Source organism: Petromyzon marinus, unplaced genomic scaffold (assembly GCF_048934315.1).
Source record: "Petromyzon marinus isolate PM22_M1 ecotype Great Lakes invasive population unplaced genomic scaffold, UKy_Petmar_22M1.pri1.0 PM_G_Scaffold_42, whole genome shotgun sequence".
Classification (NCBI taxonomy): Eukaryota; Metazoa; Chordata; class Hyperoartia; order Petromyzontiformes; family Petromyzontidae; genus Petromyzon; species Petromyzon marinus.
Genome location: NW_027422994.1, coordinates 929,521 through 1,001,609, shown reverse-complemented (window position 1 = coordinate 1,001,609; position 72,089 = coordinate 929,521). Strand labels below are relative to the sequence as shown.

Here is a 72,089-nt window from a genome sequence, read left to right as displayed (position 1 = left end):
TATGGTCAGTACACATTGACCAGCATGGTGAAGTATGGTCAGGTCACATTGACCAGAGTGGTGAAGTATGGTCAGGTCACATTGACCAGGGTGGTGAAGTATGGTCAGTACACATTGACCAGAGTGGTGAAGTATGGTCAGTACACATTGACCAGCGTGGTGAATTATGGTCAGGTCACATTGACCAGAGTGGTGAAGTATGGTCAGGACACATTGACCAGGGTGGTGAAGTATGGTCAGTACACATTGACCAGGGTGGTGAAGTATGGTCAGTACACATTGACCAGGGTGGTGAAGTATGGTCAGGTCACATTGACCAGGGTGGTGAAGTATGGTCAGTCCACATTGACCAGCGTGGTGAAGTATGGTCAGTACACATTGACCAGAGTGGTGAAGTATGGTCAGTACACATTGACCAGCGTGGTGAAGTATGGTCAGGTCACATTGACCAGCGTGGTGAAGTATGGTCAGTACACATTGACCAGAGTGGTGAAGTATGGTCAGTACACATTGACCAGGGTGGTGAAGTATGGTCAGTCCACATTGACCAGCGTGGTGAAGCATGGTCAGTACACATTGACCAGAGTGGTGAAGTATGGTCAGTACACATTGACCAGCGTGGTGAAGTATGGTCAGGTCACATTGACCAGCGTGGTGAAGTATGGTCAGTACACATTCACCAGAGTGGTGAAGTATGGTCAGTACACATTGACCAGGGTGGTGAAGTATGGTCAGTACACATTGACCAGCGTGGTGAAGTATGGTCAGTACACATTGACCAGCGTGGTGAAGTATGGTCAGTACACATTGACCAGGGTGGTGAAGTATGGTCAGTACACATTGACCAGCGTGGTGAAGTATGGTCAGTACACATTGACCAGCGTGGTGAAGTATGGTCAGGTCACATTGACCAGCGTGGTGAAGTATGGTCAGTACACATTGACCAGGGTGGTGAAGTATGGGCAGGTCACATTGACCAGCGTGGTGAAGTATGGTCAGTACACATTGACCAGAGTGGTGAAGTATGGTCAGTACACATTGACCAGAGTGGTGAAGTATGGTCAGTCCACATTGACCAGCGTGGTGAAGTATGGTCAGTACACATTGACCAGGGTGGTGAAGTATGGTCAACCCACATTGACCAGGGTGGTGAAGTATGGTCAGTTCACATTGACCAGAGTGGTGAAGTATGGTCAGTACACATTGACCAGGGTGGTGAAGTATGGTCAGTACACATTGACCAGCGTGGTGAAGTATGGTCAGGTCACATTGACCAGCGTGGTGAAGTATGGTCAATACACATTGACCAGCGTGGTGAAGTATGGTCAGGTCACATTGACCAGCGTGGTGAAGTATGGTCAGTACACATTGACCAGCGTGGTGAAGTATGGTCAGGTCACATTGACCATCGTGGTGAAGTATGGTCAGTACACATTGACCAGCGTGGTGAAGTATGGTCAGTACACATTGACCAGCGTGGTGAAGTATGGTCAGTCCACATTGACCAGGGTGGTGAAGTATGGTCAGTACACATTGACCAGCGTGGTGAAGTATGGTCAGTCCACATTGACCAGCGTGGTGAAGTATGGTCAGTACACATTGACCAGGGTGGTGAAGTATGGTCAGTCCACATTGACCAGAGTGGTGAAGTATGGTCAGTACACATTGACCAGGGTGGTGAAGTATGGTCAGGTCACATTGACCAGCGTGGTGAAGTATGGTCAGTACACATTGACCAGGGTGGTGAAGTATGGTCAGTACACATTGACCAGCATGGTGAAGTATGGTCAGTCCGCATTGACCAGAGTGGTGAAGTATGGTCAGTACACATTGACCAGAGTGGTGAAGTATGGGCAGTACACATTGACCAGAGTGGTGAAGTATGGTCAGGTCACATTGGCCAGGGTGGTGAAGTATGGTCAGGTCACATTGACCAGCGTGGTGAAGTATGGTCAGTACACATTGACCAGCGTGGTGAAGTATGTTCAGTACACATCGACCAGGGTGGTGAAGTATGGTCAGTCCACATCGACCAGCGTGGTGAAGTATGGTCAGTACACATTGACCAGGGTGGTGAAGTATGGTCAGTACACATTGACCAGCGTGGTGAAGTATGGTCAGTACACATTGACCAGCGTGGTGAAGTATGGTCAGTACACATTGACCAGGGTGGTGAAGTATGGTCAGTACACATTGACCAGAGTGGTGAAGTATGGTCAGTACACATTGACCAGCGTGGTGAAGTATGGTCAGGTCGCATTGACCAGCGTGGTGAAGTATGGTCAGTACACATTGACCAGAGTGGTGAAGTATGGTCAGTACACATTGACCAGCGTGGTGAAGTATGGTCAGGTCACATTGACCAGCGTGGTGAAGTATGGTCAGTACACATTGACCAGGGTGGTGAAGTATGGTCAGTACACATTGACCAGCATGGTGAAGTATGGTCAGTACACATTGACCAGGGTGGTGAAGTATGGTCAGTACACATTGACCAGCGTGGTGAAGTATGGTCAGTACACATTGACCAGGGTGGTGAAGTATGGTCAGTACACATTGACCAGGGTGGTGAAGTATGGTCAGTACACATTGACCAGCGTGGTGAAGTATGGTCAGTACACATTGACCAGCATGGTGAAGTATGGTCAGTACACATTGACCAGGGTGGTGAAGTATGATCAGTACACATTGACCAGGGTGGTGAAGTATGGTCAGGTCACATTGACCAGCGTGGTGAAGTATGGTCAGTACACATTGACCAGCGTGGTGAAGTATGGTCAGGTCACATTGACCAGGGTGGTGAAGTATGGTCAGTACACATTGACCAGGGTGGTGAAGTATGGTCAGGTCACATTGACCAGCGTGGTGAAGTATGGTCAGTACACATTGACCAGCGTGGTGAAGTATGGTCAGGTCACATTGACCAGGGTGGTGAAGTATGGTCAGTACACATTGACCAGGGTGGTGAAGTATGGTCAGTACACATTGACCAGCATGGTGAAGTATGGTCAGTACACATTGACCAGGGTGGTGAAGTATGGTCAGTACACATTGACCAGGGTGGTGAAGTATGGTCAGTACACATTGACCAGGGTGGTGAAGTATGGTCAGTACACATTGACCAGCGTGGTGAAGTATGGTCAGTACACATTGACCAGTGTGGTGAAGTATGGTCAGGTCACATTGACCAGCGTGGTGAAGTATGATCAGTACACATTGACCAGGGTGGTGAAGTATGGTCAGGTCACATTGACCAGCGTGGTGAAGTATGGTCAGTACACATTGACCAGCGTGGTGAAGTATGGTCAGGTCACATTGACCAGGGTGGTGAAGTATGGTCAGGTCACATTGACCAGGGTGGTGAAGTATGGTCAGGTCACATTGACCAGCGTGGTGAAGTATGGTCAGTACACATTGACCAGCGTGGTGAAGTATGGTCAGGTCACATTGACCAGGGTGGTGAAGTATGGTCAGTACACATTGACCAGGGTGGTGAAGTATGGTCAGTACACATTGACCAGCATGGTGAAGTATGGTCAGTACACATTGACCAGGGTGGTGAAGTATGGTCAGTACACATTGACCAGGGTGGTGAAGTATGGTCAGTACACATTGACCAGGGTGGTGAAGTATGGTCAGTACACATTGACCAGCGTGGTGAAGTATGGTCAGTACACATTGACCAGTGTGGTGAAGTATGGTCAGGTCACATTGACCAGCGTGGTGAAGTATGGTCAGTACGCATTGACCAGCGTGGTGAAGAATGGTCAGTACACATTGAACAGCGTGGTGAAGTATGGTCAGGTCACATTGACCAGCGTGGTGAAGTATGGTCAGTACACATTGACCAGGGTGGTAAAGTATGGTCAGGTCACATTGACCAGCGTGGTGAAGTATGGTCAGTACACATTGACCAGCGTGGTGAAGTATGGTCAGTACACATTGACCAGGGTGGTGAAGTATGGTCAGTCCACATCGACCACTGTGGTGAAGTATGGTCAGTACACATTGACCAGGGTGGTGAAGTATGGTCAGTACACATTGACCAGCGTGGTGAAGTATGGTCAGTACACATTGACCAGCGTGGTGAAGTATGGTCAGTACACATTGACCAGGGTGGTGAAGTATGGTCAGTACACATTGACCAGAGTGGTGAAGTATGGTCAGTACACATTGAGCAGGGTGGTGAAGTATGGTCAGTACACATTGACCAGGGTGGTGAAGTATGGTCAGTACACATTGACCAGCGTGGTGAAGTATGGTCAGGTCGCATTGACCAGGGTGGTGAAGTATGGTCAGTACACATTTACCAGAGTGGTGAAGTATGGTCAGTACACATTGACCAGCGTGGTGAAGTATGGTCAGGTCACATTGACCAGCGTGGTGAAGTATGGTCAGTACACATTGACCAGAGTGGTGAAGTATGGTCAGGTCACATTGACCAGGGTGGTGAAGTATGGTCAGTACACATTGACCAGGGTGGTGAAGTATGGTCAGTACACATTGACCAGCGTGGTGAAGTATGGTCAGGTCACATTGACCAGCGTGGTGAAGTATGGTCAGTACACATTGACCAGCGTGGTGAAGTATGGTCAGGTCACATTGACCAGCGTGGTGAAGTATGGTCAGTACACATTGACCAGCGTGGTGAAGTATGGTCAGGTCACATTGACCAGAGTGGTGAAGTATGGTCAGGTCACATTGACCAGGGTGGTGAAGTATGGTCAGTACACATTGACCAGAGTGGTGAAGTATGGTCAGTACACATTGACCAGCGTGGTGAAGTATGGTCAGGTCACATTGACCAGAGTGGTGAAGTATGGTCAGGACACATTGACCAGGGTGGTGAAGTATGGTCAGTACACATTGACCAGGTTGGTGAAGTATGGTCAGTACACATTGACCAGGGTGGTGAAGTATGGTCAGTACACATTGACCAGGTTGGTGAAGTATGGTCAGTACACATTGACCAGGGTGGTGAAGTATGGTCAGTCCACATTGACCAGCGTGGTGAAGTATGGTCAGTACACATTGACCAGAGTGGTGAAGTATGGTCAGTACACATTGACCAGCGTGGTGAAGTATGGTCAGGTCACATTGACCAGCGTGGTGAAGTATGGTCAGTACACATTGACCAGAGTGGTGAAGTATGGTCAGTACACATTGACCAGGGTGGTGAAGTATGGTCAGTCCACATTGACCAGCGTGGTGAAGCATGGTCAGTACACATTGACCAGAGTGGTGAAGTATGGTCAGTACACATTGACCAGCGTGGTGAAGTATGGTCAGGTCACATTGACCAGCGTGGTGAAGTATGGTCAGTACACATTGACCAGAGTGGTGACGTATGGTCAGTACACATTGACCAGGGTGGTGAAGTATGGTCAGTACACATTGACCAGCGTGGTGAAGTATGGTCAGTACACATTGACCAGCGTGGTGAAGTATGGTCAGGTCACATTGACCAGCGTGGTGAAGTATGGTCAGTACACATTGACCAGGGTGGTGAAGTATGGTCAGTACACATTGACCAGCATGGTGAAGTATGGTCAGTACACATTGACCAGGGTGGTCAAGTATGGTCAGTACACATTGACCAGCGTGGTGAAGTATGGTCAGTACACATTGACCAGGGTGGTGAAGTATGGTCAGTACACATTGACCAGGGTGGTGAAGTATGGTCAGTACACATTGACCAGCGTGGTGAAGTATGGTCAGTACACATTGACCAGCGTGGTGAAGTATGGTCAGGTCACATTGACCAGCGTGGTGAAGTATGGTCAGTACACATTGACCAGCGTGGTGAAGTATGGTCAGTACACATTGAACAGCGTGGTGAAGTATGGTCAGGTCACATTGACCAGCGTGGTGAAGTATGGTCAGTACACATTGACCAGGGTGGTAAAGTATGGTCAGGTCACATTGACCAGCGTGGTGAAGTATGGTCAGTACACATTGACCAGCGTGGTGAAGTATGGTCAGTACACATTGACCAGGGTGGTGAAGTATGGTCAGTCCACATCGACCAGCGTGGTGAAGTATGGTCAGTACACATTGACCAGGGTGGTGAAGTATGGTCAGTACACATTGACCAGCGTGGTGAAGTATGGTCAGTACACATTGACCAGCGTGGTGAAGTATGGTCAGTACACATTGACCAGGGTGGTGAAGTATGGTCAGTACACATTGACCAGAGTGGTGAAGTATGGTCAGTACACATTGACCAGGGTGGTGAAGTATGGTCAGTACACATTGACCAGGGTGGTGAAGTATGGTCAGTACACATTGACCAGCGTGGTGAAGTATGGTCAGGTCGCATTGACCAGGGTGGTGAAGTATGGTCAGTACACATTTTCCAGAGTGGTGAAGTATGGTCAGTACACATTGACCAGCGTGGTGAAGTATGGTCAGGTCACATTGACCAGCGTGGTGAAGTATGGTCAGTACACATTGACCAGAGTGGTGAAGTATGGTCAGGTCACATTGACCAGGGTGGTGAAGTATGGTCAGTACACATTGACCAGGGTGGTGAAGTATGGTCAGTACACATTGACCAGCGTGGTGAAGTATGGTCAGGTCACATTGACCAGCGTGGTGAAGTATGGTCAGTACACATTGACCAGCGTGGTGAAGTATGGTCAGGTCACATTGACCAGCGTGGTGAAGTATGGTCAGTACACATTGACCATGGTGGTGAAGTATGGTCAGGTCACATTGACCAGCGTGGTGAAGTATGGTCAGTACACATTGACCAGAGTGGTGAAGTATGGTCAGTACACATTGACCAGAGTGGTGAAGTATGGTCAGTCCACATTGACCAGCGTGGTGAAGTATGGTCAGTACACATTGACCAGGGTGGTGAAGTATGGTCAACCCACATTGACCAGGGTGGTGAAGTATGGTCAGTACACATTGACCAGAGTGGTGAAGTATGATCAGTACACATTGACCAGGGTGGTGAAGTATGGTCAGTACACATTGACCAGCGTGGTGAGCGTGGTGAAGTATGGTCAGGTCACATTGACCAGCGTGGTGAAGTATGGTCAATACACATTGACCAGCGTGGTGAAGTATGGTCAGGTCACATTGACCAGCGTGGTGAAGTATGGTCAGTACACATTGACCAGCGTGGTGAAGTATAGTCAGGTCACATTGACCAGCGTGGTGAAGTATGGTCAGTACACATTGACCATGGTGGTGAAGTATGGTCAGTACACATTGACCAGCGTGGTGAAGTATGGTCAGTACACATTGACCAGGGTGGTGAAGTATGGTCAGTACACATTGACCAGCGTGGTGAAGTATGGTCAGTCCACATTGACCAGCGTGGTGAAGTATGGTCAGTACACATTGACCAGGGTGGTGAAGTATGGTCAGTCCACATTGACCAGAGTGGTGAAGTATGGTCAGTACACATTGACCAGGGTGGTGAAGTATGGTCAGGTCACATTGACCAGCGTGGTGAAGTATGGTCAGTACACATTGACCAGGGTGGTGAAGTATGGTCAGTACACATTGACCAGCATGGTGAAGTATGGTCAGTCCGCATTGACCAGAGTGGTGAAGTATGGTCAGTACACATTGACCAGAGTGGTGAAGTATGGGCAGTACACATTGACCAGAGTGGTGAAGTATGGTCAGGTCACATTGACCAGGGTGGTGAAGTATGGTCAGGTCACATTGACCAGCGTGGTGAAGTATGGTCAGTACACATTGACCAGCGTGGTGAAGTATGTTCAGTACACATCGACCAGGGTGGTGAAGTATGGTCAGTCCACATCGACCAGCGTGGTGAAGTATGGTCAGTACACATTGACCAGGGTGGTGAAGTATGGTCAGTACACATTGACCAGCGTGGTGAAGTATGGTCAGTACACATTGACCAGCGTGGTGAAGTATGGTCAGTACACATTGACCAGGGTGGTGAAGTATGGTCAGTACACATTGACCAGCGTGGTGAAGTATGGTCAGTACACATTGACCAGGGTGGTGAAGTATGGTCAGTACACATTGACCAGAGTGGTGAAGTATGGTCAGTACACATTGACCAGCGTGGTGAAGTATGGTCAGGTCGCATTGACCAGCGTGGTGAAGTATGGTCAGTACACATTGACCAGAGTGGTGAAGTATGGTCAGTACACATTGACCAGCGTGGTGAAGTATGGTCAGGTCACATTGACCAGCGTGGTGAAGTATGGTCAGTACACATTGACCAGGGTGGTGAAGTATGGTCAGTACACATTGACCAGCATGGTGAAGTATGGTCAGTACACATTGACCAGGGTGGTGAAGTATGGTCAGTACACATTGACCAGCGTGGTGAAGTATGGTCAGTACACATTGACCAGGGTGGTGAAGTATGGTCAGTACACATTGACCAGGGTGGTGAAGTATGGTCAGTACACATTGACCAGCGTGGTGAAGTATGGTCAGTACACATTGACCAGCATGGTGAAGTATGGTCAGTACACATTGACCAGGGTGGTGAAGTATGATCAGTACACATTGACCAGGGTGGTGAAGTATGGTCAGGTCACATTGACCAGCGTGGTGAAGTATGGTCAGTACACATTGACCAGCGTGGTGAAGTATGGTCAGGTCACATTGACCAGGGTGGTGAAGTATGGTCAGTACACATTGACCAGGGTGGTGAAGTATGGTCAGGTCACATTGACCAGCGTGGTGAAGTATGGTCAGTACACATTGACCAGCGTGGTGAAGTATGGTCAGGTCACATTGACCAGGGTGGTGAAGTATGGTCAGTACACATTGACCAGGGTGGTGAAGTATGGTCAGTACACATTGACCAGCATGGTGAAGTATGGTCAGTACACATTGACCAGGGTGGTGAAGTATGGTCAGTACACATTGACCAGCGTGGTGAAGTATGGTCAGTACACATTGACCAGGGTGGTGAAGTATGGTCAGTACACATTGACCAGGGTGGTGAAGTATGGTCAGTACACATTGACCAGCGTGGTGAAGTATGGTCAGTACACATTGACCAGCGTGGTGAAGTATGGTCAGGTCACATTGACCAGCGTGGTGAAGTATGGTCAGTACACATTGACCAGCGTGGTGAAGTATGGTCAGTACACATTGAACAGCGTGGTGAAGTATGGTCAGTACACATTGACCAGGGTGGTGAAGTATGGTCAGTACACATTGACCAGCGTGGTGAAGTATGGTCAGTACACATTGACCAGGGTGGTGAAGTATGGTCAGTACACATTGACCAGAGTGGTGAAGTATGGTCAGTACACATTGACCAGGGTGGTGAAGTATGGTCAGTACACATTGACCAGGGTGGTGAAGTATGGTCAGTACACATTGACCAGCGTGGTGAAGTATGGTCAGGTCGCATTGACCAGGGTGGTGAAGTATGGTCAGTACACATTTACCAGAGTGGTGAAGTATGGTCAGTACACATTGACCAGCGTGGTGAAGTATGGTCAGGTCACATTGACCAGCGTGGTGAAGTATGGTCAGTACACATTGACCAGAATGGTGAAGTATGGTCAGGTCACATTGACCAGGGTGGTGAAGTATGGTCAGTACACATTGACCAGGGTGGTGAAGTATGGTCAGTACACATTGACCAGCGTGGTGAAGTATGGTCAGGTCACATTGACCAGCGTGGTGAAGTATGGTCAGTACACATTGACCAGAGTGGTGAAGTATGGTCAGTCCACATTGACCAGCGTGGTGAAGTATGGTCAGTACACATTGACCAGGGTGGTGAAGTATGGTCAACCCACATTGACCAGGGTGGTGAAGTATGGTCAGTACACATTGACCAGAGTGGTGAAGTATGGTCAGTACACATTGACCAGGGTGGTGAAGTATGGTCAGTACACATTGACCAGCGTGGTGAAGTATGGTCAGGTCACATTGACCAGCGTGGTGAAGTATGGTCAATACACATTGACCAGCGTGGTGAAGTATGGTCAGGTCACATTGACCAGCGTGGTGAAGTATGGTCAGTACACATTGACCAGCGTGGTGAAGTATGGTCAGGTCACATTGACCAGCGTGGTGAAGTATGGTCAGTACACATTGACCAGCGTGGTGAAGTATGGTCAGTACACATTGACCAGCGTGGTGAAGTATGGTCAGTACACATTGACCAGGGTGGTGAAGTATGGTCAGTACACATTGACCAGCGTGGTGAAGTATGGTCAGTCCACATTGACCAGCGTGGTGAAGTATGGTCAGTACACATTGACCAGGGTGGTGAAGTATGGTCAGTCCACATTGACCAGAGTGGTGAAGTATGGTCAGTACACATTGACCAGGGTGGTGAAGTATGGTCAGGTCACATTGACCAGCGTGGTGAAGTATGGTCAGTACACATTGACCAGAGTGGTGAAGTATGGTCAGTACACATTGACCAGCATGGTGAAGTATGGTCAGTCCGCATTGACCAGAGTGGTGAAGTATGGTCAGTACACATTGACCAGAGTGGTGAAGTATGGGCAGTACACATTGACCAGAGTGGTGAAGTATGGTCAGGTCACATTGACCAGGGTGGTGAAGTATGGTCAGGTCACATTGACCAGCATGGTGAAGTATGGTCAGTACACATTGACCAGCGTGGTGAAGTATGTTCAGTACACATCGACCAGGGTGGTGAAGTATGGTCAGTCCACATCGACCAGCGTGGTGAAGTATGGTCAGTACACATTGACCAGGGTGGTGAAGTATGGTCAGTACACATTGACCAGCGTGGTGAAGTATGGTCAGTACACATTGACCAGCGTGGTGAAGTATGGTCAGTACACATTGACCAGGGTGGTGAAGTATGGTCAGTACACATTGACCAGATTGGTGAAGTATGGTCAGTACACATTGACCAGCGTGGTGAAGTATGGTCAGGTCGCATTGACCAGCGTGGTGAAGTATGGTCAGTACACATTGACCAGAGTGGTGAAGTATGGTCAGTACACATTGACCAGCGTGGTGAAGTATGGTCAGGTCACATTGACCAGCGTGGTGAAGTATGGTCAGTACACATTGACCAGGGTGGTGAAGTATGGTCAGTACACATTGACCAGCATGGTGAAGTATGGTAAGTACACATTGACCAGGGTGGTGAAGTATGGTCAGTACACATTGACCAGCGTGGTGAAGTATTGTCAGTACACATTGACCAGGGTGGTGAAGTATGGTCAGTACACATTGACCAGGGTGGTGAAGTATGGTCAGTACACATTGACCAGCGTGGTGAAGTATTGTCAGTACACATTGACCAGCATGGTGAAGTATGGTCAGTACACATTGACCAGGGTGGTGAAGTATGATCAGTACACATTGACCAGGGTGGTGAAGTATGGTCAGGTCACATTGACCAGCGTGGTGAAGTATGGTCAGTACACATTGACCAGCGTGGTGAAGTATGGTCAGGTCACATTGACCAGGGTGGTGAAGTATGGTCAGTACACATTGACCAGGGTGGTGAAGTATGGTCAGGTCACATTGACCAGCGTGGTGAAGTATGGTCAGTACACATTGACCAGCGTGGTGAAGTATGGTCAGGTCACATTGACCAGGGTGGTGAAGTATGGTCAGTACACATTGACCAGGGTGGTGAAGTATGGTCAGTACACATTGACCAGCATGGTGAAGTATGGTCAGTACACATTGACCAGGGTGGTGAAGTATGGTCAGTACACATTGACCAGCGTGGTGAAGTATGGTCAGTACACATGGACCAGGGTGGTGAAGTATGGTCAGTACACATTGACCAGGGTGGTGAAGTATGGTCAGTACACATTGACCAGCGTGGTGAAGTATGGTCAGTACACATTGACCAGCGTGGTGAAGTATGGTCAGGTCACATTGACCAGCGTGGTGAAGTATGGTCAGTACACATTGACCAGCGTGGTGAAGTATGGTCAGTACACATTGAACAGCGTGGTGAAGTATGGTCAGTACACATTGACCAGGGTGGTGAAGTATGGTCAGTACACATTGACCAGCGTGGTGAAGTATGGTCAGTACACATTGACCAGGGTGGTGAAGTATGGTCAGTACACATTGACCAGAGTGGTGAAGTATGGTCAGTACACATTGACCAGGGTGGTGAAGTATGGTCAGTACACATTGACCAGGGTGGTGAAGTATGGTCAGTACACATTGACCAGGGTGGTGAAGTATGGTCAGTACACATTGACCAGGGTGGTGAAGTATGGTCAGTACACATTGACCAGCGTGGTGAAGTATGGTCAGTACACATTGACCAGCGTGGTGAAGTATGGTCAGTACACATTGACCAGCGTGGTGAAGTATGGTCAGTACACATTGACCAGGGTGGTGAAGTATGGTCAGTACACATTGACCAGAGTGGTGAAGTATGGTCAGTACACATTGACCAGGGTGGTGAAGTATGGTCAGTACACATTGACCAGGGTGGTGAAGTATGGTCAGTACACATTGACCAGCGTGGTGAAGTATGGTCAGGTCGCATTGACCAGGGTGGTGAAGTATGGTCAGTACACATTTTCCAGAGTGGTGAAGTATGGTCAGTACACATTGACTAGCGTGGTGAAGTATGGTCAGGTCACATTGACCAGCGTGGTGAAGTATGGTCAGTACACATTGACCAGAGTGGTGAAGTATGGTCAGGTCACATTGACCAGGGTGGTGAAGTATGGTCAGTACACATTGACCAGGGTGGTGAAGTATGGTCAGTACACATTGACCAGCGTGGTGAAGTATGGTCAGGTCACATTGACCAGCGTGGTGAAGTATGGTCAGTACACATTGACCAGCGTGGTGAAGTATGGTCAGGTCACATTGACCAGCGTGGTGAAGTATGGTCAGTACACATTGACCAGGGTGGTGAAGTATGGTCAGGTCACATTGACCAGCGTGGTGAAGTATGGTCAGTACACATTGACCAGAGTGGTGAAGTATGGTCAGTACACATTGACCAGAGTGGTGAAGTATGGTTAGTCCACATTGACCAGCGTGGTGAAGTATGGTCAGTACACATTGACCAGGGTGGTGAAGTATGGTCAACCCACATTGACCAGGGTGGTGAAGTATGGTCAGTACACATTGACCAGAGTGGTGAAGTATGGTCAGTACACATTGACCAGGGTGGTGAAGTATGGTCAGTACACATTGACCAGCGTGGTGAAGTATGGTCAGGTCACATTGACCAGCGTGGTGAAGTATGGTCAATACACATTGACCAGCGTGGTGAAGTATGGTCAGGTCACATTGACCAGCGTGGTGAAGTATGGTCAGTACACATTGACCAGCGTGGTGAAGTATGGTCAGGTCACATTGACCAGCGTGGTGAAGTATGGTCAGTACACATTGACCAGCGTGGTGAAGTATGGTCAGTACACATTGACCAGCGTGGTGAAGTATGGTCAGTACACATTGACCAGGGTGGTGAAGTATGGTCAGTACACATTGACCAGCGTGGTGAAGTATGGTCAGTCCACATTGACCAGCGTGGTGAAGTATGGTCAGTACACATTGACCAGCGTGGTGAAGTATGGTCAGGTCGCATTGATCAGGGTGGTGAAGTATGGTCAGTACACATTTTCCAGAGTGGTGAAGTATGGTCAGTACACATTGACCAGCGTGGTGAAGTATGGTCAGGTCACATTGACCAGCGTGGTGAAGTATGGTCAGTACACATTGACCAGAGTGGTGAAGTATGGTCAGGTCACATTGACCAGGGTGGTGAAGTATGGTCAGTACACATTGACCAGGGTGGTGAAGTATGGTCAGTACACATTGACCAGCGTGGTGAAGTATGGTCAGGTCACATTGACCAGCGTGGTGAAGTATGGTCAGTACACATTGACCAGCGTGGTGAAGTATGGTCAGGTCACATTGACCAGCGTGGTGAAGTATGGTCAGTACACATTGACCAGGGTGGTGAAGTATGGTCAGGTCACATTGACCAGCGTGGTGAAGTATGGTCAGTACACATTGACCAGAGTGGTGAAGTATGGTCAGTACACATTGACCAGAGTGGTGAAGTATGGTCAGTCCACATTGACCAGCGTGGTGAAGTATGGTCAGTACACATTGACCAGGGTGGTGAAGTATGGTCAACCCACATTGACCAGGGTGGTGAAGTATGGTCAGTACACATTGACCAGAGTGGTGAAGTATGGTCAGTACACATTGACCAGGGTGGTGAAGTATGGTCAGTACACATTGACCAGCGTGGTGAAGTATGGTCAGGTCACATTGACCAGCGTGGTGAAGTATGGTCAATACACATTGACCAGCGTGGTGAAGTATGGTCAGGTCACATTGACCAGCGTGGTGAAGTATGGTCAGTACACATTGACCAGCGTGGTGAAGTATGGTCAGGTCACATTGACCAGCGTGGTGAAGTATGGTCAGTACACATTGACCAGCGTGGTGAAGTATGGTCAGTACACATTGACCAGGGTGGTGAAGTATGGTCAGTACACATTGACCAGCGTGGTGAAGTATGGTCAGTCCACATTGACCAGCGTGGTGAAGTATGGTCAGTACACATTGACCAGGGTGGTGAAGTATGGTCAGTCCACATTGACCAGAGTGGTGAAGTATGGTCAGTACACATTGACCAGGGTGGTGAAGTATGGTCAGGTCACATTGACCAGCGTGGTGAAGTATGGTCAGTACACATTGACCAGGGTGGTGAAGTATGGTCAGTACACATTGACCAGCATGGTGAAGTATGGTCAGTCCGCATTGACCAGAGTGGTGAAGTATGGTCAGTACACATTGACCAGAGTGGTGAAGTATGGGCAGTACACATTGACCAGAGTGGTGAAGTATGGTCAGGTCACATTGACCAGGGTGGTGAAGTATGGTCAGGTCACATTGACCAGCGTGGTGAAGTATGGTCAGTACACATTGACCAGAGTGGTGAAGTATGGTCAGTACACATTGACCAGCGTGGTGAAGTATGGTCAGGTCGCATTGACCAGCGTGGTGAAGTATGGTCAGTACACATTGACCAGAGTGGTGAAGTATGGTCAGTACACATTGACCAGCGTGGTGAAGTATGGTCAGGTCACATTGACCAGCGTGGTGAAGTATGGTCAGTACACATTGACCAGGGTGGTGAAGTATGGTCAGTACACATTGACCAGCATGGTGAAGTATGGTCAGTACACATTGACCAGGGTGGTGAAGTATGGTCAGTACACATTGACCAGCGTGGTGAAGTATGGTCAGTACACATTGACCAGGGTGGTGAAGTATGGTCAGTACACATTGACCAGGGTGGTGAAGTATGGTCAGTACACATTGACCAGCGTGGTGAAGTATGGTCAGTACACATTGACCAGCATGGTGAAGTATGGTCAGTACACATTGACCAGGGTGGTGAAGTATGATCAGTACACATTGACCAGGGTGGTGAAGTATGGTCAGGTCACATTGACCAGCGTGGTGAAGTATGGTCAGTACACATTGACCAGCGTGGTGAAGTATGGTCAGGTCACATTGACCAGGGTGGTGAAGTATGGTCAGTACACATTGACCAGGGTGGTGAAGTATGGTCAGGTCACATTGACCAGCGTGGTGAAGTATGGTCAGTACACATTGACCAGCGTGGTGAAGTATGGTCAGGTCACATTGACCAGGGTGGTGAAGTATGGTCAGTACACATTGACCAGGGTGGTGAAGTATGGTCAGTACACATTGACCAGCATGGTGAAGTATGGTCAGTACACATTGACCAGGGTGGTGAAGTATGGTCAGTACACATTGACCAGCGTGGTGAAGTATGGTCAGTACACATTGACCAGGGTGGTGAAGTATGGTCAGTACACATTGACCAGGGTGGTGAAGTATGGTCAGTACACATTGACCAGCGTGGTGAAGTATGGTCAGTACACATTGACCAGCGTGGTGAAGTATGGTCAGGTCACATTGACCAGCGTGGTGAAGTATGGTCAGTACACATTGACCAGCGTGGTGAAGTATGGTCAGTACACATTGAACAGCGTGGTGAAGTATGGTCAGTACACATTGACCAGGGTGGTGAAGTATGGTCAGTACACATTGACCAGCGTGGTGAAGTATGGTCAGTACACATTGACCAGGGTGGTGAAGTATGGTCAGTACACATTGACCAGAGTGGTGAAGTATGGTCAGTACACATTGACCAGGGTGGTGAAGTATGGTCAGTACACATTGACCAGGGTGGTGAAGTATGGTCAGTACACATTGACCAGCGTGGTGAAGTATGGTCAGGTCGCATTGACCAGGGTGGTGAAGTATGGTCAGTACACATTTACCAGAGTGGTGAAGTATGGTCAGTACACATTGACCAGCGTGGTGAAGTATGGTCAGGTCACATTGACCAGCGTGGTGAAGTATGGTCAGTACACATTGACCAGAGTGGTGAAGTATGGTCAGGTCACATTGACCAGGGTGGTGAAGTATGGTCAGTACACATTGACCAGGGTGGTGAAGTATGGTCAGTACACATTGACCAGCGTGGTGAAGTATGGTCAGGTCACATTGACCAGCGTGGTGAAGTATGGTCAGTACACATTGACCAGAGTGGTGAAGTATGGTCAGTCCACATTGACCAGCGTGGTGAAGTATGGTCAGTACACATTGACCAGGGTGGTGAAGTATGGTCAACCCACATTGACCAGGGTGGTGAAGTATGGTCAGTACACATTGACCAGAGTGGTGAAGTATGGTCAGTACACATTGACCAGGGTGGTGAAGTATGGTCAGTACACATTGACCAGCGTGGTGAAGTATGGTCAGGTCACATTGACCAGCGTGGTGAAGTATGGTCAATACACATTGACCAGCGTGGTGAAGTATGGTCAGGTCACATTGACCAGCGTGGTGAAGTATGGTCAGTACACATTGACCAGCGTGGTGAAGTATGGTCAGGTCACATTGACCAGCGTGGTGAAGTATGGTCATTACACATTGACCAGCGTGGTGAAGTATGGTCAGTACACATTGAAACGCGTGGTGAAGTATGGTCAGTACACATGGACCAGGGTGGTGAAGTATGGTCAGTACACATTGACCAGGGTGGTGAAGTATGGTCAGTACACATTGACCAGCGTGGTGAAGTATGGTCAGTACACATTGACCAGCGTGGTGAAGTATGGTCAGGTCACATTGACCAGCGTGGTGAAGTATGGTCAGTACACATTGACCAGCGTGGTGAAGTATGGTCAGTACACATTGAACAGCGTGGTGAAGTATGGTCAGTACACATTGACCAGGGTGGTGAAGTATGGTCAGTACACATTGACCAGCGTGGTGAAGTATGGTCAGTACACATTGACCAGGGTGGTGAAGTATGGTCAGTACACATTGACCAGAGTGGTGAAGTATGGTCAGTACACATTGACCAGGGTGGTGAAGTATGGTCAGTACACATTGACCAGGGTGGTGAAGTATGGTCAGTACACATTGACCAGCGTGGTGAAGTATGGTCAGTACACATTGACCAGCATGGTGAAGTATGGTCAGTACACATTGACCAGGGTGGTGAAGTATGGTCAGTACACATTGACCAGAGTGGTGAAGTATGGTCAGTACACATTGACCAGGGTGGTGAAGTATGGTCAGTACACATTGACCAGGGTGGTGAAGTATGGTCAGTACACATTCACCAGCGTGGTGAAGTATGGTCAGGTCGCATTGACCAGGGTGGTGAAGTATGGTCAGTACACATTTTCCAGAGTGGTGAAGTATGGTCAGTACACATTGACCAGCGTGGTGAAGTATGGTCAGGTCACATTGACCAGCGTGGTGAAGTATGGTCAGTACACATTGACCAGAGTGGTGAAGTATGGTCAGGTCACATTGACCAGGGTGGTGAAGTATGGTCAGTACACATTGACCAGGGTGGTGAAGTATGGTCAGTACACATTGACCAGCGTGGTGAAGTATGGTCAGGTCACATTGACCAGCGTGGTGAAGTATGGTCAGTACACATTGACCAGCGTGGTGAAGTATGGTCAGGTCACATTGACCAGCGTGGTGAAGTATGGTCAGTACACATTGACCAGGGTGGTGAAGTATGGTCAGGTCACATTGACCAGCGTGGTGAAGTATGGTCAGTACACATTGACCAGAGTGGTGAAGTATGGTCAGTACACATTGACCAGAGTGGTGAAGTATGGTCAGTCCACATTGACCAGCGTGGTGAAGTATGGTCAGTACACATTGACCAGGGTGGTGAAGTATGGTCAACCCACATTGACCAGGGTGGTGAAGTATGGTCAGTACACATTGACCAGAGTGGTGAAGTATGGTCAGTACACATTGACCAGGGTGGTGAAGTATGGTCAGTACACATTGACCAGCGTGGTGAAGTATGGTCAGGTCACATTGACCAGCGTGGTGAAGTATGGTCAATACACATTGACCAGCGTGGTGAAGTATGGTCAGGTCACATTGACCAGCGTTGTGAAGTATGGTCAGTACACATTGACCAGCGTGGTGAAGTATGGTCAGGTCACATTGACCAGCGTGGTGAAGTATGGTCAGTACACATTGACCAGCGTGGTGAAGTATGGTCAGTACACATTGACCAGCGTGGTGAAGTATGGTCAGTACACATTGACCAGGGTGGTGAAGTATGGTCAGTACACATTGACCAGCGTGGTGAAGTATGGTCAGTCCACATTGACCAGCGTGGTGAAGTATGGTCAGTACACATTGACCAGGGTGGTGAAGTATGGTCAGTCCACATTGACCAGAGTGGTGAAGTATGGTCAGTACACATTGACCAGGGTGGTGAAGTATGGTCAGGTCACATTGACCAGCGTGGTGAAGTATGGTCAGTACACATTGACCAGGGTGGTGAAGTATGGTCAGTACACATTGACCAGCGTGGTGAAGTATGGTCAGGTCGCATTGACCAGCGTGGTGAAGTATGGTCAGTACACATTGACCAGAGTGGTGAAGTATGGTCAGTACACATTGACCAGCGTGGTGAAGTATGGTCAGGTCACATTGACCAGCGTGGTGAAGTATGGTCAGTACACATTGACCAGGGTGGTGAAGTATGGTCAGTACACATTGACCAGCATGGTGAAGTATGGTCAGTACACATTGACCAGGGTGGTGAAGTATGGTCAGTACACATTGACCAGCGTGGTGAAGTATGGTCAGTACACATTGACCAGGGTGGTGAAGTATGGTCAGTACACATTGACCAGGGTGGTGAAGTATGGTCAGTACACATTGACCAGCGTGGTGAAGTATGGTCAGTACACATTGACCAGCATGGTGAAGTATGGTCAGTACACATTGACCAGGGTGGTGAAGTATGATCAGTACACATTGACCAGGGTGGTGAAGTATGGTCAGTACACATTGACCAGCATGGTGAAGTATGGTCAGTACACATTGACCAGGGTGGTGAAGTATGGTCAGTACACATTGACCAGCGTGGTGAAGTATGGTCAGTACACATTGACCAGCATGGTGAAGTATGGTCAGTACACATTGACCAGCGTGGTGAAGTATGGTCAGTACACATTGACCAGCATGGTGAAGTATGGTCAGTACACATTGACCAGGGTGGTGAAGTATGATCAGTACACATTGACCAGGGTGGTGAAGTATGGTCAGTACACATTGACCAGCATGGTGAAGTATGGTCAGTACACATTGACCAGGGTGGTGAAGTATGGTCAGTACACATTGACCAGGGTGGTGAAGTATGGTCAGTACACATTGACCAGGGTGGTGAAGTATGGTCAGTACACATTGACCAGCGTGGTGAAGTATGGTCAGTACACATTGACCAGCATGGTGAAGTATGGTCAGTACACATTGACCAGGGTGGTGAAGTATGATCAGTACACATTGACCAGGGTGGTGAAGTATGGTCAGGTCACATTGACCAGCGTGGTGAAGTATGGTCAGTACACATTGACCAGCGTGGTGAAGTATGGTCAGGTCACATTGACCAGGGTGGTGAAGTATGGTCAGTACACATTGACCAGGGTGGTGAAGTATGGTCAGGTCACATTGACCAGCGTGGTGAAGTATGGTCAGTACACATTGACCAGCGTGGTGAAGTATGGTCAGGTCACATTGACCAGCGTGGTGAAGTATGGTCAGTACACATTGACCAGCGTGGTGAAGTATGGTCAGGTCACATTGACCAGGGTGGTGAAGTATGGTCAGTACACATTGACCAGGGTGGTGAAGTATGGTCAGTACACATTGACCAGCGTGGTGAAGTATGGTCAGTACACATTGACCAGGGTGGTGAAGTATGGTCAGTACACATTGACCAGCGTGGTGAAGTATGGTCAGTACACATTGACCAGGGTGGTGAAGTATGGTCAGTACACATTGACCAGGGTGGTGAAGTATGGTCAGGTCACATTGACCAGCGTGGTGAAGTATGGTCAGTACACATTGACCAGCGTGGTGAAGTATGGTCAGGTCACATTGAACAGCGTGGTGAAGTATGGTCAGTATACATTGACCAGCGTGGTGAAGTATGGTCAGTACACATTGAACAGCGTGGTGAAGTATGGTCAGTACACATTGACCAGGGTGGTGAAGTATGGTCAGTACACATTGACCAGCGTGGTGAAGTATGGTCAGTACACATTGACCAGGGTGGTGAAGTATGGTCAGTACACATTGACCAGGGTGGTGAAGTATGGTCAGTACACATTGACCAGCGTGGTGAAGTATGGTCAGTACACATTGACCAGGGTGGTGAAGTATGGTCAGTACACATTGACCAGCGTGGTGAAGTATGGTCAGGTCGCATTGACCAGGGTGGTGAAGTATGGTCAGTACACATTTACCAGAGTGGTGAAGTATGGTCAGTACACATTGACCAGCGTGGTGAAGTATGGTCAGGTCACATTGACCAGCGTGGTGAAGTATGGTCAGTACACATTGACCAGAGTGGTGAAGTATGGTCAGGTCACATTGACCAGGGTGGTGAAGTATGGTCAGTACACATTGACCAGGGTGGTGAAGTATGGTCAGTACACATTGACCAGCGTGGTGAAGTATGGTCAGGTCACATTGACCAGCGTGGTGAAGTATGGTCAGTACACATTGACCAGGGTGGTGAAGTATGGTCAGTACACATTGACCAGGGTGGTGAAGTATGGTCAGTACACATTGACCAGCGTGGTGAAGTATGGTCAGTACACATTGACCAGCATGGTGAAGTATGGTCAGTACACATTGACCAGGGTGGTGAAGTATGATCAGTACACATTGACCAGGGTGGTGAAGTATGGTCAGGTCACATTGACCAGCGTGGTGAAGTATGGTCAGTACACATTGACCAGCGTGGTGAAGTATGGTCAGGTCGCATTGACCAGGGTGGTGAAGTATGGTCAGTACACATTGACCAGGGTGGTGAAGTATGGTCAGGTCACATTGACCAGCGTGGTGAAGTATGGTCAGTACACATTGACCAGCGTGGTGAAGTATGGTCAGGTCACATTGACCAGGGTGGTGAAGTATGGTCAGTACACATTGACCAGGGTGGTGAAGTATGGTCAGTACACATTGACCAGCATGGTGAAGTATGGTCAGTACACATTGACCAGGGTGGTGAAGTATGGTCAGTACACATTGACCAGCGTGGTGAAGTATGGTCAGTACACAATGACCAGGGTGGTGAAGTATGGTCAGTACACATTGACCAGGGTGGTGAAGTATGGTCAGTACACATTGACCAGCGTGGTGAAGTATGGTCAGTACACATTGACTAGCGTGGTGAAGTATGGTCAGGTCACATTGACCAGCGTGGTGAAGTATGGTCAGTACACATTGACCAGCGTGGTGAAGTATGGTCAGTACACATTGAACAGCGTGGTGAAGTATGGTCAGTACACATTGACCAGGGTGGTGAAGTATGGTCAGTACACATTGACCAGCGTGGTGAAGTATGGTCAGTACACATTGACCAGGGTGGTGAAGTATGGTCAGTACACATTGACCAGAGTGGTGAAGTATGGTCAGTACACATTGACCAGGGTGGTGAAGTATGGTCAGTACACATTGACCAGGGTGGTGAAGTATGGTCAGTACACATTGACCAGCGTGGTGAAGTATGGTCAGGTCGCATTGACCAGGGTGGTGAAGTATGGTCAGTACACATTTACCAGAGTGGTGAAGTATGGTCAGTACACATTGACCAGCGTGGTGAAGTATGGTCAGGTCACATTGACCAGCGTGGTGAAGTATGGTCAGTACACATTGACCAGAGTGGTGAAGTATGGTCAGGTCACATTGACCAGGGTGGTGAAGTATGGTCAGTACACATTGACCAGGGTGGTGAAGTATGGTCAGTACACATTGACCAGCGTGGTGAAGTATGGTCAGGTCACATTGACCAGCGTGGTGAAGTATGGTCAGTACACATTGACCAGCGTGGTGAAGTATGGTCAGGTCACATTGACCAGCGTGGTGAAGTATGGTCAGTACACATTGACCAGCGTGGTGAAGTATGGTCAGGTCACATTGACCAGAGTGGTGAAGTATGGTCAGGTCACATTGACCAGGGTGGTGAAGTATGGTCAGTACACATTGACCAGAGTGGTGAAGTATGGTCAGTACACATTGACCAGCGTGGTGAAGTATGGTCAGGTCACATTGACCAGAGTGGTGAAGTATGGTCAGGACACATTGACCAGGGTGGTGAAGTATGGTCAGTACACATTGACCAGGTTGGTGAAGTATGGTCAGTACACATTGACCAGGGTGGTGAAGTATGGTCAGGTCACATTGACCAGGGTGGTGAAGTATGGTCAGTCCACATTGACCAGCGTGGTGAAGTATGGTCAGTACACATTGACCAGAGTGGTGAAGTATGGTCAGTACACATTGACCAGCGTGGTGAAGTATGGTCAGGTCAAATTGACCAGCGTGGTGAAGTATGGTCAGTACACATTGACCAGAGTGGTGAAGTATGGTCAGTACACATTGACCAGGGTGGTGAAGTATGGTCAGTACACATTGACCAGGGTGGTGAAGTATGGTCAGTACACATTGACCAGGGTGGTGAAGTATGGTCAGTACACATTGACCAGCGTGGTGAAGTATGGTCAGTACACATTGACCAGCATGGTGAAGTATGGTCAGTACACATTGACCAGGATGGTGAAGTATGATCAGTACACATTGACCAGGGTGGTGAAGTATGGTCAGGTCACATTGACCAGCGTGGTGAAGTATGGTCAGTACACATTGACCAGCGTGGTGAAGTATGGTCAGGTCACATTGACCAGGGTGGTGAAGTATGGTCAGTACACATTGACCAGGGTGGTGAAGTATGGTCAGGTCACATTGACCAGCGTGGTGAAGTATGGTCAGTACACATTGACCAGCGTGGTGAAGTATGGTCAGGTCACATTGACCAGGGTGGTGAAGTATGGTCAGTACACATTGACCAGGGTGGTGAAGTATGGTCAGTACACATTGACCAGCATGGTGAAGTATGGTCAGTACACATTGACCAGGGTGGTGAAGTATGGTCAGTACACATTGACCAGCGTGGTGAAGTATGGTCAGTACACATTGACCAGCGTGGTGAAGTATGGTCAGTCCACATCGACCACTGTGGTGAAGTATGGTCAGTACACATTGACCAGGGTGGTGAAGTATGGTCAGTACACATTGACCAGCGTGGTGAAGTATGGTCAGTACACATTGACCAGCGTGGTGAAGTATGGTCAGTACACATTGACCAGGGTGGTGAAGTATGGTCAGTACACATTGACCAGAGTGGTGAAGTATGGTCAGTACACATTGACCAGGGTGGTGAAGTATGGTCAGTACACATTGACCAGGGTGGTGAAGTATGGTCAGTACACATTGACCAGCGTGGTGAAGTATGGTCAGGTCGCATTGACCAGGGTGGTGAAGTATGGTCAGTACACATTTACCAGAGTGGTGAAGTATGGTCAGTACACATTGACCAGCGTGGTGAAGTATGGTCAGGTCACATTGACCAGGGTGGTGAAGTATGGTCAGGTCACATTGACCAGCGTGGTGAAGTATGGTCAGTACACATTGACCAGCGTGGTGAAGTATGGTCAGGTCACATTGACCAGGGTGGTGAAGTATGGTCAGTACACATTGACCAGGGTGGTGAAGTATGGTCAGTACACATTGACCAGCATGGTGAAGTATGGTCAGTACACATTGACCAGGGTGGTGAAGTATGGTCAGTACACATTGACCAGCGTGGTGAAGTATGGTCAGTACACATTGACCAGCGTGGTGAAGTATGGTCAGTCCACATCGACCACTGTGGTGAAGTATGGTCAGTACACATTGACCAGGGTGGTGAAGTATGGTCAGTACACATTGACCAGCGTGGTGAAGTATGGTCAGTACACATTGACCAGCGTGGTGAAGTATGGTCAGTACACATTGACCAGGGTGGTGAAGTATGGTCAGTACACATTGACCAGAGTGGTGAAGTATGGTCAGTACACATTGACCAGGGTGGTGAAGTATGGTCAGTACACATTGACCAGGGTGGTGAAGTATGGTCAGTACACATTGACCAGCGTGGTGAAGTATGGTCAGGTCGCATTGACCAGGGTGGTGAAGTATGGTCAGTACACATTTACCAGAGTGGTGAAGTATGGTCAGTACACATTGACCAGCGTGGTGAAGTATGGTCAGGTCACATTGACCAGCGTGGTGAAGTATGGTCAGTACACATTGACCAGAGTGGTGAAGTATGGTCAGGTCACATTGACCAGGGTGGTGAAGTATGGTCAGTACACATTGACCAGGGTGGTGAAGTATGGTCAGTACACATTGACCAGCGTGGTGAAGTATGGTCAGGTCACATTGACCAGCGTGGTGAAGTATGGTCAGTACACATTGACCAGCGTGGTGAAGTATGGTCAGGTCACATTGACCAGCGTGGTGAAGTATGGTCAGTACACATTGAACAGCGTGGTGAAGTATGGTCAGGTCACATTGACCAGCGTGGTGAAGTATGGTCAGTACACATTGACCAGGGTGGTAAAGTATGGTCAGGTCACATTGACCAGCGTGGTGAAGTATGGTCAGTACACATTGACCAGCGTGGTGAAGTATGGTCAGTACACATTGACCAGGGTGGTGAAGTATGGTCAGTCCACATCGACCACTGTGGTGAAGTATGGTCAGTACACATTGACCAGAGTGGTGAAGTATGGTCAGTACACATTGACCAGCGTGGTGAAGTATGGTCAGTACACATTGACCAGCGTGGTGAAGTATGGTCAGTACACATTGACCAGAGTGGTGAAGTATGGTCAGTACACATTGACCAGTGTGGTGAAGTATGGTCAGTACACATTGACCAGGGTGGTGAAGTATGGTCAGTACACATTGACCAGGGTGGTGAAGTATGGTCATTACACATTGACCAGCGTGGTGAAGTATGGTCAGGTCGCATTGACCAGGGTGGTGAAGTATGGTCAGTACACATTGACCAGGGTGGTGAAGTATGATCAGTACACATTGACCAGGGTGGTGAAGTATGGTCAGGTCACATTGACCAGCGTGGTGAAGTATGGTCAGTACACATTGACCAGAGTGGTGAAGTATGGTCAGGTCACATTGACCAGGGTGTTGAAGTATGGTCAGTACACATTGACCAGGGTGGTGAAGTATGGTCAGTACACATTGACCAGCGTGGTGAAGTATGGTCAGGTCACATTGACCAGCGTGGTGAAGTATGGTCAGTACACATTGACCAGCGTGGTGAAGTATGGTCAGGTCACATTGACCAGCGTGGTGAAGTATGGTCAGTACACATTGACCAGCGTGGTGAAGTATGGTCAGGTCACATTGACCAGAGTGGTGAAGTATGGTCAGGTCACATTGACCAGGGTGGTGAAGTATGGTCAGTACACATTGACCAGGGTGGTGAAGTATGGTCAGTACACATTGACCAGGGTGGTGAAGTATGGTCAGTACACATTGACCAGAGTGGTGAAGTATGGTCAGTACACATTGACCAGGGTGGTGAAGTATGGTCAGTACACATTGACCAGGTTGGTGAAGTATGGTCAGTACACATTGACCAGGGTGGTGAAGTATGGTCAGGTCACATTGACCAGGGTGGTGAAGTATGGTCAGTCCACATTGACCAGCGTGGTGAAGTATGGTCAGTACACATTGACCAGAGTGGTGAAGTATGGTCAGTACACATTGACCAGCGTGGTGAAGTATGGTCAGGTCACATTGACCAGCGTGGTGAAGTATGGTCAGTACACATTGACCAGAGTAGTGAAGTATGGTCAGTACACATTGACCAGGGTGGTGAAGTATGGTCAGTACACATTGACCAGGGTGGTGAAGTATGGTCAGTACACATTGACCAGGGTGGTGAAGTATGGTCAGTACACTTTGACCAGCGTGGTGAAGTATGGTCAGTACACATTGACCAGCATGGTGAAGTATGGTCAGTACACATTGACCAGGGTGGTGAAGTATGATCAGTACACATTGACCAGGGTGGTGAAGTATGGTCAGTACACATTGACCAGGGTGGTGAAGTATGGTCAGTACACATTGACCAGCGTGGTGAAGTATGGTCAGGTCGCATTGACCAGGGTGGTGAAGTATGGTCAGTACACATTTACCAGAGTGGTGAAGTATGGTCAGTACACATTGACCAGCGTGGTGAAGTATGGTCAGGTCACATTGACCAGCGTGGTGAAGTATGGTCAGTACACATTGACCAGAGTGGTGAAGTATGGTCAGGTCACATTGACCAGGGTGGTGAAGTATGGTCAGTACACATTGACCAGGGTGGTGAAGTATGGTCAGTACACATTGACCAGCGTGGTGAAGTATGGTCAGGTCACATTGACCAGCGTGGTGAAGTATGGTCAGTACACATTGACCAGCGTGGTGAAGTATGGTCAGGTCACATTGACCAGCGTGGTGAAGTATGGTCAGTACACATTGACCAGCGTGGTGAAGTATGGTCAGGTCACATTGACCAGAGTGGTGAAGTATGGTCAGGTCACATTGACCAGGGTGGTGAAGTATGGTCAGTACACATTGACCAGAGTGGTGAAGTATGGTCAGTACACATTGACCAGCGTGGTGAAGTATGGTCAGGTCACATTGACCAGAGTGGTGAAGTATGGTCAGGACACATTGACCAGGGTGGTGAAGTATGGTCAGTACACATTGACCAGGTTGGTGAAGTATGGTCAGTACACATTGACCAGGGTGGTGAAGTATGGTCAGGTCACATTGACCAGGGTGGTGAAGTATGGTCAGTCCACATTGACCAGCGTGGTGAAGTATGGTCAGTACACATTGACCAGAGTGGTGAAGTATGGTCAGTACACATTGACCAGCGTGGTGAAGTATGGTCAGGTCACATTGACCAGCGTGGTGAAGTATGGTCAGTACACATTGACCAGAGTGGTGAAGTATGGTCAGTACACATTGACCAGGGTGGTGAAGTATGGTCAGTCCACATTGACCAGCGTGGTGAAGCATGGTCAGTACACATTGACCAGAGTGGTGAAGTATGGTCAGTACACATTGACCAGCGTGGTGAAGTATGGTCAGGTCACATTGACCAGCGTGGTGAAGTATGGTCAGTACACATTGACCAGAGTGGTGACGTATGGTCAGTACACATTGACCAGGGTGGTGAAGTATGGTCAGTACACATTGACCAGCGTGGTGAAGTATGGTCAGTACACATTGACCAGCGTGGTGAAGTATGGTCAGGTCACATTGACCAGCGTGGTGAAGTATGGTCAGTACACATTGACCAGGGTGGTGAAGTATGGTCAGTACACATTGACCAGCATGGTGAAGTATGGTCAGTACACATTGACCAGGGTGGTGAAGTATGGTCAGTACACATTGACCAGCGTGGTGAAGTATGGTCAGTACACATTGACCAGGGTGGTGAAGTATGGTCAGTACACATTGACCAGGGTGGTGAAGTATGGTCAGTACACATTGACCAGCGTGGTGAAGTATGGTCAGGTCACATTGACCAGCGTGGTGAAGTATGGTCAGTACACATTGACCAGCGTGGTGAAGTATGGTCAGTACACATTGAACAGCGTGGTGAAGTATGGTCAGGTCACATTGACCAGCGTGGTGAAGTATGGTCAGTACACATTGACCAGGGTGGTAAAGTATGGTCAGGTCACATTGACCAGCGTGGTGAAGTATGGTCAGTACACATTGACCAGCGTGGTGAAGTATGGTCAGTACACATTGACCAGGGTGGTGAAGTATGGTCAGTCCACATCGACCAGCGTGGTGAAGTATGGTCAGTACACATTGACCAGGGTGGTGAAGTATGGTCAGTACACATTGACCAGCGTGGTGAAGTATGGTCAGTACACATTGACCAGCGTGGTGAAGTATGGTCAGTACACATTGACCAGGGTGGTGAAGTATGGTCAGTACACATTGACCAGCGTGGTGAAGTATGGTCAGGTCACATTGACCAGCGTGGTGAAGTATGGTCAGTACACATTGACCAGAGTGGTGAAGTATGGTCAGGTCACATTGACCAGGGTGGTGAAGTATGGTCAGTACACATTGACCAGGGTGGTGAAGTATGGTCAGTACACATTGACCAGCGTGGTGAAGTATGGTCAGGTCACATTGACCAGCGTGGTGAAGTATGGTCAGTACACATTGACCAGCGTGGTGAAGTATGGTCAGGTCACATTGACCAGCGTGGTGAAGTATGGTCAGTACACATTGACCAGCGTGGTGAAGTATGGTCAGGTCACATTGACCAGAGTGGTGAAGTATGGTCAGGTCACATTGACCAGCGTGGTGAAGTATGGTCAGTACACATTGACCAGAGTGGTGAAGTATGGTCAGGTCACATTGACCAGGGTGGTGAAGTATGGTCAGTACACATTGACCAGGGTGGTGAAGTATGGTCAGTACACATTGACCAGCGTGGTGAAGTATGGTCAGGTCACATTGACCAGCGTGGTGAAGTATGGTCAGTACACATTGACCAGCGTGGTGAAGTATGGTCAGGTCACATTGACCAGCGTGGTGAAGTATGGTCAGTACACATTGACCAGCGTGGTGAAGTATGGTCAGGTCACATTGACCAGAGTGGTGAAGTATGGTCAGGTCACATTAACCAGGGTGGTGAAGTATGGTCAGTACACATTGACCAGAGTGGTGAAGTATGGTCAGGACACATTGACCAGGGTGGTGAAGTATGGTCAGTACACATTGACCAGGGTGGTGAAGTATGGTCAGTACACATTGACCAGGGTGGTGAAGTATGGTCAGGTCACATTGACCAGGGTGGTGAAGTATGGTCAGTCCACATTGACCAGCGTGGTGAAGTATGGTCAGTACACATTGACCAGCGTGGTGAAGTATGGTCAGGTCACATTGACCAGCGTGGTGAAGTATGGTCAGTACACATTGACCAGCGTGGTGAAGTATGGTCAGGTCACATTGACCAGCGTGGTGAAGTATGGTCAGTACACATTGACCAGCGTGGTGAAGTATGGTCAGGTCACATTGACCAGAGTGGTGAAGTATGGTCAGGTCACATTAACCAGGGTGGTGAAGTATGGTCAGTACACATTGACCAGAGTGGTGAAGTATGGTCAGGACACATTGACCAGGGTGGTGAAGTATGGTCAGTACACATTGACCAGGGTGGTGAAGTATGGTCAGTACACATTGACCAGGGTGGTGAAGTATGGTCAGGTCACATTGACCAGGGTGGTGAAGTATGGTCAGTCCACATTGACCAGCGTGGTGAAGTATGGTCAATACACATTGACCAGAGTGGTGAAGTATGGTCAGTACACATTGACCAGCGTGGTGAAGTATGGTCAGGTCACATTGACCAGCGTGGTGAAGTATGGTCAGTACACATTGACCAGAGTGGTGAAGTATGGTCAGTACACATTGACCAGGGTGGTGAAGTATGGTCAGTCCACATTGACCAGCGTGGTGAAGCATGGTCAGTACACATTGACCAGAGTGGTGAAGTATGGTCAGTACACATTGACCAGCGTGGTGAAGTATGGTCAGGTCACATTGACCAGCGTGGTGAAGTATGGTCAGTACACATTGACCAGAGTGGTGAAGTATAGTCAGTACACATTGACCAGGGTGGTGAAGTATGGTCAGTACACATTGACCAGCGTGGTGAAGTATGTTCAGTACACATTGACCAGCGTGGTGAAGTATGGTCAGTACACATTGACCAGGGTCGTGAAGTATGGTCAGTACACATTGACCAGCGTGGTGAAGTATGGTCAGTACACATTGACCAGTGTGGTGAAGTATGGTCAGGTCACATTGACCAGCGTGGTGAAGTATGGTCAGTACACATTGACCAGGGTGGTGAAGTATGGTCAGGTCACATTGACCAGCGTGGTGAAGTATGGTCAGTACACATTGACCAGAGTGGTGTTGTATGGTCAGTACACATTGACCAGAGTGGTGAAGTATGGTCAGTCCACATTGACCAGCGTGGTGAAGTATGGTCAGTACACATTGACCAGGGTGGTGAAGTATGGTCAACCCACATTGACCAGGGTGGTGAAGTATGGTCAGTACACATTGACCAGAGTGGTGAAGTATGGTCAGTACACATTGACCAGGGTGGTGAAGTATGGTCAGTACACATTGACCAGCGTGGTGAAGTATGGTCAGGTCACATTGACCAGCGTGATGAAGTATGGTCAGTACACATTGACCAGCGTGGTGAAGTATGGTCAGGTCACATTGACCAGCGTGGTGAAGTATGGTCAGTACACATTGACCAGCGTGGTGAAGTATGGTCAGTCCACATTGACCAGCGTGGTGAAGTATGGTCAGTACACATTGACCAGGGTGGTGAAGTATGGTCAGTACACATTGACCAGAGTGGTGAAGTATGGTCAGTACACATTGACCAGGGTGGTGAAGTATGGTCAGGTCACATTGACCAGCGTGGTGAAGTATGGTCAGTAAACATTGACCAGCGTGGTGAAGTATGGTCAGTCCACATTGACCAGCGTGGTGAAGTATGGTCAGGTCGCATTGACCAGCGTGGTGAAGTATGGTCAGTCCACATTGACCAGAGTGGTGAAGTATGGTCAGTACACATTGACCAGGGTGGTGAAGTATGGTCAGTCCACATTGACCAGCGTGGTGAAGTATGGTCAGTACACATTGACCAGGGTGGTGAAGTATGGTCAGTACACATTGACCAGCGTGGTGAAGTATGGTCAGTCCACATTGACCAGGGTGGTGAAGTATGGTCAGTCCACATTGACCAGCGTGGTGAAGTATGGTCAGTCCACATTGACCAGGGTGGTGAAGTATGGTCAGTACACATTGACCAGCGTGGTGAAGTATGGTCAGTACACATTGACCAACGTGGTGAATTATGGTCAGGTTACATTGACCAGCGTGGTGAAGTATGGTCAGGTCACATTGACCAGGGTGGTGAAGTATGGTCAGTACACATTGACCAGGGTGGTGAAGTATGGTCAGTTCACATTGACCAGGGTGGTGAAGTATGGTCAGTCCACATTGACCAGCGTGGTGAAGTATGGTCAGTCCACATTGACCAGCGTGGTGAAGTATGGTCAGTACACATTGACCAGCGTGGTGAAGTGTGGTCAGTAAACATTGACCAGCGTGGTGAAGTGTGGTCAGTCCACATTGACCAGCGTGGTGAAGTATGGTCAGTCCACATTGACCAGGGTGGTGAAGTATGGTCAGTACACATTGACCAGGGTGGTGAAGTATGGTCAGTACACATTGACCAGCGTGGTGAAGTATGGTCAGGTCACATTGACCAGCGTGGTGAAGTATGGTCAGTCCACATTGACCAGGGTGGTGAAGTATGGTCAGTACACATTGACCAGGGTGGTGAAGTATGGTCAGTCCACATTGACCAGCGTGGTGAAGTATGGTCAGTACACATTGACCAGCGTGGTGAAGTATGGTCAGTACACATTGACCAGCGTGGTGAAGTATGGTCAGTCCACATTGACCAGCGTTGTGAAGTATGGTCAAGCAAATCGCTCCTCAACCTCTCACCGGGAGACTAGCATGATGTTTTGTGTTTCTCACTCATGATGGGACTTTGTAGTATGAACGTTGAGATGTATAAGGGGCACCGAGGGGTGATCAATAAGTTCTGAATTACTCATTGGTTTTGTCGGTAAAGTCACGTATGTAGAAATACAATAAAATTATATTAAAACAAAAAAAACACAATCACGACGTTTCGATCACATCGCAAGCGATCTTCATGAGGTGTCAAGAACAAATCGCGGAGGTAAATACAGCAAAAAGATGAGAGACGAGAATTCAACAAACCTGAAAAACCATTATGTGAAGCACATCCAGTCAGGCCAACGACACAGTTAGACACTTCCAGGCGGACCACGAATTTCAGAAGAGTTTTACATTTCGTGTTCAACCTTTGGATTGCACATACCACCTGATGAAGATCGCTTGCGTTGTGATCGAAACGTCGTGATTGTTTATTGTTTTAATATAATTTTATTGTATTTCTACATACGTGACTTTACCGAAGAAACCAATGAGTAATTTCATGCAGTCACGAAAGCTTTAATACTTTATTAAGTTCTGAATTGGCCCGTAGTAAGGTAGGGGCAACTGATGAGGGGTTGACAGCTGCGCCATCGAGAGGGAATCTTGATGGTTACGGTGTTTGTCTTTGTGGGTGAAGGACGCCAGTGGGAGAGCCTCGCCATGGACACGTCAGGTGACGAACTTGGCCGTGGTGGCAGCAGCAGCAGCAAGGCCGCTTCTGACAGCCGGTGATGGCTCTGTGGTGATCGTGATGGGGTTGGTGGTGGTGATTGTGAGGGTGGTAGTGATGGGTGGTGATCGTAATGATTGTGGTAATGGTGGTGATCGTGAGGGTGGTTATCGTGATGGGGTTGGTGGTGATCATGATGATGGTAGTGATGGTTGGGGATCGTTATGGTGAATGTGAGGATGGTAGTAATGGTGGTGATCGTGAGGGTGGTTATTGTGAGGGTGGTTATCGTGATGGGGTTGGTGGTGATCATGATGATGGTAGTGATGGTTGGAGGTCTTTATGGTGATTGTGAGGGTGGTAGTGATGGTGGTGATCGTGAGGGTCGTGGTGATGGTGGTGATTGTGAGGGTGGTGATCGTGATGATGGTGGTGATCGTGATGGCGATGATGTTCATGACGATGGTGCACGTGATGGGGATGGTTATGATGGCGATTGTGGTCATCAGGGCCATAGAAAGTCATAGACGACAGTTAGGCAATACAAAAAAAAGATGTGTTCCTGACCAGGGAGTATACATTTTGTGAAGTATAATTACCTTCTCAGGGAGTATAATTTCCAACAGTTTTGCACTATTGGACATTGTGCTCCCTAGTTGGATCGTATTCTCCCCGTACAGAAATTCACGATCACATTGTGTCTCGTACATTTTCTCTCCCACCTGTCACAATCCCAACACCAGGTACGATTCCAACACCAACTATGACCCTTCCACCCAATTATCTCCAGCCGCCGAGGAAGCCTCGACCCTGCTCTCAACCCCCTTGGGCAGGCCCACCTCTGACGATCTGACAAACGAGCTGGAAGCACTGGTGCAGGAGATTAACGATAAACGCGCCAGGGACTTGGAGATGTTGAACGAGTTCCAGAATTCACTATTATTCGAGGTGAGAGGATGTTACTACGACCCAGGGTCGCCTTAATCTGGCTCTCTTGAGCCTCTGGGGCTTAACACCTGGGTCCTTAGGCACCCTCATTCTGGCTTTGAAACTGTGCGAAGGATTTATGAAACAAGCCTCAGAGTTGTAACACTGAACCTGACGGGGAGCCTTCAGACCAAATTGAACGAGGGCCATTTTCAGGAAACGGTTGGCAAAAATCATCAATGATGATTGCATGTGAAAGAAATGCTGTATCTTAAAAAAAAAACTGACTCAAATCTGATGACTTGATCTCCCTTTTGTACATTTGGGTAAGCAACTTCCGTTGAGATCTTAGAAGTCACCTTTCTTGAGGTGCGCTCTTCAGATACCCAGTGGTCGCCCATGTAACCCACGTAGCAACAAACTCGTTTTTTTACCAGCTAGACCAGGGGTGGGAACATTTTTTGACTCGCCGGCCACAGTGGGTTCTAAAATTTGGCAGAGGGGCTGGGCCAGGAACAGATGGATGGAGTGTTTGTGTGAACTAAATATAAATGACGTGTTAAAAATAATTACGTGAAAGGATTTGGCCTTTAACAGGTAGCAAAGCATTTATTTGCAAGGCAATTTAACAAAGTGCACGAACATAAACAATACAAAAACATAAATTTTGATTTAAAGCTTTCGTGACTGCAGTAATTCATATTCTTAGCTCTTTTGGTAAAGTCACGTTGAAGGGAAACAATTAAATAATAAAATATATAAAACAATAAAAATTCTCACGACGTTTCGACCATAACACAAACGGTCGTCATCAGGTGTGTCGGTTTGCATTAATTTATTGTTTCATATATATTTTATTTTATTGTTTCCCTTCAACGTGACTTTACCGAAAGAGCTAAGAATATGAAATACAAAAACGTGTCGTAACTCGCGGTCAAAGTGCACCATCTAATGGGGAAACGGGGGCATTACAGGAGAAAGGGAAAATTCTATTTAATAATAATATTTGGACAAGTTCGGCGGGCCGAATTAAACGGCCCGGGGGCCGTACTTTGCCCACATCTGAGCTAGACACAACTCTTTCACCATACGGCAGGATTCCTCACGTTGGCTATTAGGCCACGTGACATCACGCACGTTATCTCTGTCTTGGGGGAGCTTGGCTGTCATCACGCTTTATCTCTTATCTCCAGCTATTTAACAACAAAAAAACACTCAGTGGGACACTCCAAGAGCATTTGACTTACAGAACCACCAGTTGCGCATTTACTTACCGTGACAATGTGTGTTTCCCTCAAGTTTAGTTCAAATAAATGTTTAACAAGGTGAGAACTCAAGGGACCAGGATAGTCTCATTGTTCAAAATCGATCCCCCGAGTCCAAGGTTGACAAAAGAGTAAGCAACAAAGAAAGTACAGAAATTATCACATAAAAAAATCTGAAGAAAAAAACAACTGCCGCCATTCACCGCTCCGCCACTAAATGGTGGTAATGTCACCAAATAGCTTGCGCCTTTGAATCCATGGTGCCCATTTCGAAGGCAAGAGGTCATTGGACAGGCCCAGATCATTGTGGGTTAACTGACCGAGGTAAATGGCAGATGCACGGCCTGTGAGCCCCAATGTGCCAACTTGTGTGTTTTAGCCGCCCACTGCTCCACTCTTTAGCGTCGCTCCTCCACCCTACATTGATGCTTGCAGAGCGACTGCCTCCAACTGCCCAGTAGCATCCTTCATGAGCCTCCTCCACAGAGGCCGATCTTGACAACGCTGGTACCAATCCTTGGCAAGTCCAATCAGCTTTATATTCTCCTGTACCACAGCAGCCCCTGTGTTTTGTAGCTTGTACCATGACCATTCAGTCCTTTCTATCTGGCTAGACAGAAACTGATTGGGCATGCGGTGGCTGGGCATGTGGGCTATGTGACCCAGCTAACACACAGTCTAGCCTCATTGAGGAAGTCACTGGTGTGACTTTGTCCAGATCTTTCAAGAACATGTGAGTTCCTCACAACACAGCCTGGTTAAACGCAGGGTGGATTGGAGGCAGGCCAGCCTGAATGTTTCAAACCGATGCAAAATGTTCCTTTAAATGTGTTCAGTTCCACGAAAACAAAACACGATCATATGAGGAATTGAAAACATTTCCCTCCATTATTGCTTGTAAAATTGCCCTTTCGCCCCCCCCCTCCCCCCACTGTAGGTGTCTCAGGTGTGCGATGCTATCCGCTCCTCCGTCATGTCACGTCACGAAGGCTACAATATCCGCTTGACCATGCAGTTTGGGGAAATGGCGACGGTGCTGCAACAAGCTCGACAACAAGAGGTAGCCCTCGCCACCTCGTGGCAAGCCCTGGACTCAATCATGCAGTTACAACAGAGTCCCTAGAGGGCGTCAGTAATGGTCGTGTCAGACATGAGCCCTGGGGTATTTATTTACAGAGAGAAAAAGCAATGTAGGAAGTTCACAACGCCCATGGTAGATTGACAACGGATTTGTTGGTAAAGTCACGTAAAATAGAAATAATAATAAAAGGAAATTAATAAAAATAAAACCTACGACGTTTCAATCGCAGCGCAAGCGGCGGTCGTCATCAGGGTTCATATTGGCCATGCCATGTTCTGACTGAGTTCGTACCGGATTGAGGCTTCACTTGAGCCTAACGAGGTGCAGAGTAATGGGAGAAAACTGGCAGAGGAAAAAAAACCCTATAGAGGAATCGAGCCGGAGGACTCCACCATTTGTGGAGGTGCAGATGTGCGTGTTTGGCAGGGGTCTTACACGAGACCAGCACTTAAAACATTCATATGCCAGGTTCCTAAACTTAAATACAAATTGTTGGCTGATCCTTCACTCACAACGCTCCTCCACACGTGGAATTATATCACATTTGTATAACATCTAAACATGATCCTGGCCCACTCAGTTTTTATAATTGTCAAGTCAAAGTTGATTTCCTGCTCAAATGTGCAATGGTGTTGTGTTTTTACGGCCCTTAACCAGTCTTATAAATGTCACATTTCAATGATGGGTGTGAGTCGACCCATAGGACAACCACTGTTTACTTCCCTACTTAGTGGTACTAATTGTATTGTCCCTGGAGGGCTCATAGGCTGAGTCAACCCCCAACCTTAGGATTTTATTGGTTTTTAATAAGCTTTTAATTCCATAATTGGATGTTATAAATTTGAGCGCTTTTCAGTTTTGTTGCATAAATAGTATGAGTTTTCAGATTTTAGTTAGACCTTTTCGGCAATGTTAATTGTAAAATGTTGTGAAATGTATTCTAATATATTCTTAGCTGTTACTGCAACTGCTTTTAAAATTGCTTTGTACTTGCTGTGCTTTCGTGATGTTTCATGAGTGCTGACCCAGGGCTCACTGAAATAAAATACATCGAGACTCTGGGCTTACACTTGGTTATAAAGTTAATACTGGTAGGAACCTCCTGGTTATTACACCACCAGCCCACAGGGGATTATTGTTGGGTCCGTCCGTCGTGCATCCACAAATGGGAGGGGTGGGGCTGGGTGGAGAGGGGAGGGTGGGGAGGGGCTGGGTGGGGAGGGGAGGGTGGGGAGGGGAGGGTGGGGAGGGGAGGGTGGGGCTGGGTGGGGTGGGTGGTGGAGGGGCTGAGTGGGGTGGGTGTGGCGGGGTGGGGAGGGGAGGGAGGGGAGGGTGGGGCTGAGTGGGGATGGGTGGGGCTGGGTGGGGAGGGGCTGGTCACCCCGTGGTGCCCTTATAAAACTCAACGTGTAACCTACTCACGCCGGCTCATGCCCGCCCACACAGTCGAGCATATTTACGGAATACACCACGTGGTGGTGCCGCCGTTGACCCTGGCCATTGACCGAGCAGCCCAACGTTCCTACTACCAGCTCCCTCCGCAGGAGAATCTGTTATGTTATCTTATGGTTGTGCCTCTACGTGCCTTTGGCCTTGCTTTACATACCCTTTAACTCTCTAAACATTGGGCCTCGCTCTTTGGTCCTTTAGGTAAAGTCACGTAGTAGGTATAAAATAAATTAAATCCGCGACATTTCGGGCGCAACACAAGCGTCCGCCGTGAGGTGGGACAACCACAGCAAGAAAACAATTGCTGAAGTGGGCAAAAGGGCTGCTGTGACAAGAGGCTATGTAGGTAAGAGAGGGGTTTAGGAGCCAGGGAGGAGAGAGTGGAGGGGGTGTGGAGTAGGGGCAGTGGAGTGCTGCAAGTGAGTCACATCTAGATTGGGTCTTGCGTTTCATTATAAAGTTACATTTTCCGAAAGCGCACCAATCTGCTCTCATCCGCTTATTTTGTAAGTTTGATCCCAGGCGGCCTTCAGTTTTATGCGTGCCTCTTATGGCAGCCAGGATGCGTTCTTGATAAACGGAACACTTCGTGAAACAGCGCTGTAGGAGGTCATCATAACATGCTTCCAATGGAGATGCATTACCGAATGAGCATTGGTTTTCCTCTGTCCAAATATGAGCACTTTATTGGGGTATCAGTACCCGCCTTAATTATGATACTGTACACATGATAAATGTTTAGAGTTTTTATATGTATTTAAAACAAGTTCAATGGTTACAGACGTAAGAGTTATGCCTGTACATGTGTAGTGGGTTCTTTAAGACAGCGTAGAGACGAATCGGTAGAGGCAATGCTTATTTATTACAAAGGTGCTTAACACAATACAATACAGCCTTCTACTTGAAGGGGTAACGGCCCCTTCACCCGCTGCTGAGGAGGTACGGCTTCGGTCTAACTCGCCCTATTCCTGGGCTAGGGTCTCGGGGTCCTCCGGCTAAGGGGGTCCTAGGGGAGGCTAGTCTGACCTGACCCAGCCAAGGTACAGGTCTCGACCACTGGCCACACGGGACCCATCCCTGATAAGCCACCCACACAGACACACAACAACAACAACAACAACCGCCATTCGCCACTAAGTGGCGGTGACGTCACCACGACGCTTGTGCCAGGCTATGTGCACCCTGAGGCCACGTGAAGTGTCGAACGCCCGCTGGCAGGAGGTCACGGGGCAGACCCAGGTGCCACGGGTCGACTGACTGAGATGACTGGCTGATGCACCACCTGTGCCCCCTACTGTGCCAACCTGCTGTGCTTTAGCCACCCGGCGCTCCGCTCGCTGTTGTGAGCGTCGCTCCTCCGCCCTCCGTTGTTGTTGGAGGGCGACTGCCTCCAACTGCCCAGTAGCATCCTTCACGAGCCTCCTCCACAGAGGCCGATCTTGACACCGCTGGTACCAGTCATCGGCAAGTCCACTCAGCTCCACGTCCTCCTGTACCACATCACTCCATCTCTTCTCTAGCCCGTGCCGCGCCCGCTTAGCCCCCTCAATCCGGCCAAACAAAAGCTGTTTCGGCATGCGGTGGCTGGGCATGCGGGCTACATGACCCAGCCATCGCAGCCTTGCCTGCCGGAGGAGCTCACCGATGGGACCCTGCCCAGATCTTTCAAGGATTTGTGAGCTCCTCACACAATCCAGTCTGGTTAAACCCAGGATGGATCGTAGGCAGGTCAGCCTAAATGTTTCTAACCGGCGAAGATGTTCCATTAGGGGGGTCCACGTTTCGCAAGCGTAGAGAAGGGAGGGAATGACCGTGGCCGAGAAGACCTGAAGCTTAGTGCGGAGCGACAGACCAGGTAGCTTCCACACAGCGTTACGCAACCGATGAAACGATATTGCCGCTCGACTGATTCGGAGTGAGACCTCTGCTGTTAAACTGGAGCCAGTCATAAGCACACTGCCCAGGTATGGGAAACTCTCCACTCTCTCCACAACTGCCCCATCACCGATTTGGAGTTGTGGGGGTGGAGTGTCCGATGGTACAAAATACCCAGGCAGGTGCTTAGTTTTGGTGGGGCTGATGGTAAGGCCCCACCTCTTAGTGGCACGCTCCAGTCTCAGCAGCAGCGTCTGCAACTCCTCCTCTGACTGAGCAGCTATTACCAAGTCATCAGCATACATAACGTGGTTGAGCAATAGGGAGCCATCCCTTGACCGCACCCGGGCATCGATTAGCCTCCCATTATATCTGTACCATATGGAGATTCCCCCGGTACAGCTATTGAAGGCTTCACGAACTACGTGGTCAAAATAGATGTTAAATAATGTGGGAGCCAGAGGACATCCCTGTCGCACCCCAAGGTGTACAGGGAATGGCTCTGACTCCCGGCCACGTAGTTTTACCCGGGCCCGCTCACCATCATGAAGGTCCTTAATGATCGTGAGCAGAGGGTCAGGTACTCCAAAAGCACGAAGAACGACCCAGAGCCCAGGCCTACTGATGGTATCATAGGCCTTGACCAGGTCAATAAAGCAGAGATGTAGGTCTTGTTGGAATTCCCTACACCTCTGCTGTAGCAGACAGACAGAAAATATGGCATCTGTGCAGGACCGCCCTTTCCTGAAACCGCATTGGGGCTCCGCAAGCCTCTCCTCAGCGTGCCTGGCAAGGCGATGCTGAATAATCCTTGCCAGGACCTTTCCCGGCACACTGAGGAGTGAGATGCCCCTGTAGTTGTTACAGTCTGTGCGGTCCCCCTTCTTAAAAAGGGGGACCACCAGGGCATCCTTCCAATCCTGCGGAACCCGTCCAGTGGTCCAGACTGTTGTTATGATGTCATATAGGGCAGTCTGTGCACAAACGCCACCCTCCCTCAGCATTTCGCTTGGGAGATCATCTCTGCCCGCTGCCTTTCCTGGTCTCAGACTCCGGATCGCCTTCAATACTTCCTCAGCAGATGGCACATCAGCCAGCCACTCACAGGGGGTGACTTCATCCAATATTTGAGGCACCGCAGCCTCAGCAGGGTCATCCTCACTTTGTGCCACGATGTTTTCCTGGCTGTGGGATTTTCCCTCCCCCAGGACCTCACAGAAATGCTCAGCAAATCTGCGAACCTGTTCCTGGGGGTCGGAAATTGGATCACCGTTTTTTCCCCTAATGATGGTAATAGGTGTGGCGCTGCAGGTTACTTTTTTGATGGCGTTAAATAGCGATTTGTGATCACGGGCCACTGAGGCAGACTCCATCTCCTCAGCAACCCGCGACCACCACCCATCCTTGCAGCGCCTCACGGCTCTCCGAACCTCCGAGCGAAGGCTGCGGTAAGCCTCCTCATTCTCTGACGTGGGATTCTGTAGCCGATGACAGTGGGCCTGTCGCTTTTTCTCAACCATCCTGAACAACTCCTCTGTCATCCAGGGTGTCTGGGGAGGTCTGGACCGCGTACCCAAAGCAGCCATTGCAGCTGCATGAGTCACAGTCCTAAACCTCGCCCATTTACCCTCGACATCAGGAGGAGTCGGGGACGATGCCAATCCCAGCCGCAAGCGATGATGAAATTCTTGCTTGCAACTTTCATCAGATAACTGAGACCAGGCCACTTTAGGTTGGAATGGGGTCCTGGGTGTACACCCACCACCGGAGTGGAAGAATGGCAGGCGCATCTTACAGATGACTAGTCGATGGTCAGAGGGCAGATCAGCTCCACGGTAGGTCCTGGTGTCAAGGACATGGGCTCGCATTCGCTGGTCCGTCACTATGTAGTCCAGCAGATGTTCTTGCTTGGACCCGGCATGCATCCATGATGTTGTGTGGATGCGCCGATGCCGGAACAGCGTGTTGGTAATTACAAGCCCATGGGCTGCACAAAAATCTAGCAGCCTCCTACCATTGTTATTGAGCTGATCTGGCCCATGCCCTCCAATCACTCCAGACCAGGTGCCAGTATCATGACCAACTCGGGCATTGAAGTCACCCAACATGATGACTCTATCCCGAGGGGCCACTTTAGCCAGCACCTGTGACAGGAGGTCATAGAAGGTATCTGACTCATCGGCTTTGCCTGCATCCCTCCACGGATGTTCATCTTCGGTGGGGGCATAAGTAACCACGACCACCATTCCTCGCCTCCGGTTGATGGGAAGGCGAGCCCAAAGTAGCCTGGGGCTTACAGCTTCCCACACCTCACCGCCACGCTCCCACGCCCCCTTCATTCTTTTGTTCAAAAGAAGACCCACACCCTGTTGTTTGGCAGTCTGCTGCCCCGAGTAGAGGACTGTCCACCCATCATGGTGGCAGGAGCCAGAGCCGGTCCACCGGACCTCCTGAATGCCGCATAGATCCAGGCGGTACCGGTCCAGCTCCCGACAGAGGAGTGGCAGCCTCTCCTCTGCAGTGAGCGTTCGAACATTCCACGTGGCCACCCGTAGTGGCTTTTCGTTGTTTCTGGAGTAGCCCCGAGGGTAGGTATTCAATCTCCTGGCTCCGCCAATTGGGGTTTGGCCAGGAGACGTCATAGACGCCTGGCCCCCCGGGGCCTCCGGCACAAGCTTAGTTGTTACATATTTCACTTTAATTCGTGGTTTTGTGGTAATTAATTGAAGGTGGAGGGGTTACCAGCCCCTCGCACCCGTCCAGAGCCCCCGTTTAGCCCCTGTGGTGGACACATATGCCATGAGGGGAGGAGCCAATCAAAATTGGAACTCCCCCCACAGCACTGTCCACGACAGAGTTGCCCGTCCGGCACCGCGAGGAGGTAGCCACCCACACACTCAGTCACTCACTCACCTAGCCACCCACACAGTCACTCACCTAGCCACCCACACACTCAGTCACTCACTCACCTAGCCACCCACACAGTCACTCACCTAGCCACCCACACACTCAGTCATTCACTCACCTAGCCACCCACACAGTCACTCACCTAGCCACCCACACACTAAGTCATTCACTCACCTAGCCGCACACACACAGTCACTCATTCACGCACTCACCTAGCCACCCACACACTCACTCACCTAGCCACCCACACAGACACACAGTCACTCACCTACCCACCCACACAGACACTGTCACTCATTCACTCACCTAGCCACCCACAGTCACTCACTCACCTAGCCACCCACACAGTCACTCATTCACTCACCTAGCCACCCACACACTCAGTCACTCACTCACCTAGCCACCCACACACTCAGTCACTCACTCACCTAGCCACCCACACACTCAGTCACTCATTCACTCACTCACCTAGCCACCCACACACACTCATTCACACACTCACCTAGCCACCCACACAGTCACTCATTCACTCACTTAGCCACCCACACACTCATACACTCAGTCACTCACCTAGCCACCCACAGACACAGTCACTCATTCACTCAGTGACTCATCTAGCCACCCACACAGTCACTCACCTAGCCACCAACACTCAGTCACTCACCTAGCCACCCACACACTCACTCATTCACTCACTTAGCCACCCACACAGACACTTAGTCACTCATTCAGTCACTCACCTAGCCACCCACAGTCACTCACCTAGCCACCCACAGTCACTCATTCACGAAGTCACTCACCTAGCCACCCACAGTCACTCATTCACTCACTCACCTAGCCACCCACACACTCAGTCACTCACCTAGCCACCCACACACTCAGTCACTCATTCACTCAGTCACTCACCTAGCCACCCACACACTCATTCACTCACCTAGCCACCCACACACTCAGTCACTCAGTCACTCACCTAGCCACCCACACACTCAGTCACTCACCTACCCTATGCCCAACTTCCTTCATGTCTCCACGCTCATGTTCAATCGATTCCAGTTCGATGTCAAACATGCATCTCTCCATACTTTTATTTTCAAACACTGTTCTATTTTCTCTTGGGGTTTATATTTGCAAGCGTATTAACCTGCTAAATACACGCACTGTACAGAATGCCAACCCATGTTTTTCAATGGGATTTTCAATGAGTCGGGGTATATTTTTACCAGCCCCCCCCAAAAGGGTCTCTTTGGCATTTATTTCAGAGCTCTCCGTTATGAAATTAAATGGGCAATATTAGTGCCATGGGCTACAGCAAGAAAGGAGCATCACTCGTGGTGGGAGCAAAAACTTTGGCTATGAGCAAGTTGAGAACCCCCCCAAATTGTAAATTAATTGGAGCCGCTAAAGTTACGGCACCCGAGGACTGCCAAGTGAAATCTGGTTTGGGGCTCATGGACAAAATAGCAATGCACACGGCAGACAAACTCGGCAGGTTAAGGAGACTAATCATAATTATTTTAATTTCAACATTCTTCATTTCCACTGCGACCTTTAAAATCTTTCGGTGCAGTCAATATAGAAATCTAAATTAATCCTCCAAAAAATGACAACTAAAATGTAAACGCGTCAATTGCACTTTCGACCTATACCCACGGTTAACTTTCAACAAGAGTGATGGGACATTCACAAATAGTACACAAAGTGACAATGATGTTGACACCGACGTTCAATACGGCATGAAACATGTTGAGTTGTCTTCTATGAAGGCTGGGCAGTAGAGAAGCACAGTTTGAGGGTGTAGAGGTATGGAACATCTGAGAAAATAAAAACAGGGGAGCCACATGACGTCTTCACTGGAGCACACAAAAACTTAAAACAATGAAGCGATTCTTAGGAGGGTCTTTGTCGATGTCAACAAACTCGTTCAGGGAGCTAAGATAACGTTGAGTTGTGATAAGTGAAAGTGCTTGGCTATGTCAACTTTCAATTCCATTCTGTACATGCAAACGAAATCCAAATCGCCCATAAATAACAACCTGTTAATATATAATACAACAATCTACAACTGCTTTCGCTTCCTGCAATTTCACCCAAGGCTGCTAGGCAGCCAGTGTACACAGATGGTGCTATGGCAGTGGTTCTTAACCTGGGTTCGATCGAACCCCAGGGGTTCGGTGAGTCGATCTCAGGGGTTCGGCAGAGCCCCCGCCACGGAGGTCCGGACACACTTGAATTATTGTGTAAATTTGTGATGACACACACGGCCCGCTTGGCCATCACTGGCTGCAGATAATCATGCTACACTGCTTGGCCAATCAGCGCTGCGGGGAATTTAGTGCGTACTCAGTAGTCAATGTGTGACTGTTGTTGTCGTACGTCGTGTGATTTCTTTAATATTTTATCCATACTATGTCGGGCAAAAGAAGAAAGTGGTCGGACGAATATGTACAACATGGATTCTCATGTATCACGGAACGTGATGGGAGTGAGCGTCCTATCTGCATGATTTGCAACGCCAAGTTGAGCAACTCTAGTCTTGCACCGGCAAAACTAAAGGAACACTTCTTGAAGCTGCATGGAGACGGGGAATACAAGAACACAACACTTGCTGAATTCAGGGTGAAGAGAGCCAGATTCGATGAAAGGGCCACTCTGCCTGCTCTTGGATTTGTACCTGTTAACAAACCGATCCTGACAGCATCGTACGAAGTTGCTTACCTGATCGCAAAGCAGGGCAAGCCACACACCATTGGTGAAACACTTGTGAAACCAGCTGCATTAAAGATGGCGAATCTGATACTCGGAACAGCGGCCGAAGGTAAATTATCCCAAATTCCCCTTTCAAATGACACCGTCAGTGACAGAATAGAAGATATGAGTAAAGACATCTTGGCTCAAGTAGTCGCGGATCTGATTTCAAGCCCGGCAAAATTCAGCCTTCAACTCGACGAAACCACAGACGTTTCTGATCTAAGCCAGCTTGCTGTTTTTGTACGCTATGTGAAAGACGACATGATAAAAGAAGAGTTTTTATTTTGTAAGCCTCTTACAACAACAACGAAGGCAGCCGATGTGAAGAAGCTTGTGGATGACTTCTTCAGAGACAACAATCTTTCATGGGATATGGTTTCTGCAATTTGTACGGACGGAGCTCCAGTCATGCTGGGAAGAAAGTCTGGTTTTGGTGCGCTAGTAAAGGCCGATGCACCACACATCATTGTGACGCATTGTATTCTGCACAGGCATGCGTTGGCAACAAAAACCTTACCTCCAAAAATGGCAGAAGTATTAAAAACTGTGGTGGAATGTGTGAACTATGTGCGAAAAAGTGCTCTGAGGCACCGCATCTTCAGTGAGCTGTGTAAAGAAATGGGCTCTGAATTTGAGGTACTTCTGCTCCATTCTAATATTCGGTGGTTATCCCGGGGACAGGTGCTGAATCGTGTTTTTGCCATGCGTGTGGAATTAGCCCTGTTTTTGCAAGAGCACCAACACTGCCATGCAGATTGCTTCAAAAATCCTGAGTTCATTCTCATTTTAGCGTACATGGCTGATATATTCGCAGCTCTCAATCATCTCAATCAGCAGATGCAGGGTGGTGGAGTCAATATCATGGAAGCGGAAGAACACCTGAAGGCTTTTCAAAAAAAGCTACCGTTATGGAAACGACGAACAGAGAACAATAACTTCGCAAACTTCCCGCTTCTGGACGACTGTGCAAGTAAGATCGAAGATGTGTCTGGAATCGGAGATATTTCTGTATCCACGGAACTGAAGCAAACAATTGCCACGCACTTAGATGAGCTTGCAAAGTCTCTCGACGGATATTTTCCTACAAGAGAGTCATATCCAGCATGGGTGAGACAGCCGTTCACGTTTGCTGTTGAAACAGCAGATGTCAATGATGAATTCCTCGACTAAATCATTGAAATTCAGCAGAGCCAGGTTCAACAGCAACTCTTCAGAACAACAACGCTCTCAACGTTTTGGGTGTCGACAAATGAACAAGTATCCAGTTATTGCTAAGAAAGCCCTGGATTTTTTTATACCATTTGTTACAACATATCTTTGTGAGCAATCCTTTTCGAGGATGCTGGACATAAAAACGAAGAAAAGGAACAGACTTTGCTGTGAAAATGACATGAGAGTGGCACTTGCCAAGGTGAAGCCACGCATATCTGAACTGATCTCTCAAAGGCAACAGCAGAAGTCACATTGATTTCCAGGTATGTAATTTGTTGTGAGTTTATGCATTGTGTTGGTTTTATTCTTTGAACAAGGTAATGTTCATGCACGGCTCATTTTGTGTACCAGTAAAAAACATATCTATGTCTTGAATTTGAAAAAAATCACATTTTATTTTTCACTAAAGAGGGGTTCGGTGAATGCGCATATGAAACTGGTGGGGTTCGGTACCTCCAACAAGGTTAAGAACCACTGTGCTATGGTAATAACAAGCGCCCCCCCCAAATCTGAACATTAGGTGCTCAACAGAGCGTACGACCAAAGATTTGCCGATAATGCAGCACCGCTTCAATGTCATCGCACCAACACAAATGGCCAACACCCCACAACTTACTTGCGTTCTTCAGGGGGTGATGGTTAATGCACGCCAGAGCCTCCATGGCATCGTTCTTGGTCTCCCACTCCATCAGGCCGGACACGCTCCTATCGGCTGGACACGTGGATGGACCGTCGCTCATGGAGTCATTTGGGTCGTGTAAAACGCAACACCCTTCGCCATTTTGATTTAAAGCTTTCGTGACTGCAGGGATTCATATTCTTGGTTCTTTCGGTAAAGTCACCACCACGTAGAAGGGAAACAATAAAATAATAAAAATATAAAATAAAATTCTCACGACGTTTCGACTGCAACACAAGCAATCATCATCAGGTGTGAAAACCACAGCAAGAAAATTTTAAAAAAGTGGCGGTTATTTTTAACGTTAGCACCACGGAGAGCGATTTGGCAGTTGTTCAGATGGACGAGTCCATCTATGTTCTGAAAAGAGGAGGGGGGAGACGAAAATAATGGATGCGGTCTGAAAGCCACCGTAAGCGTGAACGATCAATTAAGACCCGAAATGGTTTATCAAATCCTTACAATGATTGCTAAGCCAGAATCAATCTTCTCGGTTGAAATTGTCTGTGTTTGTATATATTTATTATTTTTTTGTTTCCCTTCTACGTGACTTTACCTAAAGAACCAAGAATATGAAACCCTTTGCCATGTTTAAAGGGTGGTGCCAGTCGTGGGTGAATTTCTGCAGCAGGAAGGCTTCAGTCCGATGCCTTGGCTACGCTAACACGGTCCAGTCAGCTTGGGCGCGAGTGAATAGCAAGGACTGCTCTCGGGAGAGAATTTCTCACAGGGTTTCTTGAGCATGGCCTCATAGCACACGTTGCAGATCATCTGGTGTCGTGCTGTAAATCAAGCGACGATTGCATGGAGAATACAGTACACGATTTATTCTGTGCCATGACACGTAAGATAAATAATAAACATACTTTGCGGGACTTACTTTTTCCAGAAAACACTTTGAAAGAGCGGGGCCTCGCAATCGACATTTCGTCGCACAGCTGCGGGGACAGAACGGGCGGCGTTCACGTTATAGTTGGTAACAGTTAACGTGCACCGGTAAAGCATTCGGGAGATGTCATTTTAATTGCAGGCACAAATCCCGTTGTCCATTTTTTAATTTACATTCGCCAGCTTTGGAGCAGTCTTTCAAAGTGCTCAGATTATTGTGAACACCAAGCATAGACTCAGGGGGAATGCAACCATTTGCAGAAACAATGTCCAAAGACTGAAATGTAAACCTTTCGAATACGAATATGAATCGTAATGTATTAAACAGGACAAATTAACGCGAGGTGTTGTCTAGTCTGTAACAAAAAAGTCCCTTTGGAACATCGACTGCATTATTTATACATCTTATGTTTTAAGCGCTGAAAGGAAACTACATTACACCATTTTACATTTGTCCCGTCACAGGAAACGTGTCATTGGCCACCACAAACTCCACAACATCAATAGGCTCATCTTAAAAACCCACGATTGTTTCATGTGCAAAATTTGGACTTGAATATTTATAAAAGCTTCACCTGGGAAAACTTTTAAAGAAACCGAACGCGCTCCCCTTCTGCGCTGCTGGCAGCAGGCTGAAGGGGCGGCGGGGGCACGAACCTGCGCGAACATCTCGGCCGTGATGTCCGTGGGCGCGTTGAAGAAGTGCAGCACCGCGGTGGGACGCTGGTTGCGGTTCTTCGCCGCCTTCTCGCTGTCGGCGTAGCGGTGGTTGTGAGAACCTGCGTAGTCCCTGTAGCTGTCGGTGCCGTCCGGCAGCTCGAACGCCTGGCCCGGCACAATCGACCGCTGCCTCGACACGCTGCCGAGACGAGGGCGGAAGGGAGGGAATAGCGCGAAGAAACTGTTTTTAGTTTTTATTTTATCACGTTCCAAATTTCACGTGCTCTTTGGTTCGATTCGGTAAAGTCACGTGGGTAAAAAATAAAATAACAAAAAATCACGACGTTTCGGCCACAACACAAGTGGCCTTCATCAGGTGAAGGGACCGGACTGTCCAGAGGACAGCGTTGGAGTGAAGACAGCAAGCCCAGGTCGCGTCCTTTAAGCTTGTGATCGCGGCATCTTTTGAGGAAGGTCAGCGTCTCGATGAGCTTTGACTTCTTGTCCCGTTGTCTGTTGAAAGCTCTAACAGATAGGTGAAAGCCCTCCCCGTAAAGCTTCAAATCTAGAATCCAAATTTCACGTTCGCTATTTCAATAAAGGCCCTCCCCGTAAAGCTTCAAATCTAGAATCTAAATTTCATGTTCGCCACTTCAATAAAGGCTCTGGACAGCAAGTCACCGGGGTCCTCGTGAGCTGTGACGAGTGTTTCGTTCACGGTATTCATCAGCTCTCTTTTTCACCGTCCTAAAATTTAGTCACTTGCACTAAATATTTACTAAAGTTGTCTTCTCTAAATGGAAAGCAGTATCCAATTACATTAACAGGATATGACGAGTTACATTTACCAATTTAACACGGGAACAAAAAGGCTCACCAGAGGTTGATTTTATTTCCAAAGATCTGAGACATATTGAGGTGAAAAACCGCCCTGTGCACGGCGTACTGATCTCCCATCTCGACCATGGCGGCTCCCGGCTTGCTCTTCAGGAACTTAACCTACAAAAATAACAACCCGTAAGACGGTTCAGCATCGCGCAATCTTGCACGAAAATATCTACAAGTTTCGTTGTAACGCATTGTTGAAATGTGAAGTGTTGGCCGAGGGGCCATTAGAAAACATGCACAAAGAACACTTCGCATTGGGTACATTTTTGTAAAGAAAATGACCAAATGTGTATGTTGTCAATCGGTGAACAAATTTGGTCGTGTGAATCTCCCACTTTATATAACACGATCAGCGCACGACGTGCACCACACGCGTGCGTACGCATTGCACCGCGGTTGAACCTTTGGAAGAAAAAAAACAGGGACTCATTTCAAAGCAGGTGCGCGCAACACCCAGCGAAGGCACCTTCTCCACGTCGCCGAAGAGGCAGAGGATGTTAAACACGCGGTCGCAGTTGAAGCGTTCGGCGTCCAAGTCGTACACAATGAGGACCTTGTTGTCGGCCTGCTGGTTCATCATGGCTTGCACGTGCTGGCCCTGGGTACCACCCTGGGGCCCAACCTGGTTGCCCATGCCTACTCCCATGCCCATTCCTCCCCCACCGCCCATGCCGTCGCGGCCAGATCCGTAGTCGACGCCCGGTGGTGGTGGCTGCTGGTGGCCTGTGACGCAAACACACAAGAGGGGGAAACGCATAGTGAACTAGCTGAAACTCTCTAAACTTCTCTGAAAACAGATTTATGACAACCATCATCTTACACACGTGTGCCCTTTCCTATAAGGTCAGGTAACCCAGGAATCACCACTCTACTCCTTGGAGACACTGGAAAACATTGGTCCAGAAGACTCAGTTGCCTAGGGAATAGACTAAACTAGTTTTTATTTTAGGTTGAGGGCCACCAAGCTAGAGCTCTTATTCAGCATAGCTTGTTTTAAATACCCAATACATCTGATAGCTATTGGAAATATCGTCTCTTAAAACACAAAGCAACTCATACGTTGCAATTGTTAATCGCAAAAAAAGGTTTTTAGGATGCACCTTAACACTAATTCCAAATAAGAAATGTTCTCAACAGGCAGCAGGTTCTTTCAATCTGACAGCAAGCTGAAGGAAACCGAAATTATAGCATTCGCAACAAGGGGATTACCTCCACAGTCGCCACCACCGCAAGCGTGTGCTTTGGGATGGTCGCCAAGGAGAGACGTTTGCTTCGCTGGCATCATTGCATTGTCCTCTGAAAACAACAAAAAAAACGATCACCAAATTCACCCACGGGAAACATAAGCGCTCATTGCTGCACAAAATAAGGACAATCCAAAAAATGCATTCTGCACCCAGAACATTCACATGACCAACACATTAAGAAATTCCGGGCACACTCCACACGGGGGTGCGCTGCGTCTGTCGATAAAAACAATTGGCGGTATTTTTAAAATGCAGATTTCACATGGCGCAACATAAATAACGAGCACCATACAAAATACAGCGCGTAAAGAAACGCTCATCGCAAGAAGAAGAAAAAACAAAATTTATTGGAGGTGTACAGATGCACGCGACAAATTGTTCCGAGGTGCGGCGTCAGCGAGTGTCCGTGGTTGCCGCCTGCGATGCCCGCTCGTTTCTTACCCAGTCTACGCTTCGACGGGAACACAAAGTTGCCCAGAGTCGGGCGGCGGCTGACGACCCATCGCGAGGAGGATGCAACAGAAAGGCCGGCGCCTTCTTTCCTGCGCCAACAGCAGTCACGCTCGGCACAAATGGACCCCCCCGCGTTGTCCGTGCCACCGCACCTCTCGCTCTCCGGCGACCCTTTTTGGTTTGGGGCTTAAAATTGGGACGCTTGAAGTGGGCGACGGGGCCTTACGAACCTTTAAAATGAAAAAGATCGCCGCTTATAAACCGATGCGAAATGCGTTGTCTGGCATCAGCAATGTCAAAAGCCTCGTTTGCAAACAAAACTTTAGCAAGGCAGTCTAAACGTACGAGCGTGGAGGTAAATTCTCACCAACGGAGCGATTTTAAGCCCCAAACGCATCGGCACGCGTTCCGTTTGGCTTATTTCCAAGTCCCGTTCGCGGTGAATGCGGGCTTTCGTCGCTCCCGGCTTCTTCGCGGCGGTTCTGGTGCTTTGCCGGTCTGTCAGCGCCGTGTCCCCCGGTGCCTGCGGCTGGACGTGGGTTATCCGATGGCCTCTGCCAAGCGGCACGTGGCGGTTGCGGTGCAGCGGACGCGGCGTGCTGCGCTGCAGGCGTGGGGGGCGCGGGTCGGCCGTGCGTGTCACAGCGGCGGCGGCGTGTTGGTTGCTTGGTCCCCGGTGCCTCCCAAGTGCCGACGAGGATGTCGCCAATGTCGCCGTTCGTGTCGTCGCCGTTCACGTCGGTGGCTGTTGGCTGCCGGGCGCTTTATTGCTCGTGTGTTGCTTGCAAATTGCCTCCGTGTGCTTCTGTGTGCGGCAATGCTCGCAGATGCTCCTTGTAGCGTTGATGTTGGGAGTGAGGAAAATACTCTTCGAAGCGTTTACGGAAATTTGGTGATAAAATCAAACCGCACCGTGTCCCTAAAGCTCCCTTGATAAAGTGGCGAGACTTACCTCTTCGGAAACTAATATCTGTGCGTACACACAATGTATTCGGGACAAAGATACCATTTTCCTGTTCAGGTTCAATCGTACCAAATTAAAAGGGTTACTTTATAATAAGTGATATTTTCAATCGTAAATATCGGCTTTTCTGACATCCTCTAAGCTTCTCCGCTTAGTATCCAGACACCACATAATGCAGTCAAGGTTTCTCAACCCTACAAAATATAAAAACGCAACGTGCAATGTCCACCTCAAATATGCCAGTGAAAGTTGGCACCTACTTCTGATCCAACAGACACACACCCTGGTAAATCTAAATATAAAAGTAAAACCTTGGATTGCAAGTAACTTGGTCTGCAAGTGTTTTGCAAGACGAGCTAAAATTGTAAATAAATATTAACTTGATAAACGAGCGAGGTCTTGCAATACGAGCAGTGTACGTGTAGACACACTTTGTACTGCCGTGAGTCACGTGATCACACAACTGATAGACGAGTGCTTTGATGTACGAGCGCTTTGGATTACAAACACGTTCCCGGAACGAATTATGCTCGCAATGCAAGGTTTTACACTGTAGTGTAAAAATGCCCAGCCTTGATACACCCCGAACAACCGAGTACCCGCCTATGGGCCACATGCACTTGACGTTGGGAAAATCTTCAAAGCTGATCAAAATCTAAAACGCCACCAACTTAATGGCAATGTCTATCGCATGTCCAGTACCAGGGCAACAGCTTTAATGGTAACAAAAAAATTAATCCAATGGATTATTGAACACTCCAGCAGCCACATGCCTCCTTGTGAATCCTGTTCTTCACAACATTCACTTAAACTTCCACATTGTTGTGAAGGGTTAACTAGAAAAACAAAGTACACGGGCAGGAGTTTAAAACCAATCTGCCCAGAGTAAACTACGCAAGCTTAGCATGGGCTAAAAAAACACAAAGATTATTTAGTTATATGTTGCGCTAGCTGTTACTACCCGGCCGCCTTTGTCTCCCCACTGGCGATGTTCACACACCACAGCAGTTACTCGTTTGAGGCTGAGTCGACCTAGGGGAGGCCCAGGACCGGTTAAAATAATCGTCACCGGTGGTGGCGGTGAGCGGGAATCGAACTTGGGTCGCCGGGTTCGTAGCGCAGCGTAGCGCTAACCGCTACACTACGGGTCACGTGACAGATTTGACGTCACAGCTCACTTGCCGTGCAAAAAATAAATGCATTATCGAGCTCCCCCCCCCCCAAAAAACAAAAGTGTATTTGTGTAATGTTTGCACGGTGTACAGTCTGGAAAGTACCCACATGGCAAATTTCCAGTTTGTTGCATGTCGGGAAGTACGCTAAACATTTTGAACAGACACACATATTCACAACTTTGCCTTTTATATATGGAGAAGATAGGTATAAACGAAAATAACCTTGACCAGCTCTACACAATTGCAGTGATTGCATGATTGATACAAAAGAGGGGAATGGCGTTTCAAATAACTTCCTGTGACAACGACCAAGTTCTGTAGATTGTAAACAGTACACCAATGTGCTTCAAGATAACCAAGTGTCTGCAGGTGTGACATTTTTCTGCAACCAAAATCTCAAGTGCAGAAGCTGCATTATCCTCTTGAGAACACTCCAAACTTCCCCCTCTACTTGGCCACTGATCTTCAAGTATAACACGGCAAAGCCGGCCACGTACAGAAATAGTCAATGCCTGTTTCATCACGCCGTGCACACCCCCCACCCCTTGCGTTAAAAACGTCACCCCCCCCCCACACACCGAGGGCTCACCACCACCAGCTGTCGAGAGAGCGCGGCTCTGATATGCTCGATATTGGTCTTACCTTGCTTGAGGCCAGGGTTGGTGAAGTCCCAGGTCTCAGAGTCATTTTTAAACACATTCAGACGCATCGCCTGTAAAGAGGACACAGCAGGGGGAAAAGATAAACATTATTCGTGGCCAGCATATAGGGCATAGATGCTGGGAAAAAAATTATATAACTTTAGAACCTTCTTTGGTTCTTTCGGTAAAGTCTCCACGTAGAATGAGGATAAAAAAATAAAATAAAACAATGAAATTCTCACGACGTTTCGGCCACAACACAAGTGGCCTTCTTCAGGTGAAAGGAACAAACCTGTCGTCCCGACCTTGTGTTGTGGCCGAAACGTCGTGATAATTTTATTGTTTTATTTTATTATTTTATTCTCATTCTACGTGGTGACTTTACCGAAAGAACCAAAGAAGATTAATCCTTGCAGTCACGAAAGCTTTAAATCGAAACTTTAGAACCATTTAAAATTTACAAGCATAATTATTAAGCGGTCATTACCCCCGAGACAATTACGGCATGCAACTTGCGGTGAAGCCGAGGTACTTAACGCAACCCTTAACCTCCTGGGAGATGAATGAATAAGAGCTGCCACACGTAGGAAGTCAACGGGAAGCTAAACTTTCGCGCCGTACGTAGCAAAAGCGTGCTTATCGGAGTTGTGGGAAAACAGTGGCCTTCTGCCACCGGTTTTTTGTTTAAGATCAAGTGTTGATTATCCCTCTTCGTTAGAACAAGCTCCCTTCGTGTTTGCAGATAAAATCGCTATCCCTCGGTGACCTATTTAAATTCCAAACTTGTTTAATCGCACATAAGTTTGGCATGCTCTGCCTAACTCGGTATTATTTATTCGCGGTGTTCCTCGTGTACTGTAAAGCGTTAGCCTTGATCGTATACCTCAAAAATGTTGAAGTGCCATAACCCCGTTATGAAAATGATGCATTCGTTATTACTGTTCAGTAATTTTATTTCCTGCTAACAATGTAACATCTCTCCTCAGGTACTCTGCAGGTCTCGCAAAGCAGCCTATGGCTGAATGCTAATCACCCGTCACCAAATAAAATTGAATTAAAAACCAACTCTACCCTTCCCACTGGATGCGAATTTTCCACTAACTGGCTCAGGGCACTGGCTCAGATGAGAACCACGCTCACACGGTAATATCAATTGGGAAAAGTTTGACTTTAGACAACGGCAAGGATGCCCGTCATGCACAATGGGTTGTTGTAGGTTGTGGGGCTGTGTGGTGGGCAGCTGTAAAATCCATTGGGTGCATTGTATTTCTATGCTGCCACAATATATGCTACACTCCTTTACCCCGCACACAAGTCAAATAACCCCCACAACAGGCATCGAGTGCGGAAGCCCTCATCTAGCAATGAATTGCCGTGTGTATTCAGCATTATTTGCTCACCAAAGTGGTCAATTCAGAATATTAAATGAAATCTTTGGTCTGCGGGTGAAAAAACCCAGGTTGTGGTGCACACACTTGTGAATGTACAAAGTATCGGTTGTACTTGCCCTCGCATACTCCACTATAAGAGTACAGCAGCCCGAATAGATGTCCGCTCCATTCAGAGATGAGTTCGCTCTCTCGGCGCTCTCAACCGAAACAAACGTGGCCAAAAATTAAGGAAAACACGACCATTTCATTTTAAAAACAATACATTTAGCATCTCCAAAATAACACGTAAAATTACGTGAATGGCGGACATATCGTTACGGTTATGCATCTCGTTGAAAGGATATTCCACAAAGGCCTGCAGGCCATTCTTCCTGAAGATCACAATGCGTTGCAGAGGCCCAAATGGTTTGCAAATGTTGTAAAGCACATCCTGCAGGACCACATGGAGCACACAAACGCAGCGAGGTGATTTTGCACGCATTACCAAGTAAATTTGAAAAGCTTTTTTTCCAGTGAATTTTTAAGATCGAGCCATACAGGACATCAACGCTTTCCAAAATCAACATTAGGTCTATATATTGTTTTTTATTCAATGCCATTGGTAGACTTCAAAGCACAAACAAAAAACACGACTTCAATTGCCTCAAATGAACCAAAGGATCAATGTAATTTCCTTAGCAAAGCCATTCACTGTAATCCAAAACGGACATAATTTCACTCGTATAAATGAAACACGCGCGTGTGTGCATGGCACACCCGACAAACTATTCACACATTAATGTCCAGCTGCTGTAAGTGTAACAATGCCCACCGTGGTGATGGGGTAGATGGGGTTGAGAATGGTGAAGAGCAGGATGTGGTTGCTGTTGCCGTTGTCCCCCGGGACGCCAGGGCGCCAAAGCTTCTGGCTGGTAGAGAAGTTAAAGTAGGCCGGCTGCCCGCACACGTAGACGGAGCCCTTGGACGAGTAGTCGACGCAGCTGCGGGAGCTCTCCGGGTCTTCAAACTCCACCAGCGCCTGCCGCGTCTTGGGTATCATCACCACGTACAAACGAGTGCCGTTATTCAAAGATGTGGCCGACTTTAAAACGCGTGCCTGTTGTTGTTAATTTTAACCACGAGGTTGGTCTGCTCCAAGTCACCTCATTTGATCTCAAGAAATGTTTCAATGCATGCAACGGAGTGGAGACTGGTTGGATGCAGGTTAGATGCCACGTCCCATTTCAGTTTGGCAGTGTAGTACGTTGGAATTGAATGTACTGTAAGAATATAATTATATTTAAAATACATCTTGAGGGTAATGTAGTCTTCTTCTGTCGATGTATCACCTGACAAACGAAGCCTCTTCAAACGTACATAAACAAGGTACGTGTGTGCACCATTTCAATACGAGATATTAATTTTTAACACGGTTACTAATCACAGTTGAACGTGTGCTGCTTTTGTCAGACGGCACAACAAAAGCAGCAGTGGCACTTTAATTCGGAGGGAATTCGTGACTTGGGGAAATTGAAGAACAAACGGTTTTTGTTTCCATTTAAAGCTTTCGTGACTGCAAGGATTCATCTTCTTTGGTTCTTTCGGTATAGTCGCGTAGAATGAGAATAAAATAATAAATTAATTTAAAAACACAAAATTCTCATGACGTTTCGGCCACAACACAAGTCGCCTTCATCAGGTGAAGGGACGAGACTGTCCCATTTCAGTTTGGCAGTCTCGTCCCTTCACCTGATGAAGGCCACTTGTGTTGTGGCCCGAAACGTCGTGAGAATTTTATCGTGTTATTTTAATTTGTATTAATTTATTATTTTATTCTCATTCTACGCGGTGGTGACTTTACCGAAAGAACCCCAAAGAAGATGAAGTGGTTTTTGGTTGGTCACTTCAGGCTGGCAAGGCCCCGAGTAAGCCACGCACGGCGTCGCCGATCACGCCGTGACGTGGGCAACGCCGCGCCCTCTCGTCCGCCGCATAACGCGGCCACGACTTTTTATTTACGGAAGTGGTTCTTGAGCTTTAACCTGCAGCCTTGCCACCCCCCCTTTGGTTCTCAATATATATTTTTTTAAAACGTACAATATTTATTAATTTAGAGGTTTGATGGAACAAAGTAGCGGTGCGTACGTGCCCGTGCTCAATGTGTTTCGATGGATTTACCTTGTTAAAAAATAATCTGGCACGTCTTGCACCCCCAGAAAGGGCATCTCCCACCCCGTGCTTAAGAACCATCGAGTATTTTCGTGTTATGCAATTTCTTGAGTTATTGAACCGAAAACCGGTAATACTCGAATTTCCAAGGTCTACGTTCACTCCACGTCCGCAAACACCACCACCACAACAATAATAACAATAATAATAACACCAATAACAATAATAATAACTATAATAACAATAATCTTTGTTTTTTTTCGGTAAAGTCACGTATAAATAAGAAATAATAAAATTACATAATAGCGCACGACGTTTCGGTTGCAACACAAGCAGCCATCATCAGGTACAGAAGAGCTAAATTTAAGAGAGAGGGGAAACACATAACCCCAGATGTATATACAGACACCCAAGTAGGGGGGAACTAACACCGACACAATAGGGGACACAGAGAGAGAAGCATACCAAACAGACAAGAGTTTAGCAGAATTTGGAAACCAAATAAAGCAACACAGACGGTCGGTCAAAACACAATTAACGCAAAGCCTGGTTGATTACGTTATTTCAAAGATTGCTAAATTGCAAGTTAAGTATGAAATTTAAGATACAGACGGCACACACACATAGACATTCAAGTAGAGCGGACCAGCACAGGTACAAGCACACAGTGAAGTCGCCTTAAATAGGCAGAGAAGGCAAGGCTGAGAGGCAATGGGACATATTAGCATGAGAAGGCAAGGCTGAGAGACAATGGGACATTTTAGCATGAGGTATGCATAGAGCAAAGTGGAGCACGGCAGCAAACATTCGGAAGCACCAAGACCGACACACAGGCAGAGACAGCACAGAGAAACAAATCCAAGCACAGACACAAAGGCAGATACACAAGCAGAGACAACACACAGACAACACAAGACAACACAAAGACAGACACAAAGATACAGACCTTATACCTCCCCGTAGAGGCGGTTTAAACTTGGTTCAAAGCTTTCGTGACTGCAGGAATTAATCTTTGGTGTTTTCGGTAAACAACAATAATAATAATACAGCTTCCTTCCCCATGCGGGCAACGGTCACCACCGACTGGTCACCTGACTAGGCCAAAGTACCGCACGGCCTCCACGAGGTCCGACTCGAGGGCTGTGTCTGAGAGTCCCCGCACGTGAACCACAGCCGACGGTGGGGGCTTGTGTGGGTCCTCAAACGTGTCCTGTGCACGTCGGCAAGGAAGCAAACTCAACACGACTATTGTGCAAAGCTGTTGTTTCCTCCTATACCGAGAAGACAGTTTTCAGTTTCATTTATTTGGTATAGCCCTGTGAGCCATTTGGCTCTTGAATCGGGTGCAACCGCAACAAACAAAAACATGAACAGGAAAAACATCTTAAAGTGACTTTGTGTGACTGTGCAAACAAAAAATCCAGGAAAAAACAGCAAAATAATCCTTGAAATAGCACCGTACACCAACGCTGTGTGCAAAAATCCCAGTGGGATGCAAGTCAAACAACAACAACCACAAGACAACTAAGATTAAAGCCATCAGTCTAACTCCGTACTACAACAAAACAATCATGGCCAAACCATAAAACTTTTTCAAAATCACCAAAATAAAGCCACGGCTAACATCGCCGGCAAGTGATATCGGAGCAGATGCAGACACTTGCATTAAAGGGCTTTTTAAATCTGCATCCGTTTGGCAAAAAATGGCCATAGCTCAGTGCCATCATTTCAGTAATCGCTAAGAACGTTCGCGAGTTTAACTTTCAATCTAAACGGCCCTCGAGTTACAAACTCTGGAACTCGCATCCCCCACCGCCAGGTGCGCTTTTGTAGACGCTGTAAAGTTTTATTCCGCAAAGTTTTTAATCACATTGGGGAGGGTCGAAGAGCTTCCCCACGACGCTATCGCGTGGGACATTTAACATATCGGTATTTTAACTTAATTAGTATTTTAACTTTTGATTTAAAGCTTTCGTGACTGCAGGGATTAATATTCTTGGTTCTTCCGGTAAAGTCACCACGTAGAAGGGAAACAATAAAATAATAAAAATATAAAACAATACAATTCTCACGACGTTTTGACTGCAACACAAGAAGCAATCATCATCAGGTGTGAAAACCACAGCAAGAAAATTTGAACAAAAGTGGCATTTTTTTTAACGTCAGCACCACGGAGAGCGATTTGAGAGTTTGTTCAGATGGACCAGTCCATCTATGTTCTGAAAAGAGGAGGGGGGAGACGAAAATAATGGATGCGGTCTGAAAGCCACCGTAAGCGTGAACAATTAAGACCCGAAATGGTTTATCAAATCCTTCCAATGATTGTTAAGCCAGAATCTATCTTCTCGGTTGAAATTGTCTCTGTGCTTGTATATGTGGATAGCCTCATGAACGAATTTCTCCTGGTAGGCAATGTTTTTATTCGTGGTCCGCCAGGAAGTGTCTGTGTTGTTGGCCTGACTAGATGTGCTTCACATAATGTTGTTTCAGGTTTGTTGAATTCTCGTCTCTCATCTTTTGCTGTATTTACCTCCGTGATTTGTTCTTGACACCTGATGAAGATCGCTTGCGTTGTGATCGAAACGTCGTGATTGTTTTTTGTTTTAATATAATTTTATTGTATTTCTACATACGTGACTTTACCGAAAAAAACAATGAGTAATGTTTTTATTGTTTCATATTTTTTTATTATTTTAGTTCAGTGCAAAGAGAATACCCACCCTTAGAAGAGAAAACGCCGTATAAAAAAATTACACTGGAAATAGCCCAAAGTGTTAACGAACACGAAATCCACGTTTACCAAAACGCGTTTTACTGAACGTAAGCAGAGCCTAGCGATGCTGTGGTCCGCGTGGTCCATCCCCAACACCAACAACGAGAAGCTCTTCGCAACGGCACTGGAATCTGCGAGTTACAAAGCTGAACAATCACGTTAAATAATATAAACACGGCTGGTGGTGGTGGTGGCACGTCGCCTGAGTGAAGCCTCTGGCCCAGGCCTCACAACGAGGCTCTGGGCGAGGAGGAGTAAAATAAACATCTTCTCGTTATAAAAACACCTCGTCAAGTCGCTCGTCACTGACGCTCACCATCGCGCCCGCCTGGACGCGGTCGTTGCCTTCGCCATTGACTCCCAGGCGCTTGGCCGCGTGCCGGGCGGCGGAGGCGGCGGCGGTGGTCAACATCGTGATGGCGTGGAGCGCCGGAGGGAATCGATTCGCGATCCTGTCGCTCGAAAACGACGCCCGCGCGGATCGCCGAGCGTCAGCGGCAGCAGCGGGCGGCGGCGGCGGGGCGATTCCAACGCGTGACATCGATTCTCGGATCGATGTGGCCTCTGGCGATGTTCGCGCGGCTTGGTGTGACCCCACAGCCACTCGTCACGTGACGCCTCTCTCGGCCGACTGGGGCCGGCGACGGAGATCTGAAGCAGTCGTGGGCCTCCCCCTAGGTCGGACTCGGACTACATAATTAAATTTGATTAAATTTTTATAATATTAAATAAATAATAATAAATGATAAATAAAAATAATCAAATTTGATTATTGTAAAAGCATTATAAATAAATAAAAAAATCCAACAATCACATTTTATTACTTTTAAATAAGAATAAATAAAAACCACATTTTATTATTTTTAAAATAAGATTAAATAAATAAAAAACATACATTAAAATAATAAAATGTGATTGTTTTAAATAATAAAGAAATATACATTATAAGTTAAAATAATCAAATTGGATTATTTTTAAATAATAATGATTAAATAATAAAATAATTGACCTATTTCGATCACTTTTACATAATAAATAAAGGCAGAAATATTTAATTAATAATTTAGCCTTTCTTTATAACCACAAATAATCACATTTGATTATTTTAAATAATAAGTAAATAAAATTTCGTTTAAAATGTAACTAATCAAATTTGATTATATTTAAATAAGAATAAATAAATAAAAATAATGAAATCTGATTATTATATGAATTAAAAAAAGAGGGATGACATTGTCATCCTCTCAGCCGACAAGGTCAATGCCACTGTCATCATGGATAAAATAGAATATAACAACAAAATTAAAGAATTACTCAATGATGGTAGCTATACAAAAATAAAAAGAGATCCCACCAACAGCCTCGTCATACAAACCAAAATCATTTCTGATTCAACCACATTAATTGATCAAACCAAACAGTTCTCGTTGAAACCTTCTGCTGCCAGGCCACCAAGATTATACGGCTTACCAAAAATACATGAAGTAGCACCCTTCGTCCCATCGTCTCTACTACAGTGAGGGAAAAAAGTATTTGATCCCCCGCTGATTTTGTACGTTTGCCCACTGACTCAACACTGCCCATAGACTCAACACTGCACCATAGACTCAACACTGCACCACCATAGACTCAACACTGTACCATAGACTCAGCACTGCACCATAGACTCAACACCGCACCATAGACTCAACACTGCCCATAGACTCAACACTGCACCATAGACTCAACACTGCACCATAGACTCAACACTGCACCATAGACTCAACACTGCACCATAGATTCAACACTGCCCATAGACTCAACACTGCCCATAGACTCAACACTGCCCATATACTCAACACTGCACCATAGACTCAACACTGCACCATAGACTCAGCACTGCACCATAGACTCAGCACTGCACCATAGACTCAACACTACACCATAGACTCAGCACTGCACCATAGACTCAGCACTGCACCATAGACTCAACACTGCACAATAGACTCAGCACTGTACCATAGACTCAGCACTGCACCATAGACTCAGCACTGCACCATAGACTCAACACTGCACCATAGACTCAGCACTGCACCATAGACTCAGCACTATACCATAGACTCAACACTGCACCATAGACTCAACACTGCACCATAGACTCAACACTGCCCATAGACTCAACACTGCACCATAGACTCAGCACTGCACCATAGACTCAACACTGCACCATAGACTCAACACCGCACCATAGACTCAACACTGCCCACTGACTCAACACTGCACCATAGACTCAGCACTACACCATAGACTCAACACTGCCCATAGGGGGATCCCTGCCTAGGGGTGTGAGGGGTCAAGGGGATCCCTGCCTAGGGGGTGTGAGGGGTCAAGGGGATCCCTGCCTAGGGGGTGTGAGGGGTCAAGGGGATCCCTGCCTAGGGGGTGTGAGGGGTCAAGGGGATCCCTGCCTAGGGGGTGTGAGGGGTTTTACTGGCACGAAGTTTTCGCCGAGGCTTCGCGGTCCGCCCCTCTAGGCCGCTGTAACTTTATTGACACCACGCGGTTCCTGTAACTTTATTGACACCACGTGGTGTCTGTAACTTTATTGACACCACGTGTGTCACTGTGTGTCGCTGTGTCACTGTGTACACTGTGTGTGTGTACACTGTGTCACTGTGTGTGTGTACACTGTGTGTGTACACTGTGTGTGTGTACACTGTGTGTGTGTACTGTGTGTCACTGTGTGTCACTGTGTGTACACTGTGTGATGTACTGTGTGTCACTGTGTGTGTGTCGCTGTGTGTCACTGTGTGTGGGGAGCGATAGTGTAGCGGTTAGCGCGCTGCGCTATGAACCTGGCGACCCGGGTTCGATTCCCGCTCACGGCCAACACCAGTGACGATTATCTGAACCGGTCCCGGGCTTCCCCTAGGTCGACTCAGCCTAAAATGAGTACCTGGTGCGGTGTGTAAACATTGCCACTAGGGAGACAAAGGCGGTCGGGCGTGGTGCTGGCCACCCACCCCCTCGTGTACCGTTCAGGCCTTCATAGGTGCTCGCTAACAGCACTTGCCCCTACAGTCTAAGGCTATATGGGGGATCTTCAGCAGTTTCTATTGCTGTGGTTGTCCCACCTGATGACGATTGCTTGTGTTGTGATCTAAACGCCGTGATCTGTTATGTTTCTACCCACGTGGTGACTTTACCGAAATAACTCAAGAGTGTGGATTCCTGCAGTCACGACAGCTTCGAATCAAGATTACCTACAAAGAACACAACTGAGATGACGAAAAAAGTATTTGATCCCCCGCTGATTTTGTACGTTTGCCCACTGACTCAACACTGCCCATAGACTCAACACTGCACCATAGACTCAACACTGCACCACCATAGACTCAACACTGTACCACAGACTCAGCACTGCACCATAGACTCAACACCGCACCATAGACTCAACACTGCCCATAGACTCAACACTGCACCATAGACTCAACACTGCACCATAGACTCAACACTGCACCATAGACTCAACACTGCACCATAGATTCAACACTGCCCATAGACTCAACACTGCCCATAGACTCAACACTGCCCATATACTCAACACTGCACCATAGAATCAACACTGCACCATAGACTCAGCACTGCACCATAGACTCAGCACTGCACCATAGACTCAACACTACACCATAGACTCAGCACTGCACCATAGACTCAGCACTGCACCATAGACTCAACACTGCACAATAGACTCAGCACTGTACCATAGACTCAGCACTGCACCATAGACTCAGCACTGCACCATAGACTCAACACTGCACCATAGACTCAGCACTGCACCATAGACTCAGCACTATACCATAGACTCAACACTGCACCATAGACTCAACACTGCACCATAGACTCAACACTGCCCATAGACTCAACACTGCACCATAGACTCAACACCGCACCATAGACTTAACACTGCCCACTGACTCAACACTGCACCATAGACTCAACACTGCCCATAGACTCAGCACTGCACCATAGACTCAGCACTGCACCATAGACTCAACACTGCACCATAGACTCAACACCGCACCATAGACTCAACACTGCCCACTGACTCAACACTGCACCATAGACTCAGCACTACACCATAGACTCAACACTGCCCATAGGGGGATCCCTGCCTAGGGGTGTGAGGGGTCAAGGGGATCCCTGCCTAGGGGGTGTGAGGGGTCAAGGGGATCCCTGCCTAGGGGGTGTGAGGGGTCAAGGGGATCCCTGCCTAGGGGGTGTGAGGGGTCAAGGGGATCCCTGCCTAGGGGGTGTGAGGGGTTTTACTGGCACGAAGTTTTCGCCGAGGCTTCGCGGTCCGCCCCTCTAGGCCGCTGTAACTTTATTGACACCACGCGGTTCCTGTAACTTTATTGACACCACGTGGTGTCTGTAACTTTATTGACACCACGTGTGTCACTGTGTGTCGCTGTGTCATTGTGTACACTGTGTGTGTGTACACTGTGTCACTGTGTGTGTGTACACTGTGTGTGTACACTGTGTGTGTGTACACTGTGTGTGTGTACTGTGTGTCACTGTGTGTCACTGTGTGTACACTGTGTGATGTACTGTGTGTCACTGTGTGTGTGTCGCTGTGTGTCACTGTGTGTGGGGAGCGATAGTGTAGCGGTTAGCGCGCTGCGCTATGAACCTGGCGACCCGGGTTCGATTCCCGCTCACGGCCAACACCAGTGACGATTATCTGAACCGGTCCCGGGCTTCCCCTAGGTCGACTCAGCCTAAAATGAGTACCTGGTGCGGTGTGTAAACATTGCCACTAGGGAGACAAAGGCGGTCGGGCGTGGTGCTGGCCACCCACCCCCTCGTGTACCGTTCAGGCCTTCATAGGTGCTCGCTAACAGCACTTGCCCCTACAGTCTAAGGCTATATGGGGGATCTTCAGCAGTTTCTATTGCTGTGGTTGTCCCACCTGATGACGATTGCTTGTGTTGTGATCTAAACGCCGTGATCTGTTATGTTTCTACCCACGTGGTGACTTTACCGAAATAACTCAAGAGTGTGGATTCCTGCAGTCACGACAGCTTCGAATCAAGATTACCTACAAAGAACACAACTGAGATGACGAAAAAAGTATTTGATCCCCCGCTGATTTTGTACGTTTGCCCACTGACTCAACACTGCCCATAGACTCAACACTGCACCATAGACTCAACACTGCACCACCATAGACTCAACACTGTACCATAGACTCAGCACTGCACCATAGACTCAACACCGCACCATAGACTCAACACTGCCCATAGACTCAACACTGCACCATAGACTCAACACTGCACCATAGACTCAACACTGCACCATAGACTCAACACTGCACCATAGATTCAACACTGCCCATAGACTCAACACTGCCCATAGACTCAACACTGCCCATATACTCAACACTGCACCATAGACTCAACACTGCACCATAGACTCAGCACTGCACCATAGACTCAGCACTGCACCATAGACTCAACACTACACCATAGACTCAGCACTGCACCATAGACTCAGCACTGCACCATAGACTCAACACTGCACAATAGACTCAGCACTGTACCATAGACTCAGCACTGCACCATAGACTCAGCACTGCACCATAGACTCAACACTGCACCATAGACTCAGCACTGCACCATAGACTCAGCACTGTACCATAGACTCAACACTGCACCATAGACTCAACACTGCACCATAGACTCAACACTGCCCATAGACTCAACACTGCACCATAGACTCAACACCACACCATAGACTTAACACTGCCCACTGACTCAACACTGCACCATAGACTCAACACTGCCCATAGACTCAGCACTGCACCATAGACTCAGCACTGCACCATAGACTCAACACTGCACCATAGACTCAACACCGCACCATAGACTCAACACTGCCCACTGACTCAACACTGCACCATAGACTCAGCACTACACCATAGACTCAACACTGCCCATAGGGGGATCCCTGCCTAGGGGTGTGAGGGGTCAAGGGGATCCCTGCCTAGGGGGTGTGAGGGGTCAAGGGGATCCCTGCCTAGGGGGTGTGAGGGGTCAAGGGGATCCCTGCCTAGGGGGTGTGAGGGGTTTTACTGGCACGAAGTTTTCGCCGAGGCTTCGCGGTCCGCCCCTCTAGGCCGCTGTAATTTTATTGACACCACGCGGTTCCTGTAACTTTATTGACACCACGTGGTGTCTGTAACTTTATTGACACCACGTGTCACTGTGTGTCGCTGTGTCACTGTGTACACTGTGTGTGTGTACACTGTGTCACTGTGTGTGTACACTGTGTGTGTGTACACTGTGTGTGTGTACTGTGTGTCACTGTGTGTCACTGTGTGTCCACTGTGTGATGTACTGTGTGTCACTGTGTGTGTGTCGCTGTGTGTCACTGTGTGTGGGGAGCGATAGTGTAGCGGTTAGCGCGCTGCGCTATGAACCTGGCGACCCGGGTTCGATTCCCGCTCACGGCCAACACCAGTGACGATTATCTGAACCGGTCCCGGGCTTCCCCTAGGTCGACTCAGCCTAAAATGAGTACCTGGTGCGGTGTGTAAACATTGCCACTAGGGAGACAAAGGCGGTCGGGCGTGGTGCTGGCCACCCACCCCCTCGTGTACCGTTCAGGCCTTCATAGGTGCTCGCTAACAGCACTTGCCCCTACAGTCTAAGGCTATATGGGGGATCTTTGTATCTTTGTTTTTGTCACTGTGTGTGTCGCTGTGTCACTGTTTGTGTACACTGTGTGTGTACACTGTGTGTGTACACTGTGTGTGTGTACACTGTGTATACACTGTGTGTGTACACTGTGTTTGTGTACACTGTGTGTGTACACTGTGTATGTGTACACTATGTGTGTATACACTGTGTGTGTGTACACTGTGTGTGTACACTGTGTATACACTGTGTGTGTACACTGTGTGTGTGTACTGTGTGTACACTGTATGTGTGTATACACTGTGTGTGTGTACACTGTTTGTGTCCGCATTGAACCGAACCCCCGGCAAGGCCATCCACTTAACGTTGAGAGAAAATTCACACGAAATGTCCTTTTCAACGAAGTCTTCCAGATGTAAATTGTTACAAGCTTTTAATGAAGAAATAAAATCATCTAATTCAAAACACAACACAATTCAAAGATGCTTCATTTTAAAACTTCAAAACGGAGCATGGGGTACTTGCGTGAATGCGTCCTTCGTGTGCAAATGTTGTGACTTTCCTGGCCTGAAGGCCGTCAATGTGTTGGACCCTTATTGGTGCACAGCGTCTCAACAACAGCAGTGGGGTTTGCTTCAACCGATAGGTACGAACATCCAGACGTCAATCAGCAAGGAGCATTTATAGTCCTAGCTAGACAAAATCTACGTCAACACGTAAGACAAAACTACAATTCGTGTTGTAGAGAATGTACCTCCTCCTATACGTGTAACTTTTAAGTGGTATGCCTTGTAACTGATAAATGATCCGAGCGTGCTCCCTATTTCAAAGACAATGAGTTGCTCCAGAGGCAGACGCTTTGTGAAACACAAAAGTACCCTTTGACCTGTATCACAAGAACAACGGGTCTCACCCGAGTTATCTGTACAGGTTACTTCCAAAACACACACACACACTTTGTCCTAACATCACTTATTCAATGTTTGACCCTCAGATAAAATGTTACATTTACGCGCACAATCAGACAAGTATTAATTCTAAATTATTGACGGGCATATTAACAACATTGAATTACTGCAGCGAAATTGACTGCATCACGTTAAATCGTATTAACAAGAAGTTATTTTACAAATACGCACCGTCTACTTAACAGTGTATGTACAACGTACTATTGTTGCGTCATTCAAAACGAGTAGGCCGTTGCATGCTGGCGTCTGGGTCAAAATGTATCAAATTCTAAACATTACGCTACAAATAATAGATCACGGCGTTTCGATGGCAACACAAGCAATCGTCATCAGGTGGGACAAGCACAGCAGCAAGAAGAAGAAACTGCTGGAGTAGGCGCCTACTACTTCAGCAGTTTCTATTGCTGTGGTTGTCCCACCTGATGACGATTGCTTGTGTTGTGATCTAAACGCCGTGATCTGTTATGTTTCTACCCACGTGGTGACTTTACCGAAATAACTCAAGAGTGTGGATTCCTGCAGTCACGACAGCTTCGAATCAAGATTACCTACAAACAACACAACTGAGATGACGCATCAATCATCGCCCCCTACTGACAGGCTCTTGTCCACATGCAGGCCGGTGCAGGGCCACCACCTTGTACCACACAGGGGCAGCCGCTACTTGGGGATGCTCTTCGAGTGTTTCAGACGAGGTACGACACGAAACTTTGAGTTGCTGAGGCGATAAAGCAAGCACCGTGTAAATGCAATTGTTATAACATAGTGAATGCTTGGGAGCTTATTGTCTCTCGCTCCTGGTTACAGATCTACCCAACCCATGGGCCCACAAAGTGTTCAACTTCACGTTCTTGTCATTAAAGCCTGTGACAAAGGTGCATCTATTGTAGCGACATCGTCTCTGGCTTACACATCTACCGGGTCTCCACTTGACTTTGGATTGTCAAGGAGGAAGTCCACCCACACCTCCACTTCCACAAACTGCTGGGAGTTGCCTCGCTCTGCCTCAGTCAGAATTCTCCTCCTGCTTTACGTTGCCTCCATCGATGTGAAGGTCCCATTTTGGAGTTGAATCTTCATCTTCACATTTCACCTTCACTTCTTCGCTCTTCACCATCACTTCTTCACATTTCACCTTCACCTCTTCATATTTCACCTCGATACCTTTAAAAGTGTCCAAGCTGGGATTTTTTTCCAGTTCATGTTTCATGAGGGATGGGCTCATTGCGGCACTTTGACTTTCACAAGCTGATTTCAGACTCCACTCCTTGTGGATCTTCTGATGCTTCTGTGTTCTCTGGTGTACTTGAAGATTTGATGAATGTGCAAATGCCTTCCCACACACACTGCACTTAAAGGGTTTCTCTCCCGTGTGTACTCTGGTGTTTTTTAAGAGCAGATGACTGTGAAAATGCCTTCCCACACACACTGCACTTGAAGGCTTTCTCTCCCGTGTGTGTTCTCCGGTGTGATTTAAGACCAGATGACTGTGAAAATGCCTTCCCACACACACTGCATTTGAAGGGTTTCTCTCCCGTGTGTGTTTTCTGGTGTTTTTTAAGAGCAGATGACCGTGAAAATGCCTTCCCACACACACTGCACTTGAAGGGTTTCTCTCCCGTGTGTGTTCTGTGGTGTTTTATAAGAGTAGATGAATCTGAAAATGTCTTCCCACACACAGTGCACCTGAAGGGTTTCTCTCCCGTGTGTGTTCTCTGGTGTGTTTTAAGAGCAGATGAATCAGAAAATGTCTTCCCACACACACTGCACAAGAAGGATTTCTCTCCTGTATGTGTTCTCTGGTGTGTTTTAAGAGCAGATGACCGTGAAAATGCCTTCCCACACACACTGCAAATGAAGGGTTTCTCTCCTGTGTGTGTTCTCTGGTGTGTTTTAAGAGCAAATGAATCTGAAAATGTCTTCCCACACACAGTGCACCTGAAGGGTTTCTCTCCCGTGTGTGTTCTCTGGTGTGTTTTAAGAGCAGATGAATCAGAAAATGTCTTCCCACACACACTGCACAAGAAGGGTTTCTCTCCTGTATGTGTTCTCTGGTGTGTTTTAAGAGCAGATGACCGTGAAAATGCCTTCACACACACACTGCACTTGAAGGGTTTCTCTCCCGTGTGTGTTCTGTGGTGTTTTATAAGAGTAGATGAATCTGAAAATGTCTTCCCACACACAGTGCACCTGAAGGGTTTCTCTCCCGTGTGTGTTCTCTGGTGTGTTTTAAGAGCAGATGAATCAGAAAATGTCTTCCCACACACACTGCACAAGAAGGGTTTCTCTCCTGTATGTGTTCTCTGGTGTGTTTTAAGAGCAGATGACCGTGAAAATGCCTTCACACACACACTGCACTTGAAGGGTTTCTCTCCCGTGTGTGTTCTCTGGTGTTTTTTAAGAGTAGATAAATCTGAAAATTTCTTCCCACATACAGTGCACTTGAAGGGTTTCTCTCCCGTGTGTGTTCTCTGGTGTGCTTTAAGAGCAGATGACCATGAAAATGCCATCCCACACACACTGCACTTGAAGGGTTTCTCTCCCGTGTGTGTTCTCTGGTGTTTTTTAATATTAGATGATTCTGGAAATGCCTTCCCACACACACTGCAAATGAAGGGTTTCTCTCCTGTGTGTGTTCTCTGGTGTGTTTTAAGAGCAAATGAATCTGAAAACGTCTTCACACACATACTGCACTTGAAGGGTTTCTCTCCCGTGTGTGTTCTCTGGTGTATTTTAAGAGTCGATGAATCTGAAAATGCCTTCCCACACACAGTGCACTTGAAGGGTTTCTCTCCTGTGTGTGTTCTCTGGTGTATTTTAAGAGCAGATGACCGTGAAAATGCCTTCCCACACACACTGCACTTGAAGGGTTTCTCTCCTGTGTGAGTTCTCTGGTGGGTCTCAAGAACTGATGGCCATGCAAATGCCTTGTCACACACAGTGCACTTAAAGGGTTTCTCTCCCGTGTGTGTTCTCTGGTGTGATATAAGACCATATGACTGTGAAAATGCCTTCCCACACACACTGCACTTGAAGGGTTTCTCTCCCGTGTGTGTTTTCTGATGTTTTTTAAGAGCAGATGACCGTGAAAATGCCTTCCCACACACACTGCACTTGAAGGGTTTCTCTCCCGTGTGTGTTCTCTGGTGTGTTTTAAGAGTAGATGAATCTGAAAATGTCTTCCCACACACACTGCACCTGAAGGGTTTCTCTCCCGTGTGTGTTCTCTGGTGTGTTTTAAGAGCAGATGAATCAGAAAATGTCTTCCCACACACACTGCACAAGAAGGATTTCTCTCCCGTGTGTGTTCTCTGGTGTGTTTTAAGAGCAGATGACCGTGAAAATGCCTTCGCACACACAGTGCACTTGAAGGGTTTCTCTCCTGTGTGTGTTCTCTGGTGTATTTTAAGAGCAGATGACCGTGAAAATGCCTTCACACACACACTGCACTTGAAGGGTTTCTCTCCCGTGTGTGTTCTCTGGTGTTTTTTAAGAGTCGATGAATCTGAAAATGTCTTCCCACACACAGTGCACTTGAAGGGTTTCTCTCCTGTGCGAGTTCTCTGGTGCTGTGTCAAATTTCCAGTCCGATCCGTGCTGTATGCACGCTGGTCGCATTGTTGACTTGTCGTACCGAGCTGCTGTGCTGAGGGCCTTTGCTCCATCAGACCAGCGTCAGCTGCAGCCAGAAAATAAGAATATCCACACCATCTACACGTCAGTATCGAGCCATGGAGGAATGAATATAAACAGTCACACGTGAGTTACACGTCTATATTCATTCATGTATTCACGACTAGCTGTACTACCTGGCTTCGCCCGGGACTTGGATCCACCACGTCCGGCCGCCTTTGTCTCCCCAGTGGCGATGTTCACACCACAGCAGTTCCTCGTTTGAGGCTGACTCGACCTAGGGGAGGCCCAGAAGCGGTTCAAATAATCGTCGCCGGTGGTGGCCGTGAGCGGGAATCGAACTCGGGTCGCCGGGTTCGTAGCGCGGTGTAGCGCTAACCGATACACTACAATACTTTACGCTTCCACACACACACAGATACACACACAGACACACACACAGACACACACAGACACACACACAGATACACACACAGACAACGCTAACCGCTACACTACAATGAGTGACGCTTCCACATGCGCGGGTCACGTGACAGATTTGACGTCACAGCTCACTTGCTGTGCAAAAAATCTATACATTATTGAGCTCCCCCCCCCTAAAAAAACCAAAAGTGTATTTGTATAATGTTTGCACGGTGTACAGTCTGGAAAGTACCCACATGGCAAATTTCCAGTTTGTTGCATGTCGGGAAGTACGCTAAACATTTTGAACAGACAACACACAATCACA

General features: G+C 47.9%; 1 protein-coding gene across 4 annotated transcripts; it reads right to left on the bottom strand.

Annotated features, from left to right (window-relative positions):
* Positions 1–43,281: 43,281 nt before the first annotated feature.
* On the bottom strand, positions 43,282–60,635 carry LOC142917122 (heterogeneous nuclear ribonucleoprotein L-like). Of its 4 annotated transcripts, none has more exons than XM_076061813.1 (12): positions 60,368–60,633; positions 55,972–56,187; positions 55,505–55,590; positions 55,277–55,373; positions 53,771–53,840; positions 50,499–50,585; positions 49,756–50,012; positions 49,279–49,400; positions 48,399–48,600; positions 47,734–47,791; positions 46,791–46,886; positions 43,282–44,025 (listed from the first exon to the last, which is right to left on the bottom strand). In XM_076061813.1, exons 1-12 carry the CDS (start codon positions 60,620–60,622, stop codon positions 43,970–43,972), a joined length of 1,602 nt encoding a protein of 533 aa, XP_075917928.1. In that variant the 5' UTR covers positions 60,623–60,633; the 3' UTR covers positions 43,282–43,969. The 4 variants fall into 4 exon arrangements, with proteins under 4 accessions (XP_075917928.1, XP_075917929.1, XP_075917930.1 ...); XM_076061814.1 differs by having other exon boundaries at positions 60,398–60,622; XM_076061815.1 differs by lacking the exon at positions 46,791–46,886 and having other exon boundaries at positions 60,368–60,635.
* Positions 60,636–72,089: the final 11,454 nt, after the last annotated feature.

What these genes read in the sequence shown, in the direction of transcription:
- LOC142917122 (XM_076061813.1), bottom strand. Translation starts at nt 60,622, where the DNA reads ATGTCACGCGTTGGAATCGCCCCGCCGCCGCCGCCCGCTGCTGCCGCT. An exon ending in GTGACGAGCGACTTGACGAG is followed by an intron (nt 56,188 to 60,367) that starts GTGTTTTTATAA and finishes ATGATACCCAAG; the next exon opens with ACGCGGCAGGCGCTGGTGGA. An exon ending in CAAAGTGTTTTCTGGAAAAA is followed by an intron (nt 46,887 to 47,733) that starts GTAAGTCCCGCA and finishes CCACGTGTCCAG; the next exon opens with CCGATAGGAGCGTGTCCGGC.